Genomic DNA, 72,089 nt, shown 5'->3' on the forward strand with positions numbered 1-72,089 from the left:
TAATTCTCAGGGGGTTTTATGTTTTTGCATTTTTATTTTTGATGCAGGAGGTATGTAATAAATGAAATTTGATAATTTAACTGAATAATGAAAAATAAAGTTATCGTTATTGGCAGAACCACAGTGGCTCATATGGAAGCATATAGTTGAGGCATTCACTACAGAGAGTTACAGATCCCCTCAGTCTTTAACTTAAAAGGTATCTAATGCTAGATTAGCTTAATAATGATACTATAGTGTAGACATGGATCATGTTTAACCGCATTCTCAGGGAGTTAATTCTAGAACAGTAAGTATAAAACTGTGGTTAACTCCACAGATTTTTGAGTAATGTCTGTTGTAAAGACCTGGTTGGGTGGCAGTTAAGGTAGTATGATTTAAGCGTCCAGGGATTGCATCTGTTTTGAGGCCTAATGAGGAGATAGTTCATGAGTGCAGGACATTTTCAGATGATATTAATATGTGGATAGGGATTTATATTGAGAGAATTATTAGGTTATCAACTTCGACGAGTTGAAGTTCTCCTGGCTTTAAATCTGTTGTTGGAATTATGTAAGTATTGAAGCCTAACTCTTCGTAGTCGGTATACTAATAACTTCAATATCATTGGTGGCCAATTGCTTTGACAGTGAGAGAAGGGTTGTTAACCTCATCAGTTACATACAGAATACGTAGATACGGAAGGGCAATTAAAATTAGGGTAATGGCCAGAAAAATAGTTTATACAGTCTCAATTTCTTGGGCATATATGGTGCTAGTATGAGTTTTGTTGTCAGATAATATATAGGACCAGGGAACTAATTATGAAAATAAGTATAAGAGTGTGGTCATAGAAGGTCAGTAGTTCTTCTACAATAGGGGATGTAGTGTCTTGAAGGCCTAATTGAATTGGATGAGCCATTAAGACATAAGATTTAACCTATAAATTAACGTTGACAAAGTTATTAATAATTTTACTAATATCTTATCGAGAGAGTCATAGAGGTTACGGAATTGGCTTGAAACCAGTTTCTGGGACTTTTGTCCCTTTCTTGTTTAGGCTTTCATGTAGGCTAGCTCCTCAAATATATGGTAAGGTGATGGGCAGCCATAAAGCCACTCTAAATAGGTGGATGGTTGTTCAATTTTTAGTACTTTTCATTCTGAAGCAAAGGCTTCTTAGATTATAAAGATTATTAGTGTTACTGCTGTTTGTGAGATAAATGAGCTTACAGATGAGATATTTCACACAGCGTATGCATCAGGATAATTGGAGTCATGTCGAACCATACCATATAGGCTGAGGAAATGCTGTGGAAAGAAAGTTAAATTAATAACTATGAACATAATGGTGAAGTGGATTTTAGCATATATCTGATTAAGTATATAGCCTGAAAATAGAGGGAATCAGTGGACAAAACCTTCTATAATTGTGAACACTGCTGCTATTCGTAGGATGTAGTGGAAATGGGCTACAACATAATACATGTCAGGTAAGGTAATACCTAGTGATGAGTTAGCTAATACGATGCCCATTAAACCCCCTATTGTGAAAAGGAAAATGAATACCAGGGCTCAGAATATTGTAGGGGATCATTCGATGTTACCACCTTGCAGGGTAGCTAATGAGCTAAAGACCTTAAATGCCAGTGGGAATAGCAATAGTTATGGTAGCAGATGTCAAGTATGCTTGTGTGCCTGCATCTGTCCCTACTGTAAATATATGGTGAGCCCATATGATAAGCCCTAAGAAGCCAACTGATACCATGGCTCATACTATACCCATATAACCAAATGGTTCTTGTTTTCCAGAATAATATGTTACAATGTGGGTGATTATTGCAAAGCCTGGCAGGATAAGGATATAGACTTCAGGGTGACCAAAAAAATCAGAATAAATGCTGGTACAAGATAGGGTCACCCTCGCCGGCAGAGGCAAACAAATTAGTGTTGAGGTTAAGGTCACTTAGTAGCATAGTAATGCTGGTGGCTAGGACAGGGAGGGAAAGGAGAAGAAGGACTGCCATAATGAGGACTGATCAGAGGAAAAGGGATGTTCGATATTGGGACATAGCTGGGGGGGATTATGTTAATAATTGTGGTAATAAAGTTAATGGCTCCTAAAATAGAGGAGAGGCCTACCAAGTGGAGCAAGATGGCCATGTCCAGAGAGACTCCTGCACGTGCTAGGTTTCCTGCTAAAGGTGGGTAGATAAACTGTTCAACCGGTTCCAGCACCTGCCTCTACTATTAAGGATACAAGTAGGAGCAGAGAGGATGAAGGGAGAAGTCAGAAGCTTATATTATTTATTCGGGGGTATACCGTGTCAGGCATACCAGTTATTAGAGGGACAAGCCAGTTGCCAAACCCCCAATTATAATTGGTATTACTATGAAGAAGATTATAACAAATTCATGGGCAATAACAATAACATTGGAGATCTGATCTTCTAGCAGAGTCCTTGGCTGGCCTAGTTCTGCTCAAATTAGGAGGCTCAAAGCGGTGCCTACCATCCCTGCTCATGCACCGAATAGCAAATATAGATATGGTTCTGATATCTTTGTGGTTGGTTGATGAATCGTGGGTATGAGGGTGGCGACAGGGTTGGGGGGTTAAAATGGCTGAGCAAGCATTAGAATGTAAATCTAAAGACAGAAGTCCAAGCCTCTTTTTACCAGCCCTGAGGTGATATTTCATATTGAATTGCAAATTCAAAGGAGCAGCTTCAGTCCTGCTGGGGCTTCTCCAGCCTTTCTCCCCCAGCAGCAGGACAGGTAGATTGAAGCCAGTTGATTGGAGTATTTAGGTGTTAAATAAATTTTTGTGTATTTGAATCCTACCAGTCTAGTAAGGGTGTGGCTTAGTTAAAATGGTTGATTTGCATTCAATTGATGCAAAATACTGTCTTGCAGTCTTTAAGTCTGTTATAGAAATGAAGTATAATCTAAATACTAAGGGCTTTGAAGGCTTTTGGTTTTATTTAACCTACATTTCTAAGTCATAGTATTAATGGAGAGATGGGTAAGAGGAGGGTAGACGAGATGACAAGTGGGGTTTAGTAGTATAGGTTTTGTGTTTTTGAATTGTCGTTTTATTTTCATGTTATTAGATGTGGGGAATAGTGTTATTGAGATGGAGTAAATTAGCTGTATGTATAGGTTAAGTAGCGTTATGATAGCTATAATAATTGGGGTGTTAAGGCAGTTGTTTTGGTATACTCTTGGATGATAATTCATTTAGGCAGGAATCTTGTTAATGGAGGTAGGCCTCCCAGGGATAGTAGATCAGTGGAATTTTAGGTATTAATCATATTAATTTATTTCAAGCATGGGATAGTGATAGGGTTCTGGTGCTTATACTCTTCCTGAGTGTTAGGAATGTGGTTGTCGTTAGAATAAGGTAAATAATCAGGTTTAGAGTGCTAATGTTTGGGTTACTAATTAATACTGTTATTATTCAACCTATGTGAGTGATTGGGGAGTAAGCTAGGATTTTATGTAGTTATATTTGATTAAGTCCTCCTCAACCACCCATTATAATGTATAAAATCGTGACAGATAGGGTATTTGGGTTTGTTGATGGGAAGATTTGAAATATAATTGAGATAGGGGCTAGTTTTTGTCATGTGGCATATTCCAGACATTATAGAGATCTCTTGGGTTCCTTCTTAGACTCAGAAGTGAAAGGGGGCTATTCTTAGTTTTATTATTAAAGCCACTATTATTATTAAAGATGAGAATTGATTGATAGTATTTGTTATTGTTCATTGTCCTGAGGATAGGTTATTGGAAGGGATGCCTATCATGAGAATTATAGATGCAGGTGCTTGTGTAAGAATATACTTGGTAGCTGCCTCTGTAGAGTGGTAATTAATTTTTTTTTAATTAAGATGGGGATATGGGCTAGTATGTTTATTTCTAGGCCTGTTCAGATAAGGAATCAGTGTGAGCTTAGCATTGTGATAACAGTTCCTGTGAAGATAGTAGGGGAAATGTTGGAAACAGACGTGGCTAGTATAAATACGAGACCTATTTTAAAATTAATTAGAAGGTCTGGTGTAGGGAGGGGGTTCATAGAGAAGAGTGATAGAGAAGGCTAGGGTTGAATCAGTAATATGTAGGGTAATAGTGGATGTTAAGGACTGCAAGGTTCTTTGCTGAAAAGTTCTGTTGCATCAGTGAATGGTTGAAGCAGTCCGTAGGGACCTGCAATGTTGGGTTCATTGTGTAGTTGTATATAGCCTAAGATTTTTTGTTTGATGAGTGTAGGGAATGCTGTTGTGATAAGAGTAGGGACAATGAGTAGAAGATTAATAATAGGCATGTTTTTAAGAAGAGAATTTGAACCTCTGTTTATAAAGTTTTAAGTTTCATGCAATTGCTGGGCTGTGCCATCTTTGCAAACCCTGTTCTTGGGTAGGGTATTGTGATGATTTATTAGATTGAGATTGTGTCATCTGTGTAGCCAGGGCGCTTCATGGAGTGGGCCCTATTTTCCTTGTCCTTTTGTACTAGGAGAAATACTAAATAGATAGAAACCAACCTGGATTACTCCTGTCTGAACTCAGATCACGTGGGACTTTAATTGTTGAACAAATGAGCCCTTAATAGTGGCTACACCATTAGTATGTCCTGATCCAGCATCGAGGTCATAAACTCTTTTATTGATATGGTCTCTAGAATAGGATTGCACTGTTATTCCTAGTGTAACTTATTCCATTGATCAAATTATTGTGTCAATAAATAATAGCTCACTTAGACTAGTGCAGTCTTAGTGTAGGTCATTTTGGAGGCTGAATTTTGCTCTGAGGTGACCCCAACCAAAAATTTTAATGCAGGGATAATATGCTAGGGCCTGTAGGTTTGAGTTTTTATTTGCGTTAATTAATTAAAGCTCCATAGGGTCTTCTCATCTTATTTATTTATATCTGCCTCTTCATGGATGGGTCAGTTTCACTGAAAGTAAGAGACAGCTGAACCCTCGTGTGGCCATTTATACAAGTCCCTATTAAAGGAACAGGTGATTATCTTACCTTTGCACGGTCAGGATACTGTGGCCATTAAACATGTCACTGGGCAGACAGTGCTTCTAATACTAGTAATGCTAGAGGTGATGTTTTTGGTAAACAGGTGGGATAAGGTTTGCCAGGTTGCTTTTACTTTTTGTAATCTTTCCTTAGAGCATGCTTGTGTTAACAGTGAAGGTAATAAAATGTTTATTAAATCATTTATTAATAGTGGCCTGTTAATTGTCAGTGAGTTATTCCAGTCTGATGTAAGCTTATGCAATAGAGAATGTTTTCATGTTACTTATATTGACACTATTGCTTCCATTGAGTAATAGATTAGTCCAATGTGATGCTAGGAGTTAGGGTGGTTAGATTAATGATAGTTAGATGTTGAGCTTAAATGCTTTCTTAATTGGTGGCTGCTTTTGGGCCAACTATGGTAATGGCATTTTTTTACTCTCTGGGGGAAGATTGTTTCCTAGAGTCTAAAGCGCTGTCCCTCTTTAACAGTTAAACTTACAGGCAGATTAAGTAATTCTGTGGAAGTTTAAAGTTGAACTAAGATTCTGTCTTGGACAACTAGCTATCACCAGGCTTGATAGGCTTGTTAATACACACATGACTCTTCTCACTATTTTGCCATGCAGGTGAGTGTACTCTTTCAGCTGTTCTTGGGTAGCTTGTCTTGTGTTGGGGGACTTGACTAGAGTTCTCTGTGTGAAGTTGTTCTAGTTAATGCATTATGCAGAAGGTACAAGGGCTTGTCTTTGTTTTTTAAGTGCTTAATACGGTTCTTTAATCTTTCCCTTATGGTACTATGTCTATTTTGACAGGATAGGAATTTCTATCCCCTATACTTTTGTCTAGGGTAAATGGTTTGATTAAGGTAGTTTTATAGTATTTTTAGCAGTTTGGAGCTAGATTTGGCTCAAAGTGGTCAGGCTGTGATGAAGTCGTCCAGGTGTAAGCCAGATGCTTTGGGTTAAGCAACACTTTGGTTTTTCCAAGCGCACGTTCCAGTACACTTACCATGTTACGACTTGTCTCCTCTATACGCATGTAGAAAATAACAGTAATAGTGATTTATAGAGTAGTACTCGAGGAGAGTGATGGGCAGTGTGTCCTTGCTTCATGGCCTTATTCAACCAAGCACCCTATTCTTGGTTTACTGCTAAATCCTCCTTAAATCTTTAGATTTCATAAAGGCTATCATGAGTTTTTCTGGGTATAGAAAATGTAGCCCATTTCTTAGCATCTCATGGGCTACACCTTGGTCCAACTTTTTATGTATGTACTTGTGGTTGCTCTTTGACCTTTTTAGGGTTTGCTGAAGATGGCGGTATATAGGCTGGGGACAAGAGGTGGTGAGGTGTACTGGAGTTTATCAGTTGTAGAACAGGCTCCTCTAGAAGGATGTAAGCACCACCAGGTCCTTTGAATTTTAAGCTGTTGCTTGTAGTGCTCTGATGAATAGTCTTGTTAATATGACTATTAGGGTTTAGGGCTAAGCATAGTGGAGTATCTAATCCCAGTTTGGGTCTTAGCTATTGTGTCTTCAAGATATTAAAGCCACTTTTGTAGTATGTTTTATTTCAGCTAGATTTTTTTACAACTTAGATGGAGGTTAGCTTTATTGAGAGCAGACCTAAAACACTCTTTACACTGAGTTTTATTAGCCCTGGTTAATTGTATGGCTGTGGTGGCTGGCACAAAATTAACCAACACTAAGTATTAGTATAGCTTAGTAAAACTTTTGTTTATTACTAAAAATTTATCACTGCTTTTTCCTGTGGGAGTGTGATTGGGCAAAGTGTTTTGAGCTGCATTCCTGCGTGCTTGATACCTTCTCCTTTAGATCCAGGTGACCTAGAGGACATTCTCAGTGGGGCGGGATGCTTGCATGTGTAGTCTTATTAAGTGCTAATAAAAAGGCCAGGACCAAACCTATTTGTTTATGGAGTTGTATGGACCCATCTAGACATTTTCAGTGTCTTGCTTTAAATGGTTAAGGTACATTAAATGCATAGAACATTTAAGTGGAAGTTTAAAATATGAGAAAAAAATAAATATAGACTTTTACAATTCTGCAAATTTAGGGCCTTCAAAGTTGAATTAACATAGGTTTTAGATGAAAGAATTATTTACAATTAGAGTATAATTGATTTAGGGGTGCGATATATTGGGGCAGGTGCTTTCAGAGGGGAATGCTCAAAGTACTGTATTAGCATTAGGACAGAATTTTAGTTTATTTTTATATACATAATGGAAGATTTATTTGGTTGGAGAGCTTTACAATTTTTAGAAAATTACATCAATCGAGGGGTAGATGTTGGGGTGTTCATGGTTAAAATATGATTTTCAGGGCTCTGGATTGCATTTTAGTCTCTTGTTTTGGGGTTTGGCTAGAGTATGTTCACCTAAGTTGATAATGAAGTCAGAGGTAGGGGAAGGGGAATTTGCAGATTTAGTTGGAAATAGTCCCTCAATTGTACGTACATGTGTGTACATGCATGTCTATTGATTAATTACTGTGTTTTTGAAGCATGAATTAATTAGCACCTTATGGTTGGTTATGTCAGTACAGAATATTCAAGATAAGTTCAGCTACAGTGGATTTGGTAGGAACCACGCTCCTGTCGTGTTGAGTCACAGCACCCACAAAGTTAAAAAAGAAAAAGGGGAACGTGTGGGTGGTCTTAATTTTATGGCCCCGAAGTGAGAACCAGATGCCAGGTATAGTTTCAGTATTGTCACCTCCAAGTGGTATGGACCCAGAATGAGGAGGGTAGTACTCCCGAGTAGGATGATGATTTCTTAGAGATTGGTAGATATATGTACTATGTAATATTAAGGATTTATAGTACTGGTCAGTATCCATGTGGAATAGATTTTATTATACAGTTAATGACAGTTAATGTTTGATAGTTGATTAAGGAGAGTCTGATACTTGCTTATATGAATGTGGACTAGACCTGTAATGTGTTATTATATGTGAATGTCCTATGATGATCAAACATTTATAGTACTATATGTTATTCATGGGACCAGCAGTAATGCATTAATCCTCTCCTCGGAAAACCACTACTGTACCTTTTACTTACTGAAAGCAAAGGTTTTTGGATTCTATATAAGTGAGACGATTCTGTGCTTCTCTTTCTATGCCTAACTTATTTAACATAATATTTTCCAGGTTCATGCATATGGTTCCCAGTGAAAATTACATTTTCTTATGGATGAAGAATATTGCGTTGTGCAGATATACGGCAGTTTCTTTATCCCTGCATCTGTGGATGGATGTATAGATTGATTTCACGTCTTTGATATTGTGAGTAGCAGTTCATGAAACATGGGAAGGCAGATAACTCCTTAAGGTACTGATTTCCTTTGTTTTAAATGCATACTCCGTGTGAAGAACCTCCAAGTTGTTTTCACAATATATAAATTAATTTACATTGCCATCAGTAGTGTATAAGGGTTTCCTTTTTTGTCGGTCTACACCGTCTGCTGCCTTCCAAAATTGTTATTGCTGTTTTTGGTAATGTTCATTCTCAGGGGAGTTTAATGGTATCTGATATCTGAGGGTGATTCTGACTTACATGTTTGGAGTGATTAGTGATGTGGAGAAGCTTTTGTTTCACCTGTGAATCAGTTTTATGTCCTTTGCAGAAGTGGTTGTGCAAGTTCTTTGCATATTTTTAGCTTGTGTAATTAAAAAAAAATCTTTTCCCCACTTATTAGCTTTAGTGCTTGAATATGTTAGATATCAACCCCTTCCAAATTTATCGTTTTTCCATAATTTCCCCTCTAATCATCCTTTTTACCAAGGCAGGATGCTTTCTCTTTGGGTTCATTGTTTTCTCTCCTGTTCAGAAGCTCTAATGTGTTTGTCCCACAGGTTTATGTTTGCTTTTGTCAGCATAGATTTGTGTGTCCCATCACAGATTTAAAAAAAAAAAAAAAAGATGGCAAAGTCATTGTGTTGTCTATGAGTATTTTCCCCCGAGTGAGAACATGTGGTATTTGGTTTTCCATTCTTGCCTTAGTTTGCTTAGCATAGTGGCCTGCAGGTCCATTCTTGTTGCTGGTGGGGGCATGAATTTTTTTTTTAGGCTGTGTAGGATTTTGTGGTATCTATGTACAACATTTAAAAACATCTAATCAACTGTTAAAGGGAACACAGGTCAATTTTATTTTATTTTTTCTTGTGAATACCAATTCCAAAAATGTACCCATGCCTGTGTCATTTTGAAAGAAGGATTTCTCTTTATTTTCCTTTGTGTAGATACCCAGTTATATGATTGCTCATTTGGATGGTAGTTCTGTGTTAAGTTGTTTAAGGAATCTCCAAACTGCTTCTCATAGTGTGAGAACTAGTTTTTATTCCCACAAAGAGTGTAGCAGTGTTTGCTTTCTTCTGCTGCCTTTCCAGTGTGTAAATGTTTGGACTTAGGACAAATGGTCATTGTGACCACTGTGAGATGATATCTCAATGTGCACGTGAGTTGAATTTCTCTTATGATGAGTGATGTTGAGTTCTTTTCTTGTCCGTTGGTCACTTGTATATATTCTTTGGACAAGTGTGTGTTCATATCCTTTGCCCATTGTTTCGTTGGATTATTTTTCTGCCTCTTGGTTTTTTTAAGGTCATGTTAGAGTCTAGCTATTTGGTCAGAATCATAGTTCAGGAACATTTTCTCCCATCCTGTAGGCTATGTGCTTACTGTGCTGGTGATTTATTTTGCTACCTGGCAGTGTATTACTTTATTAGGCTCAACTTAACCATTTTGGTTTTTCTCGATGTTGCTTTTAGGGACTTAGTTATCTAAATTCTTTACCAAACCCCATGTTGAGAAAGGTATTTCCTAGGTGTTCTTGGAGAACTTTTATAATTTGAGGTTTTCTACTGAAATCTTTCATTCACCTTGAGTTAGCTTTTGCATCTGATGAGAGATAAGGCTCCAGTGTTACCATCTACACATAGCCTGCCATCTATCCCAGTGTCATTCATTGCATAGTGAGCCCTTTCTCCATTTGACCATTGGTGTTTCAAAGGTCAGATGGTTGTAGGTATGCAAGGTTACTTCTGGGTTCCCTATACTGTCTAGGTGGAGGCAGCGGGTCTGTAGCTCTTTTGTGAAATTTGAAATCAGGGAGTGTGGTCCATCTGATGTCATCTGGACCTCCCAGCATGGCTTTTGAATTTCAGAGTGTTTTGTGGTTCCATGGAAATTTTAGCATTGTTTCTTTATGTTGCTTTCAAAAGCAGCATTGGCTCCATCATAAAGATGTACAAGTAGAGGGTAGAGGGGGACATTGTGGTCCATACAAGCATCACATAGTGATGAAATCAGGGTATTTAGCATTGTTTCTTGCCTTGTAGAGTTTTAATGTCCTTTAGGTGAGGAGAGCCAGAACCCTCCCTTCTGGCTGTCTTCTTGAAAACTATTCTCTGGTAAAGTTTTCCCTAGTCACTGTGCTGAGTGATGGAAGAGGTTTCATTCATCTTATGGAACATGTCACTTTGTGCTTGTTTCCTGTCTTCACCCATGCCCATCCTTCTACTCCAGCCCTGGCAAGCACGATGGTGCTTAGTAGATCTATGTGAGATAAAGTGTCTTAGATTCCTCATCAGTGAGGTGATGCGAGGTTTGCCTTTCTCTGCCTAGTGTGTTGTATTTACCACAGTGCCCTCCAGGTTCCACCGTGTTGCCACAGATGATGTGATTTCAATGTCTGTGTCTGGCTGAAGAGTATCTGGTTGTGACTGGATACTGAGATTTCTGGATCCCATCCTGTGCAGTGGACAGGTAGGTTGATTCCTTATCTTGGCTGTTGTGACTGGTGCCACAGTCAGTGTGGGAAAGTGGGTATGTCTTCTGCGTACTGATTTCATATGCTGCCGGTGTACACCCAGTGGTAGCACAGCTCAGTGAAATGGTAGTTGTATTTTTAGTTTTCTGAAGAACCTCCAAGTAGTCTCTGTAGTGTACATACGAATTTACAGTTGTGGATAAGAGAGCTCTCCTCTCTGGAAATTCACAGCAGTGTTTGTGGTTTCCCTTCTTTTAAGATCTGTGAAAGTCTTTGTAATTCTCAATCCACAAAGAGGGACAGGGTCTTTGAGTCTTGTTCTGCTTTTTATTTTTCCCATGATTAGCGATGTTAACCAGGTGTTAACAAGCACACTTGTTTTCAGTTTTATGTGTTCTTTGCAGAAAAGGTTATTCAGTTTCTTTTCCCAGTTGTGATTTGGTAATTGCTGTCTCTTTTCTGGTGTTTTCTGCTTGTTAGCAGTGTTGATTATTTACACCTTTTCCAAAAAAATGTCTCCTCAGCTATGTTTTTCTGCAGACCTTTCTTATCATCCTTTGGGTGTTTCTTTCTTTTCATTCATTGTTTTCATTCTTTCTTGCCCACAATCCTTACAGTCTGTGCAGTTTCAGGTGTGTGCATTATTCTGATTTTCCATCGCATTGGTTACTGATGAAGTAAAGGAAATTCACTAGCATACCAGTCTGTTGTCGGTGAGTTTTGCTTGTCGTTTGTGTTCTTTTCTTTTCCTCATGTTTTTTTGTTTTCCTTTTTGCAGACTATGAGCATAGATCCTGGTTGACCCAGGTATCTGCACACCATTTGCATTCTTCTCAGAGAGTGATGGTTTCAAGTTTTGGGTATAGGTCTTTCATTCATGTTGAGTGGATTATTGTGAATTTTGCACAATAAGGACCCTATTTTGTTATTTTGCCTAGGGAAATCCAGTTCTCAGAAGGTATTGGACAGACTGTCCCTTCCTATGGTGAGTTCTGTGGTTCTTTTTAAACATGTGCTTACTCTATCAATTTGAGTTTGCTTCTGGGCACCCTCATTATGCCCATTGGTCTGTGTTTCTCTGTTAGTGCCTATCACAAACGCTTTGGGTAACAAAGGCTTTTGGAAGTAATTTAAAGTAATTTAAAACGGAAGAGTTTGATGGCACCCTACCGACTTTGTATGTGTAGAAACTGCTTTGGGAATGTGGGGCATTTTGTTGTCCCATGGAACTTTTAGTAGTGTGTTGTGATTGTATTTCAAAACAAAGATTTCACATGGTCTATGCTTTTACTTCAAGGGTGCAAGGGACCTTTTGATAAGTGGATCGGTGCTGTTGTGATCAAATTGCAGAACCTTGCATCTCTTTCATGCTACGGTGAGAATTTCTTGGTGGAGAGACCATTCTGAATGGTCCCTTCCCGCTATATTGAATATTATGCCATAATATTAGCCTAGTCACCCTGTTATGATGTAGAACACCAGAATTCCTGCTGCTCATCTGAGCATCATTTTGCAGCTGCTTCTAATCCTACCCCCAGCCTCTGGTACCTACTATTGACATTGCTGCTCTATGAGATTCACTTTGTTCGATTCCACATGCATGAGATCGTGCTGTATTTGTTTGTCTTCCTCTGCCTGGCTCATTTCCTTTAACTCAGTGCCTTCAGGTTTCTCCACTTCGCTAGAAGTGACCTGAATCCCGAAGTTTCATGACTGAAGAGTATATCATTGTGCATTTATCCTTCAGTTCCTGCATTTCTTCCTCTGTGGGCGTACTAGTAGGTTGACTCCATACCCTGGTTATTGTCCAGAGTACTTCATGAAACATGGGAAGGCAGATACATCCTTAAGGTCCAGGTTTCCTTGGCTTTGCCAGCATACCCAGTGTTGGGATAGCTAGAAAAACTGGTAGTTGTATTGTTAATAAGTTTCTAAAACCTCCAGCTGTCTCTCCCAGTGGGTATATGAATTTGCATTCCCACCAGTAGTGTGTGAGACTTTCTTTGTCAGCAAATCTACACTTCCCTTTTCTTCAAAAAGTTTTATTGCTGTTTCTGGTCATAGGCTTTCTCTGGGGAGTTTGACAGTATCTTGAGTGTGGTTGGGATTTACATTTAGGAGATGATTACTGATGTGGAGAAACTTTGTTATTACCCGTGAGTCTGTTTCAGGTCTTTTCAGAAACGTCTATGCTAGTCCTTTGGGCATTAGCATGTGTATTTTTAAGCGTGGTTTTTATGTTCTTGTCCACCTAGAACCATTTGTTTCATTTTAGATAGAAGCCCTCCCAGATCCACAGTCTTCAATAATTTTCTCCCAGTCTGCAGGATGCCTTTTGTTTGGGTTCACTGTGAAGCTGTAACGTTGTCCTTAGTCTCACATGGTTACGTTAGCTTTTGTTAGTGATTTCTGTGTCCCTTTGAGAAGAAAAGTGAGATGGCGAAGCCATTGTATGGTCTACGGGTATTTGGTTCCTATGTCTTCCTTTTATGTTTGTAGCTTAGGTTCACAGATTCATGTTTCCCCATAGTAGACACTCACTCTATGCATTTTTCTTGGAGATTCTGGTTTCAGGATTGCACTTAGGTGTTTATTTTATGTCACTTTTTGTGTCTTGTCCAAAGGAAGGGTTTATTTCGGTCCTTTGCATGTGACTCCCCAGTTTCCTCAACCATTGTGCCTTTGGTGTGCTTTTAGAGGGAAAAACTTTCGTGTTCACTATATGTAAATTTGGGTAATGATTATTTGGCTCCTTTGTTGTGTCAATTCAGTTATCTTTCTGTGTTCATGCCACTAATGGATGGATTGGGTCACCATAGGCTTTTCGTTTTATTTTGTGTGTTTTCTTGTATTTTCTTTCTTTCTTTTATTTTTATTTCCAAAGCTGAGTCTGCTCCTTTTATTGTTATCGAGGGGTACACCTGCATGTTCACTTTACTACATGGCTATACAGCAGAATTTTGATGCTCAGGGTTCTAATGTACCCGTCACCCAGGTGGTGAACACAGCCCCAGTTGGATTATTGTTCCTGCAAGGTTTCCTGCCTCCCTCCTTTTTCTGTCTGGTAGTGCCTAGTGTCAGTTGATTTTATCTTTATGTTTGTGTGTGTTCAGTGTTGAGCTTCCACTTATAAGTGAGAACCTGCAGTGTTTGGTCTTCTGTTCGTGCCTCAGCTGGCTTAGCAGAGCAGCTGCCAGTTCCATACATGTTGCTGCTGAGGGCATGATTTTGTTTCTGTTTTTGATTTTCCTTGGTGGCACTTTAGTATTTTGTGGTGTATAGGTATCACATTTAAAAACATCTGATTTTCTCTTGGTGGGCATCTAGGTCAGGTCCATGTCTTTATTCCTGTGAGTGGCACTCCTGTGAACATGCAAGTGTCTGTGTCTTTTTGATAGAAGCATGTGTTTTTCCCTTGGGTAGATACATAGGGTGGGATTTCTGGGTCAAAGAGTAGCTCTGCTTTTTTTTTTTTTTTTGAGAAATCTTCAAACTGCTGTCCACAGTTTGACACCTAGTTTGCATTTCCACCATGAGTGTAACTATGTTCGCTTTTGCTGCTGCCACACACCAGCATGTTATGTTCTGACTTTGGACAAATGGCCACTCTGACTGGTGTGTGATGGCACTGCTACCTCATCTCTGATGATTAGTGATGTTGAACATTTTCTCATGTGAGTTGGTCTTTTTGAGGTATTCTTTTGACCAATGTGTGTTCGTTTCATTTGCTCATTTTTTACTTGGATTATTTTTCTGCTTCTTAATTTATATAAGGTCCTTCTAGATTCTGGCCATTAGAAACTGGTCAGATGCTTGTTTTGGGAACATTTTTTTTCCATCCTCTAGGCTGTGTGTTTAGTGTGTTGGCAGTTTCTTTGCTGTGGAGCAGGTCTGTAGTTTCTTAGGACAGACTTGGGCCTTTTGGTTTTTCTTGCACTTCTTTTGGGTACTAAATTACCTAAATGGTTTGCAAAAGCCTGTGTTGAGAACTTGTTTGATAGGTTGTCTCTTAGGACTTTTATATTTGAAGTCTTCTGTTGAAATCTTTGGTTTATCCTGAGTTAATTTTCCGTATGATGAGAAGCAGGGCTGCAGTGTTAATTATTCTGCTAGGTATAGAGGAATTAGTGATAAGGTGGTATTTGAGTTCGGTCTGACCAGTGTGAGGAATAACAATTTTGTTAACCCTGAGTTCTTGTACAAATTGATATTCTTAATCATTTGGCTGCTTTACTGGAAGGATGGGGGTGTTACCAGGGTTAGCACAGAGTATGGAAAGACTTTTGAATATAAGGCTTTCAACTTTAGCTGTGATGACTTCTTTCAGTCTTTCTTCAAGGAATAATGGGAAATTTAGGTAATGTTTAATAGAACCTGTTTGAACTTTTATAGTTTGTGTTCCTATGTAAGTAGAATTTTTAGTCCCTATGGTGCTTGGTGCAATGTCAAGAGTCTTATCTGGGGTATGTCTCATAGATAATAGAAGAGGGAAGAAGGCATGTCAGAAGCAGACACAATTTCATCATAAATAGAGCAGATCTCTGGGACCTTCAGAAATAATCCCTTTGGTGTGCATTTAATGTGCATGTAAATACACAGGGAAAGTCAGTTTTATTGCAGGCAGCCAGGAGGGCTTAACCCAGTCTCTGTCCCTAGTCGGCAGCCACTCTGGCTGTTCCATGGGTACTTCGGTCCATCAGGGGAGGCTGCTGACCTCTGTGGATGGGCCAGCCCAATAGACCAGTCTCCTCTGCTACCTGAAGCTCATGGGGTCGTGATCACAAAGAGGATTCCTCTGTAAGAGTCACTGATGATGCTGGATCTAGTAGGCTTTTAGGGATCTCCCAGCCCCAAAACAGCCAAGCGACTCTGTCCTGGGTTGTGAGTGGCACAGCTCCTATACACACTGGTGCTTGGCTCCTGGCACACATGGCACTCACAGGAGGCAGTGCCCCCTCCAGGAGACCAGTTGACAGGATCCTGTCTCCACACACAGAGGTAGCAGGCACACCCACATGTCCTCTACTTCTCCCAGTGCCAGCTGCCCAGAGGGTTCACGGTGGGACCCAAGGGTCCAACCTGCAGGCTGCAGCCTTTGTGTGAGGCAGAGCAAACCTTTGTGAGGCAGAGTGCAACCTTAGTGGGAGGCAGTGTGAACCTGCCAGAGGAGGACTGCTTGCCCATTGGCCAAAATGGCCTCAAATGACAGGCACAGAACAAGGCACAAATGCCCGTCGCAGTGTCTGAGCCTGCCCAGTGTCTGCTGCACTTCTCCTGAAAGCTCCCAGCAGGCACCCGGCCTGGGCCACATCTCACCCCACACTCAGAGGTGGGTAGCACAGCTGCCTGTGCAGGCCTCAGGGAGGAAAGGGAGAAACAGAAATGACAAAAACAAGACACAAGCAATGCAGCAGAAGCACACAAACAAACACACAGGCACTCATCTGAGCAGGCCATCCTTTCACCCACGACCGGTAGTGCAGGCAGCTGAGAGCTGGGCAGGAGGCAGTGCCACTGTTTCCTGAGTTAGGGCCTGGATCCAGGGCAGAACATAGAGTTGAGGGCCAGTGACCTCAGGACCTGCAGGTTGCAGGGAGGGGATGCTGTGAGAAGACTGGTCCAGGTCACAGCTAGGTATGTCTGACTTCAAGAAATTATTTCAAATCAAAGTACATTTATGGAACCCTTCTGATGATGTAAAAAAGCAGTTTAGAAAATGTGAAAGCAATAGCCCAATATATCTGTGTATTTTCATCTAAATTTAGATAGAAAGTTTTTCTAAAACTGGGATCAAGCTAGGTAGGGTGGCTCAGGCCTGTAATCCTAGCACTTTGGGAGCCTGAGGCAGGAGGATCACTTGAGACCAGGAATTGGAGACCAGCCTGGGCAACATGTGAAACCCCTCATCTCTACCAAAACTACAGAACTTAGCCAGGCATGGTGGCATACCCCTGTAGTCCCAGCTACTCAGGAGGCCGAGGTGGGAGGATTGCTTGAGCCTGGGAGGCTAAGGCTACAGTGGGCCAAGATTGCACCACTTCATTTCAGCCTGGGTGACACCCCATCTCAAAAAAAATAATTTACAATTTTAATAATTATTCTGAAGTTGTGTAAAAGAATACCCTTGTTCTTAGGAAATCATACTTCATGGTGATTATGTCTGTAGTTTACACTCAAATAATTAAAAAGGGATGCAAACAGACAAAGTAAATGATATAAAATGGAAAAAAATTAGAAATTGGTGAGTCTTTGTTAAGAGAAGAAGTAGCATTCTTGGTGCTATTCTTGTAACGATGTTTGAAATTATATAAAAAATTTAAGTTCCTAAAACTGGTTGTAGAACTATATGCTCATGGTGAGCATTTATTTTGTAAAATAGCTATTAAGACCAAAACTTTTATCAGTTAAAAATCTGATCTAATAAAAGTAGGAATATATTATGGTATTTATGACATCAAATCATGGTAAAGGGGGGATAACTTTTGCAAGTTTGTCTCCAAGTACAGTACATTTTTGTGGATTTTTCAAGAATTCACCTTCCTGTAATTCTTCTCTTCCTCTGCCTAAAGTGATGCAGTGTACCAAATAATTTTGAGTAATGGTTAGATTGGGCTAGATTCTCAAGGCTTCCTCTTTAAAAATCATATCTTTAATTTGGGTAAGGAATTACCTTGGCTTCTTTGTTCCTGTGAAAGCAACATATAAAAATGCCCCCTTAGTAACACACGATGGGCTTCTCCTGACAGTTATTTCTGCTTAGGTACAGTCTTCTTACTCTCTCAGCAATGTCATTCTGAACTTCTTCCATGTCTCAGGTATGAAATAGGAGCCAATTCAAGATTGACTAAAGACTTACATGTCAGACTCAAAACTATAAAATTACTAGGGAAAACTCTTTAGAACATTGGTTTAGGCAAATAATTTATGGATGAGATCTCAAAAGAACAGGCACCAAAAGCAAAAATAGATAAGTGGGATATAGCTTCTGCACAGCAAAAGAAACAATCAACATAGTGAAGAGACAACCCCTGGAGTGGGAGAAAATATCTGCAAATTACTCACCTGACAGGGGACAAATATGCAGAGTCTGCGAGGAACCTCAAAAGTTAACAAAACAATCCCAGTAAAAATGGTCAAAGGACAAGAATAGAGATTTTTCAGAAGACTTACAAGTGGCTCACAGATTATAAGAAAATACTCAACATCATTGATTAGGGAAATGCCAATCAAAACCACAGTGACATACCGTCTTACCTCAGAATGGGTATTATTAAGAAAACAAAAACCAGCAGATGCTGATGAGAATGCAGAGAAACGGAAACCCTGTTACCCTGTCAGCAGGAATGCAAATCAGTATAAGCACGATGGAACCCAGTATGGAGAATTCTAAAACAATGACAACTAGAACTACTGTGTGGTCCAGCAATTTCACTACTGGGTAGTTATCCAAAGGAAAGAGTTCAGTGTAACAAAGGGGTACCTGCACACTCATGTTTATCACAGCACTATTCACAATAGCAAAGATATGGAATCAACCCAAGTATTCATCAGTAGATGGCTGGCTAAGTAAAACATGGTAAATATACAAAATAAAATACAATTTGGCCATAAAAATAAGGAAATCATGTCATTTTTCAGAAACATGGGTAGATCTGGGAGTCATCAAGTAAAATAAGCCAGGCACAGAAAGACAAATGCTTCAGGTTCTCACTAACATAAGGAGCTAAATAAAAAAGAAGGAAACTTGGTCTCATGGACACAGAGAATACAATGGCAGATGCCAGAGGCTAGGAAGACTGAGTGTGTGGAAGGGAGAATGAAGAGAGGTTGGCCATTGGGTGCAAACCTACAGTTAGAAGAAATAAGCTATAATGTTTGACAGCAGACTGTGGTGACTAAGCAACAATATTATGTGTAAATATTCAAAGTCACCAGAATACACATTTTAGGCATGTAACAAGCAGTTGTATGTACCCTACAAATAGGTAAAATATTATGTATCAATAAAAGGTTCTTTTTAGACGGAGAGGGACTCCTTGGATGCTCATAGCACATCCTGTCCACCTGCATCCACTGTTCCACCATGCTGTTCCTGCCTGGGCCTTCCTGCTCTGGTCCCAAAGGCAGGTGTTGGTGTGACTCAGGTGGCCACACTGTGGACCTGGGTGTTGGTGGACCAGTGGGTGGATGCTAGGGGCATTCACCTCTTCCTGTTCCACTGGGACCAGTTGGAGCCAGGCAGTGACAGGACACCAGCTTCTTGACAAGATCCTGGGACACAGGAGTGTCACCGGCCCCTCCTCATCCGAACTCAGAGCCCAAAGTACCCTCGGGCCCGGGCCATGGCTGGGCTGGAACTCAGGAAGGTTGGGATGCAACTCAAGCCTTGTGGCATCTCTGGGTTCTCTACCCACTCAGGGTGCCCTGTACAGGTGGCTCAGGACCCAAAGCTGATGGGAAGAGATTGGCACTTCCCCAGCCCATCTTCACTCATGCCAGGCATCCCAGACTGTCCTTCCTGGTCCATCACCCTGGTCATATTCCCCAGGGCAGCTCAGGACTTTTTTCAGGGGTCTTCTATAGTCAGATGCCTATTAAGTGCTGAGACTTGCAAGGCCAAGTGGGAAGATGGGTAGGTGCCCTTTGGTGAGCACCCCCAGCAGCCAGCAGGCCAGGCCTTCACTCAGGTGTCTCGTGTTCCTGCTTGTGTTTGACTGTTACAGCACTGCATGCCAGGGACACCAGCCCCTATCACTCTTGTCAGGAAGGACACAGGCAGCAAGTTCCTGGAGATAAGGCATTTGCCAGGTGACACTGGTGGTGAGTGCTGGAGCTGGGATTTGAACCTGGATTATGGCACTCTGCATGGAGCAGTGGAAGGTGTGGGGATGCCCATGCAGGAAGGAAGGGCAGCCCAGTCCCACTGAGCCCAGCTGCTGCTTGTGACCCTGGAGGAAACTACTCTGCCCCAGCTAGGGAACAGCGCAGGAGGTCAGGCTTTCCCTTGCTAGCCAGCTCAGGGGATCACAGAAGGACAAAAGAGATTTAGAGTGTGTGTCTTTTTTCCGTTTGTTTCATTCAAAAGTCATTTAGTATCAAGCAAGAGGAACTTTAGCTTAACCTTGCAGCTCAAGCAAGACTTCAGTTACAAAATTTTAAGTTCTGGGGTACATGTGCAGAATGTGCGGGTTTGTTACAGAGGTAGACACATGCCATGGTGGTTTGCTGCATGCATCACCCCATCATCTACATTACCTATTTCTCCTAATACTATGCCTCCCCTATTTCCCCACTCCCTGCTATCCCTCCCCTAGCCCCCCAACCTCCGACAGACCTCAATGTGTGATGTTCCCCTTCCTGTGTCCATGTATTCTCATTGTTCAACACCCTCTTATGAGGGAGAACATGCAGTGTTTGGTTTTCTGTTTGTGTCAGTTTCCTGAGAATGGTGGTTTCCAGCTTTATCCATGTTTCTGCAAAGGACGTGAACTCATCCTTTTTTATGGCTGCATAGTATTCCATGGTGTGTATGAGCCATTTTCTTTATCCAGTCTATCATTGGGGGGGCATTTGGGTTGGTTCCAAGTCCTTGCTATTGTGAACAGTGCTGCTATAAACATATGTGTGCATGTGTCTTTATAATAGAATGATTTATAACTGGGTGAAACAGTATTTCTAGTTCTAGATCCTTGAGGAATCACCACACTGTCTTCCACAATGGTTGAACTAATTTACACTCCCACTAACAGTGTAAAAGTGTTCCTGTTTCACCACACTCTCTCCAGCATCTGTCTCCTGATTTTTCAATGATAGCCATTCTTTTTTTTTTTTTGGGAGATGGGGTTTCGCTTTTGTTACCCAGGCTGGAATGCAATGGCGCGATCTTGGTTTGCCACAACCTCCACCTCCTGGGTTCAAGCAATTCTCCTGCCTCAGCCTCCCGAGTAGCTGGGATTACATGTGCGCACCACCATGCCCAGCTAATTTTTGTATTTTTATTAGAGACGGGGTTTCACCTTGTTGACCAGGATGGTCTCGATCTCTTGACCTCGTGATCTACCCGTCTCGGCCTCCCAAAGTGCTGAATGATAGCCATTCTAACTGACATGAGATGGTATCTCAGTGTGGTTTTGGTTTGCATTCCTCTAATGACCAGTGATGATGAGCTTTTTCTTCATATGTTTGTTGGCTGCATGCATGTCTTCTCACACCAAAGCGCCTGTGGTTTGGGTGAAGCAGCCTGAAGCAAATCAAGGTGCCACTGCCTGGGTCCAGCTCAGAGACTGCCAGGGAGGCTCCAGACTGACTCCCTGGGGCTCACAGCATCCTGTTACCTGGATCTGCACATGGAGGTGCCTTTCTGCATCTCACAATCAGGTAGGTGCTCCTCCAAACCCTCCTCCTGCTGGCCTGGAGACAGCGGTCTGCACCACACCTTTCTTGCATGCCAGCAGAGCCCTCTGGACCAGAAGCCCCACAGCGGTTAGCCCTGGCTTGGACAATGGGCCAGGGGGGACCAGCGTGGGAGCTGGCCAACCAGCCCCAATCCTGTGGCTCTCAAGTGCTCCATCACCAATGGACATGTGTTTTGGGTGCAGACAGGTGGCAAAAGTGCCTCAGGCAGGCCCTGGGCTTGGTGGGCTGCTTGTGCTCCGCTATTTTGAGGCCATTTGCAGCAAGCTCCACCAGCCAGAGCTCCAAGCTGCAGCTGCTGCCACCTGCACCAGTACCACCAAGATTGTCTCGGGGTCTTTCTTCAGGGAGGCTGTCAGCATTCTCAAGTTGCAGGCGCTCTAGCCCCAGTACTGCTTCAAGAGGCTTTTTCTCAGGGGCGGCCTCCTCTTCTGAATGGCCTGAAAGCTCCATCATTTCCCTCGAAGTTTGCTGGGAACACAAGGCTGTCACTAACATTTGTGGTGCCAGGACTTGGGTGCGCGAGTTGCACGTCAGCCACCATCTGTGCCACGTACAGTGATGCCACCAGAGGCGCGCACGCGGCACGCGCACCCTGCACGTGCATAACAGCTTGGCTTCCCTGTAACGGCGCGCACACACCACACGCGCGCGCACCGGCTTGTCTTGCCTGTAACGGCTTGGCTTGGCTTGGCTTTTCGGTCCTGGATTAACTTGGCGTTCTTCGCTTGGCTTCATGTTCCTTGCTTGGACTGGCATTTCTTCCCTCACATTTCTTTGCTGGGCTTGACCTTTTCTCTGCTAAGCTTGGCATTCCTCTGGCTGGGCTGGGTGTTTCCTTGGGTGGGCGTGGGTGTGGGCGTGGGTTCTCCCTGGGCGGGCTGGGCTGGGCTCCCCTGCTGGGGTTGGAAGGTTTTGGCTGGGATTGACTTTTTTTCTTCAAACAGGTTGGAAACCTGGAGTTTCCTGCTAGTTGGCAAAGCTTGTTGGTAGAGGCGATCTGCTCGCTACTACTGGCCTCCCCGGCTGTAAAAAGCAGATGGTGGCTGAGGTTTGTTCAAAGCCGGCTGCCTCCGCTATGAAGAAGCCCTTTGGTCTCAGGAGCAAGATGGGCAAATGGTGCTTCCCCTGCTTCCCCTGCTGCAGGGGGAGCGGCAAGAGCAACGTGGGCACTTGGGAAGACTACGGCGACAGTGCCTTCAAGGAGCCAAGGTACCAGGTCGGTCGAGAAGACCTGGGCAAGCTCCACAGAGCCGCCTGGTGGGGTAAAGTCCCCAGAGCCAATCTCATCGTCATGCTCAGGAGCACTGATGTGAACAAGAGGGACAAGCAAAAGAGGTAACCGGGCCTCGCTGAGAGGAGGCGGGCTGTGTAGGGATGGTGGGGACGTGCCCTACTGGTGTGGGGGTGGTGGTGGGGTGCCTGGCTTTATCGCCTCTGCAAGCCCCACACCACCTTGGGTGTGGAAACCTCAGAGGGGTCAGGGCACAGACCTCTTTATGAGCGGCAACACAAAACAAAACCTTTAACTGATTTCCAATCAAATTATAATTGCCCTTATAGAACACTAATAGACTGTCATAAAGTGATTTAACTAGCAAAATTAAATCATTGTAGCAGATTATTTTTAATGTACACATTTGAAAACAATGTTATATACATTATAGAAAGGTGTATATTGAGAGCTAAGTCCCGTAGTATATCAACTTCTCACTAAATATTCTTCAGGTAAAATTCAATATGCATTTCATATCAGTGTGTCCTATGTAAATATGTTATTTACTGAGAAATCTTAGAAGGAAAATAAATGGGAAGATGGTTTGTGTCTTTAAATAGGAAGACCCATTTCTCTTAAGATACAAGCTCTTCCTGTGTTTATCACTTTTAGCTATCACTTTTTGCTTTGAAAATAGCAAAATTTTAGCATTTTTAAATTACATATGCCATCTTTTATCGTGATAAATTAATTTTTTGTAGCAGAATAGAAAAAGATTTGCTTTTCCAGATATCAAAATTTGCGTGTGCTGTTTCCACAAATTGTTTACTAACAGCTGAAAAGACATAAATGAATAGAACAGAACAGGAAATCCAGAAATACCCAAATATATGTAAGAATTTAGCACTTAATGATGGTGATGTGTTATATTAGTAAAAAAAGAATTATTCTTAAATGAAATGCATGCTGTTTGGAGAAACCTAGCTAGATTTTTATGTCACAAAAATAAGTTCCTAGAGTATAGATTAAAAATTTTAAATACACAAAAGGTGAAAAGTATCAAAAAAAAACCCACAAATGCCTATATATATGTGTATGTATATACATATATATATATATATAAATACATGTATAAATATCTATGTATATATATACATATATCTGTGTGTGTGTGTGTGTGTGTGTGTGTGTGTGTATTTAGATGGAGTTTTGCTCTGTCGCTCAGGCTGGTGTACAGTGGTGTGATCTTGGCTCACTGCAACCTCTGTCTCCCAGGTTTGAGCAGTTCTCTGCTTCAACCTCTCAAGTAGCTGGGATTACACACACCCAGTGATTTACATACATTCTGTAAATCTCAGTATCGAAAAAAATGAACCTTACCTATTCATTTAAATCCCAAGTTTTCTTTGGCTTAAAGTTTTTTGAAAACCAAAGTAAGAATTAATTTATTTTAGAAATTTGTTTTTGTTTTCACCTCAGCCCTCTTATTTCATAGTTCTGTAAGAACTAAAATTTGTCTAAATGCCAGTCATCAGACTAGAACTGCACCAGACTTGTTATACTATAACATAGTCTTCCTAATGTAAGGCACCAGGGATTGCAAGATGCCCCATTACTTTATGTCCTAATAAGAGAATTATTTAAATGCTGCCAATCATAGTAAATCATGAATTATAAGTGGTATTCCAGTGTAAGAAATGTTTAAACATGGAGACAATAGTCATCTTAGAATCACTAAAATAGAATGTTACCTGTAATCTCTAAAACATACCTCAAAGTGTAGGTATAATTGTATTATCTCACTTAATTTAAATGTTGTCTCTAGTAGTTGTAGTAAAAATTATAATATCTAATAATTATTGAGCTGTTTTTTGGGTTAGGAACTATTCTCTGTCTTTTGTGTAGAGTCTCATTTAAGTATTACAGTGGTTTCCTGTGAGAAAGCTACTATTTTCATTCTCATTTTATTGATGAGGAAATTGAGATAAAAAACAGCTCAGCAACATCTAAGAAGTGGTAGAGCTTGAAGTAGGATTCCAGCCCAAGTTGAATGCAATCCAAGGGCTATGCTCTTTCTGTTCAAATAGGCTGCTCTTTTATTCATGCAGTGAGTAATGAGGGATAATGAAGAAAGTAATAGTGTACTTTCTTCAAAGGAATATTCAGTGTTTGTTTTGAAGGCAGAGTAATAGGCTATTTAGTGTTTGCAATGACATGAATTGTTGAGGTGGCTGTAGATAATGCACTACAATTTCCTAAAAAGTCTTCTCACTCTCATAGAACTGCTCTCCATTTGGCATCTGCCAGTGGGAATTCAGAAGTAGTCAAACTCCTGCTGGACAGAAGATGTAAGCTTAATGCCTTTGACAGCAAAAAGAGGACAGCTCTAATAAAGGTATGCAGTAGCCGACTGTATCGGCCTGAGGTGTATTTGATTTCAATACATAGAATAAAGATGAGTGTTCTTACCTAAATAGAACTAGTTGATGAAACCTGTGGAATATTCATTTTGAATTCCTAGGATTTATAATTTGTTTTTGGTCTAATACTGACAGGCCGTACAGTGCCAAGAAGATGAATGTGTGTTAATGTTGCTAGAACATGGCACTGATCCAAACCTTCCGGATGTGTATGGCAATACCGCACTACACTACGCGGTCTACAACGAAGACAAATTACTGGCCAAAGCACTGCTTTTATACGGTGCTGATACTGAAGCAAAAAACAAGGTATAGATCTACCAATTTTATTTTCAAAATACTGAAATGTGATTGTTTTAACACTGACCTCCTGTGTAAGGGTCAGTTTTCCATATTAGGAAGCTCAAGCACAACCTGAATGAAAATATTTTGAAGTGACTTAATTATCTAAGATTTTACTTTAAATATTGTTAAATTTAAAGAAGCATTAGAGAGGGTCCAGTTTTTTTGTTTTGTTTTTTTAATGCACTTAATGGTAATTTTTTTTTGTTGAAAACACTTGAATTTGTAAAAGGTAACACTTATTTTTTTCAATTTTGCCCTCCCAGGTTTCTGGGTTTTTTTCCCCTAATGATTGTAAAATAATACAATTTGCCCTGGAACTAGGTTTTACATTAAAACTCCAAGAAAACCAAAACATTTTTCAGCGAATAGAAATCCTGTTACTTTGACAAGTTCCTAAAAAAAAGTAATAGCATGAAGTGATGTACCTCTCAGTGGCAAGGCTTAAGATAGTTCTGATTGTTGCTAAGGGAGAAATGGAAAGGAGAAAAGAGAGCAATCAGAAACATCAAGGCCAGTTTGGCAATTAGATAATGGAAGGGAAAGACCATAAAAAGGTTGTTGGGGTGTGTGTGTGTGGTGGTGGTGGTGTTCGTTCATTTGTTTCTTTTGTATGGTGAAACAAGGTTCTCTTTAGTTTTGGAGAATGACAGTTTTCAGTTTGGGAGTGGGAGTTAGTGAGTTGTAAACTGCCCAGAGATCAGTTTTAGGAGGACTCTGAGGAACCAGATTGGCAATGAATAGGTGATAATGTAGAGGGAAACCCTTGAGAAGAGGGAATAACAAGTACTTAACTGACTTACTATTCTATTCTGGTAGAAATAGCCAAGTGGAGTCTCAACTCTGCTTTCAAATCTAGAATGTCTTGATGGAAAGGTGGGAGATCAGGAGCTTATAAGTACCAAGATAAGTTGGATTTTGAGTTTACTAGACCCTGTTCTCCTCTTACCCAGAAAAATTATGTGGTGATTTCAGCAAATGAATCTCTCTCCTACTCTTTTCTCTTTTTGGCCAAATCCTGAAATGATAAAGGCAATTGGTCATGTGGCTGAGAGGACACCGAAGTAATTATCTGTTGCACTAGTTTTCAGCTAGAATTGTGCATCCCAGTAACCTGAGGAAAAATTTTAAGTAATCTACAAATCTAGGCTCTCCCCTGAAGATTTTCATAAAGTAAGTCTGATAAAGCCTGGACACGTATGTTTAAAAATATTTCCTTGAACCAGGCATGGTGGTGCACGGCTGTAGTCTCAGCTGCTAGGGAGGCTGAGGTGGGAGAATTGCTTGAGCTTAGCAGTTTGAGTTTAGCCTGGACAACATAATGAGACCTTGTCTCTAACAGCAACAAGAAATTCCTCAAAATCTGGATACACTCCTGCGTAAGAACCACTGAATAGATAAGTGTAATGTGTAAATTCTTACATCTCAGAAACTGAGATATCTCTAGAAGAGTTGGAGTTGGAGTTGGATATGTGCTCATTCCTTTACATCTTTAATTTCCAGTAATAGTTTGACTTTTTCTTTTTTGAGATGAGGTCTCTGTTTTCCAGGCTGGAGTGCAGTAGTGCTATCACAGCTCACCACAGCCTCCACCTCCCCAAGCTCCGGTGGTCCTCCAACCTCAGTTTTTGTATTTTTTTTTTTAGTAGAGATGGGTTTTTTGCCATGTTTCCCAGGCCACTCTTGAACGCCTGGGCTCAAGCGATTCACCTGCCTTAGGCTTTCAAAATACTAGGATTACAGGTGTGAGCCACAATTCCTGGCCTAGTCTGAATTTTATCACTGTGATTGGGACAGTAAAATGAATATTATTGGCAGTATCAACCAGCTTACAGAATAATAGCTTTTCCTTCCTACCATCAGTTATTCACTGCCATTCAGAATATCTTTTTACATTGAGTATCTTTCAATAAGTAGAGGATGGTCCTCTCAGTATTTTGTGTCTCTACTCTTATTCAGGTGTCACTTATCATTCAAGTGCTTAGGTCAGTAAGTTGTTACTAAGAGCAGAGTTTCTCAATTAAAAATTCAGCCATGCGCGGTGGCTCAAGCCTGTAATCCCAGCACTTTGGGAGGCCGAGGCGGGTGGATCATGAGGTCAAGAAATCGAGACCATCCTGGTCAACATGGTGAAACCCCGTCTCTACTAAAAATACGAAACATTAGCTGGGCATGGTGGCGCGTGCCTGTAATCCCAGCTACTTAGGAGGTTGAGGCAGGAGAATTGCCTGAACCCAGGAGGCGGAGGTTGCAGTGAGCCGAGATCGTGCCATTGCACTCCAGCCTGGGTAACAAGAGCGAATCTCCATCTCAAAAAAAAAAAAAAAAAAAAAAAAAATTCAACAAATTCTAAACCTTTTTGGTCAATTGAAGCTGTATCATCGACAATCCAGTATGTCTCTTAAGTTTGTAGAGCAATCGCCTAATCAGGATGGCAGTTTTAAAACATTAAAAACCACAGAGTTATTAAGAATACATATAGGAATTCTGTTAATTTAGTTTCAGTAGTCCTATGAACTGATTATTTATTTAGTTAACAGTCTGAAAAAAATAAATACAAATAGATTTTAAATGAATAAATGTTGGAAAAATTCTTGAAATGGGCAGTATGAGTCTTAATACCAATTTTTATTGCACGTTGGAGCTTGATCTTCTGGTAAGACGTGTGAAACTAAAGAAATATTTTACATTCAAATTCTTGCTTAATACCCAACAATTCGTCTTAGGTTTTGAGGATATAGAGATAAAAGATACAGCTTCTGCCCTCAAGAAGCTCTTTGTTTAGATGGGGAAAAAATATTATCATCCAATAATACCGTGCCAAATGCTGGCATAGAAGCAAAGATTCCTGGAACCAATAAATGTTTAAAGTCAGTTTCTGAGATGCTCAGAGTTAATATGGTGAGGCAGAGAAGGAATGTCTCCAAGGGAAGGAGCGATGCGTGGGAAAGCACAGAAGAGTAAGAGGGAAGTGACTACAATCTGTTTACTTTCTATGAGTGTAAGTCTATAGGCTCTTATATAGTTTCCAGTTCAGTTGAGAAAATGTAATTTTTGTATCAGATATCATTTTTGCTTTGTATTGTTTTACAGTGTGGCCTCACGCCACTTTTGCTTGGCGTACATGGACAAAAACAGCAAATGGTGAAATTTTTAATCAAGAAAAAAGCTAATTTAAATGCCCTTGATAAATATGGAAGGTATAGTTATTTCTTTTAATCTGTGTGTTGTTCTAGAGTGATAGCAGTCACTCACATCATAAATATTCATAAAATGAACTTATTGTGACATAGTGATCAGGATTAACATGAATCAGTTAAGTAGAAAAACAGTTAAACTGGGCAACATAAAGAACAGTTTTAGTAGGATTCATCTTACTACATTGACTGAAGTTATTATGTGACCTTTTTGGTTATATGACTTTATGTTAGCTAAATGGATTTCATATTAGTCTCATGAAGTGTGCACTTTAATTTTTAGCTTACTTTATGACTCAGTATTGAACTTCTTACCCCTTTCTAGTAGTTTTTAACCTCTGAGTCTTATATGCTTTTCCACTAAATAGGCTATATTCAACATCAATAGGAGTTGATTATCATTTTATCTTTTGAATGACTCTGCTTTAATTTGCTTTCTTTGAAGGTTATTAATGTTAACTTATCCCTACATGACAATTGATACTATGGGTTCATCAGCTTTTGTTTTATTTCCAGTATATTTTGATGTTTTTATTTTTAATTGGTATGGAGAGAGGGAGTAAGTTAGTTTTAAGTGGATACACTTTTCCTTTAATGAAGGCAAGCAAGCTATAGGTGGCTGATAAGAGAAAAGAGCCAGGCTTTGGATTCACACAAGACTGGGTTTAATTCCTAGCTTTCTTACTTGCTTGGTGTGTGACCTTGGAATGTTATTTACCACCAAATAAGCTGTCATGTGGAAAGGAGAATATATCCTTCAAAATTGGCTGTGCATAAGTAAGAAAGATGTGTATGTACGGCATTTAATTTAAGTGCCCAGCTCATGCTTATTGGCATTGTTAACTGAAGCTACTATGACTATTATTCTCCCCATTATTAATATTACTGCTTTCAGCATGCAGATAGCTCTTATGTAATCCCTTAGCTGATTTTCTATTACAGCATATCAGTCCAGGGAAGCTGAGAAGAAATCTTCACTTAAATTTTTGTCCACTTCAGATAAGTGGCCCTAGCATAGTTTCTTGCCCATCAAAGGCCTTTAAATTAATAGCTTCTACGATGCAATACCCCACTGAGATAACAGGTTTTCTTTTTGTCCCTTCCTTTTAACCTTGGTGGTATTTTACAGAGATTGACACTTGAGCACCCAAGATGCTTATGTCTTTTAATACATATAAATGTTTAATTATGTTTAATTCTGCATGGATAGGCAAGATATTAAATTGGTAATGTATACTAGATTAGCTTTAAACTTTACTACAGTTCTTAAGGGAGAAATTCTCTCTGTCATTTTAGAACTGCTCTCATACTTGCTGTATGTTGTGGATCAGCAAGTATAGTTAGCCTTCTACTTGAGCAAGATATTGATGTATTTTCTCAAGATACATCTGGGAAAACTGCCACTGATTATGCTGTTTCTAGTCATCATGACATGTAAGTGTTTACATTAAAAGGCTAGTTAACACTAAATTGAGGCTTAAGATAATTACAACGATTGTATCTTATATTATCAGGTGAGATGTCATAGTTTGGTTCAGGTGGTTTTAGAGTGGCAGTGAGTTAGTTCCCTGCTGCAGTTAGAAATCAGACAAAAAGCTAGACTGGTTACATGTGCCAATGCGTGCTGGATTCTTTATGTCAGGACTTGTAAGACCTTTATGTTTAGAGATCCCAACATTGTTCATTTCATCCAACTATAACACCTATGCATGAGGTAAAAGATGATGTAACGTCTTTGATTTTTCTGATTAGTTATTCGGGTCTTGAGATACCCAGTTTAGCAGAAAGTCTTTTACTGTCTTCCGAGAACTATCTCCTATGTACTCCTTGAATTTTTCAAGAACCAACGGGGTTCACTAAATCCAAGGAAGACAATCCCTTTATCAAATCAGAATGAGGAGAAACAAAGGACATTCCCATCATTCTGTTGTTTCTGTTGATTCCGTTGGTGCATTATTGCCCCTGAAACTGGTCCTGCTGCCTGATAATGGTTGATTTTTGACACCAAGATGCCCTTACTGATTCAGATCCCTCAGGTCTTCATGGTGATCCATACAGAGATGTTGAAGTTACAGCATGTGTTAGTTCACCTACCTATGCTTATATGCTCAGCCATTATCGCCAAAGCACCGGCACCCTGCTCTGGCAGTGTGACTTTATCCACACACAAAGTGAACAAATTGACCCTTACCCCCACATTCAGAACCTGCTGTGGAACCCACATCTCAGCCTAGACTTAGCTGAGACCTTCATGGTAAAAGATTCTTTGAGGCCCGTGTTGGTCTTTTATCTAGCAGATATTCATTGGGCTTGTTCTAAATGGTCAGAGAGGTTGAAATAATGTGGCAGAAAGAGATCAGTGTTTCTTTCTTCTTTGCTACCAGGTCTGTACCCTCACACACCTCTACATCCTGTATAGTACATTAAGCAGTACAAAGTCCCATATTAACCTTCCCCAGAGCAGCAGACTCCCAGTTGTGGTTGGCCCCTGAGTGATCTGTTTTACATAATAATGAAAATTGCGCAAGCTACTTGCATCTCTACCTCAAAATTTAAAATTATTTTCAAATTCTGCCTCCTGGGAAGCCATTGAAGAGAATTCTCAGAATCTCAAGTAGGTTAGGTGGACTTAATAGGACCAAAATCTTGTCCATGTCTCATCACTAATCATGTGTAAAAGTAGGGCTTTGTGCTTGCTTCAGCAGCACATATTCTCAAATTGAAACAATACAGAGAAAATTAGCATGGCCCCTGCATAAGGAGGCTGCACAGATTTTTGAAGCATTCCATATTTTGCACAGTCACTAGAAGGTCATTTGACTATTTGCTGACTAGCCGTAAGGAAACTGTGTGAATAAAGGAAAATGGGTGCCATCAAAATACTGAAATTGTGATTTGCACTACAAAAATAGTCATGTAAGGTAGTCTATGAGATGACACCAGAACTGAATAATGTGTGTGGTGTTGTGTGCAAAATGTTGTTAGTGTGTATGTCAAAAACTTAGAGAATGTCAACTTGCAACTTCTTCATGGAACCTAAAAAAAAATGGAAGTAGGGTTTTGGTCTCCCATGTCAGCTGGATATGAACATGGGTGTAAAGCATCATCCTAGCAAACATCTGCTGGTTCAGAGTTTCAGTCTGTAGAGAAGAATCATTGGTCCAAGCTGGGTCTTACATCCATTGGCTTTTCTGCCATTAGTTTCATTGATAAACTCCATAATAGTGGAAAATCACATCATCTACTTTAATGAGATATTTATCAATAAATTTAGTTACAAACTATGAAATAGTTGAGATACCCTGAATTATAAGTCACAAAGAGTAGGACAACTAATAAGCAAAATTAGGACTTCATGACATTTTCTGAAAACAGCAACATTTTCATATTAGAACCTATGAAAAAAATACAGATTGAGTTTTATTTGGAATTCCACGATGATTTCAGTTGTAAAGTTTAGGAAGAGATTATTCCATTGCTTTACTATTTCTCTAAGCATTTAAAAAATGGTATCTTGTTAAATCTTTATAACAACCTAGTGAAATAAGGCAGCAAAGTCCTTACCTTGTAGAAGAAGACATTGAACCCAAGAGGAGCAACTTGTCCAAAAACAAATAGTTGTTCATTATGGAGCTAGGACTTATGAAGAGTTGGGACACTTTCCACTGTTGTCAGACTAATGCGAGTTAACTTACGGGTCATACTGCCCTCGATTTATGAGTATTTCACCCTACTTTTTTTCTTTAATTAGAAGCTTTGTGAGAAGTTTCTAGAATGTACGCATAGGTAGATGGGATAATATTCTGTTATTGTTTGAAATACACTAAGCATTTTACATTTCGTAAGTATTTTTTATCTTAGTATTAAAATAGTAATTTTATTACATTTTTATACACAGAATTTGCCAATTACTTTCTGACTACAAAGAAAAACAGATGTCAAAAAACTCTTCTGAAAACAGCCATCCAGGTAAGACCTCTGATAGTGAATTACTTTAGGCCAGTTGTTGCCAGCCTTTTTGGCACCAGGTACTGGTTTTGTGGAAGACAATTTTCCATGGACTGGGGAGGTAGGGGTGGTTTCAGGATTATTCAACCACATGACATTTATTGTGCTACTTTATAGTATTAATACATTGTAATATATAATGAGATAATTATACAACTTACCATAATGTAGAATTAGTGGAAACTCTGAGCTTGTTTTCCTGCAACTAGATGGTCGCATCTTGGGACAAAGGGAGACAGTGACAGATCATATGACATTAGATTCTCATAAAAAGCACACAGCCTAGATCCATTGCAGGGGCAGTTCACAACAGGGTTCATGCTCCAGTGATTATCTAATGCTGTCACTGATCTGACAGGAGGCCGAGCTCAGGCAGTAAGATGAGCCAGGGGGTGTGGCTGTAAAATACAGATGAAGCTTCCCTGGCTTGCTTTCTGCTCATTTCCTCCTGTGTGATGAGCTTCCTCACAGGAACCAGTCCATGGCCTGGGAGTTGGGGACCCTTGCTCTGGGTGGTCCTACCATAGTTAAAAAAGTAAAAGTAAGGATGTTTTGATCACAAAGAACTGTGAAGCACTGGTTCTATAACATATGCTTGTACCAGCAAGGCATCACTATTACTGACCTCATTCCTCCTAATTTGCAATGGAAAGAGATAGATTTACTTTGTTGCAACAAGGTGTTTTCTTCTACCTGTGGGTTGTCATGATAACAGTAATTTTGTTAGAACAAGATGCTCTGCTACCATTTGTCAAAAGGTTGTCATAATATACAAATTGCCCAACTCTAAGCTCAGCAGATTGTAATAAAAGTACAAAAATGTTTCACAATAACAAAAATGCTAGTATGCTACCTGAATGTGGACACATAATACATTGTACAATCCAGACTGTATGAGGACACCTTAAATTTAGCCATCTGTTTATCAAAGAGCTTTTGTAACTTGCAGGAGACAAAGATGGAATAGACCTAGTTTTGATCTTGAAGGTGCTTATAACAGAACTGTCTCTATTTCATTTCTTTGCTTTTTCAACAGAATTTACAAGGAAAACATTTTTATTTATATTTTTAACTTGTCCACTTAACAAATAACTGTCAGATGTTTTTTAGATACTAAGCATTTTCCTAATGCTACAGAACACAAGTAAAAATACAGACAGGAGCTTGTTACTATCACTGTCGTGTTTTATTATTTTGCTACTTTATTCAGTGCTTACTATGTGCTAGATGCCCACTGGAAATGTAAGCTATGATTTATTATTTATTATATTGATTATGTGCCAGACATATGTGATGAGGAATGAGAGCTTTTTTAGAAAGTAGGTAGGACTTAAGGTAAGCATGCAGAGTTAGTAGAATGTTTCAAGGGAAAGAAGCATGGGAATGATGTTTGGCAGAAGGAGGATGTAATGAGATTGTGTTAGCCAGAAGGAACTGCTAACAAGCTTGCCTGTTTGGGAGGAACAGCAGCAAGTGCAAAGACAAGTTGTCTGAGTGAGCTCTGCAGGTTTATGAGCCGTTCACTTCTGCTACTAGCAGAAGTGTGAGATATGAGAGGTTGGAAATGAAGTGATACAAGTTTATAGTAGATATTTTAATGCTATAGAAATAAGTCAGTCTCCAGCGTTAGTCAGCATGATGAAACCCCATCTCTACTAAAAATACAAAAATTAGCCAGCTATGGTAGCAAGCACCTGTAATCCCAGCTACTTGGTAGGCTGAGGCATGAGAATTGCTTGAACCTGGGAGGTGGAGGTTGCACCGAGCTGAGGTTATGCCACTGCACTCCAGCCTGGACAAAAGAATAAGACTTTGTCTCAAAAAAAAAAAAAAAATAGAAATGAGTAGGTCTTATCCTGTGGGCCATAGGAATTTTACCAGTAGAATACTTTGGACTGCAAATACTAGATGAGCAGTGGCTAAAACAGTAGGAACCAGAGTTGTTTGGGTTGTTCGGTGATATCCCAGGATCCCACTTGTCCCTCTTTCAGCTGTGTTGTTGGCAGTGTCTTCTTCATGTCTCCTTTCACGGTTGGCTAATCTGCAACAGTTCCAAACATCTTGTTCTCACAACACAACATCGAAGGCTGCTCTTCTTCACATGTGTCTTTTAAACGGAGAGAAAACTTAGCAGCATGCAAGGGGCTTCCTGAAACATTTCATTGGCTGGGTCACACCACATGCTCATCCCCAAACCAGCACTGGGAAAGCAGATTTGTGATTAGCTTAATAATCGTTTCTCTTTCTGAAACTGAGGAGGGGAATTAGGGTAATAAACATCCCAATAGACTTGTGTTTCTTCTGCAAGGAAGAATAAGGAATGGCTACTGGTAGGGAGCCAACAGTATTTGCTGCAGGAGCTCATTGGAGAAGTTTGAGCAGGGGAGTCACAAGATTAAATTTGAGTATTAAGCCATTCTGGTTACAGTGTAAAACGAGTTAGCAACCTTTTTCTGTAAAGGACCAGGTGGAAAATATTTTAGACTATGTGGTCTCTGTCATGTCTACTTAACCCTGTTGTAGTGTGAAAACCACCGTGGATAATATGTAAGCAAATAGGCATGTCTGAGTGCCAAGAAAACTTTGTTTACAAAGCCATAAGGCAGACTGGATTTGGCCTGTGGTCTGTAGTTTGCTGACCCCTCATAAAGGATTGATGGAAGGTAACCATATAAAGAAACCATGAGACAAAGGAAGCTTTTGCAGTAATCAGCTGTAGTTTCCTTGTCACACATCCTTGGACTAGTATCAGTGTATTACAAGGTTTGCACCCATCCATGGTGAAATAAAGAAAGTTAGGAATCTCAGTTACTCATTTTAAAGTGTTGACCTTTTTTTTTTTTTTTTTTTTTTTTTTTTTTTTTTTTTTGGTGTTACAGCTTTTTCATTTGTTTTGCTTATTTTTTTCATGGAAGAAATAACATTAATAGTTGGTGTTTCTTTTTTTTTTTTTAATAAAAGCTATTTTCTAAATGTTTATGTTCCCAGTGGCAGTGGGAATATAAAGCAGAGGCAGAAGAGTGTATAGTCAATATGATTTAGTGATAATTGAATAAGTTTGGGAGACAAAGAGAAATCTCAGATGATTCACAGGTTTCCAGGTTGTACACTAACATTTAACCTGGGCAGGAGGAAGAAGTAGGAAATTTTCTGGTGAATACAGAAGAGCAAAGGGCAGTAGGTCAGCAGGAATGATTAATTTTTTCTATGCATGTTTACTGGAGTATTAATATAGGATATTTCGAGTAGGTAATTGGATAATCAGCATTTGTAACTTGCATCCTACTAGTTTGACTCTCAGTAAGACTTGTCAAAGAGCCAAGAATCTGAAAGTTGATGATAAATGTCCATGTGTATCATCATCAGTGACCAAAAGTCAGCATCCACAGAATTGGGACAGATGAACTTGCTAAAGATAAATGTCGGAGTTGTGTTTCTCATAGGAAACAATACTCTCCGTGACCTGTGTGACTCACAGTTGCCAGAAAAGAGGGAGATCAAGGAGCGTATTGAAGAAGCACAGCAATTTCAGTCCTGGAGTGCCCTGCTTGGCCTCATGTCATCGTTCTGACTTGTAACAAATTATTTTCTGCAAAATGTGCTTTGTGTTTTTCCCCTCTAGCAGCCTACAAACAAACAGAATCCCCTTAGCAGGGCATTTTTGTGTTCTTCCTTGAAACAAAGCAACATGGAAATAGCAGAAAGAAAGAAGTAAGAGGAAGAGTGTTTTTTGTGTAGGCTAGCATTTAATGTAAACATGAGTGTGAGTACCAGGATTATACTTAGAATTTAGGGACTGGATGGGAAAACTAGATAGAAATTTAAAGATGACTCCAGCACAATGTGATTTCTTTGCTTTGTTTTCACAGCTCTGAATTCATAACTGTTAGTTATATTCATATGCACTATAACTTAGGAAAGCAGCTTCCCAAAGTAAATATTAAATGATTTGTGCTAATTTCTATGACTTTATTGTAGAATTGGCTTTCCTAGGTGTTCATGAGAATTCTTGAGAATTTACTACATAGTATCATCTCAGCTGTGTCCACATGAGCTATCTATCATCTTGTCTTATTGAATAATGGTTCTCTAAGAATATTTGTTTTGGTATTTAAAGTGATCTATATCTGATGTAGATAGGACCAGGAACCCCTCGTGAACATTAATGTCCAAGCATCTTAAAATTACACATAAGGCTTTCATAATCTGACTTCTGCCCCACTCTCTGTCTTTACCCCTTTTCCCTGTGTGCCTTTTCTCTGGCACTACTGAGCTGCTGGTAATGCCCTAGTCACTCATCCTTCTATTGTAGGCAAATACATTCACTCTTTCAGGCCTTGCCCCCTCTCTTGCTGCTGCCTGGCATTTTGTCACCCTTTCTTGTTCTCTCTTCCTTTAACCTGGCTAGCCTCACTATTTAAGTCTCCTCCTGGACATGATTTCTAGAACAGCCATCCCTGACATGTTTTATTTTCATTCTGTGTAAATCCTAACACCTAGCATATATGTAGCAGGACTGAATTTAAAAATTGCTGAGTAAAAAATGTTTTTACAAAGATGATGTGCAAGACTGTCCCCTGCAGTCTTGGAGCAGAGGGGACAGATAGGTGGAACAATAATGTACAGTTCCGGTGGTAAAGATGCCGTAGAAAAATCAATAAAGTACTAAGGCAGCCTCAAGGAAGGAGATACTTGCTTATCTGGTGAAAGGCATGCAGAATCAAGGAGGACTTCACATAGCGTTGTTTTAAAAGATGAAAATAAGGCTGGGCGCAGTGGCTCACACCTGTAATCCTAGCACTTGGGGAGGCCGAGGTGGGCAGATCACTAAGTCAGGAGATCGACACCATCCTGGCTAACATGGTGAAACCCCATCTCTGCTAAAAATACAAAAATTAGCTGGGTGTGGTGATGTGTCTGTAATCCCAGCTACTTGGGAGGCTGAGGCAGGAGAATCACTTAAACCAAGGTGTAGTGAGCTGAGGTCATGCCACTGCACTCCAGCCTGGCAACACAGCAAGAATACATCTGGTGGTGTGTGCCTGTAATCCCAGCTACTCGGGAGGCTGAGGTAGGAGAATTGCTTGAACTCAGGAGGCGGAGGTTGTGGTGAGCCAAGATCGCGCCATTGCACTCCAGCCTGGGTAACAAGAGTGAAACTCCGTCTCAAAAAAAAAAAAAAAATCTCTAAACAAACAAATTAAATTTGTCAGAATAGTGGAGGGAAGCATTTTAGATATTAGGAAGAATTAAATTTGTCAGAATAGTGGAGGGAAGCATTTTAGATATTAGGAAGACATTGTACACTAACAAAGGTGTCAGCTGTAATTTTGGACATCATTTATAAGGTACCATTAGGAAGTGGAGAACAATATACTGTGTTACCTCATGTTTCTACTGTGTTTTAAAGTTGTGTTTTTGGTGGTTTTGTTTAGTTATGTTGCGTGGATGAATTTGTGAGTGAATCTTTGACGTGTTTATATGTCTTCAATCTGGTGACATCGGTGTCTCTTCAAGTGATTTGTCGAAGTTTTGGAGAATTATTTCTTAAGTAACTATTTTATGAAAGATTCAGCTTCATTTATACACTCAATTTATGAAATAAAATGAAATGTCTTAAATCTATTTTTATAAAGGCAATAGTTTTAAACTGTTCTAAGTAGTTCATTTTAACTGACTATATGGATTTCTCAATAGAACAAGACTTAAAGCTGACCTCAGAAAAAGAGCCACAACGGCTTACAAGAATTGAAACTAGCCATCCAGAGGCATGTAAAATTTTAAATTTAAATTACTGGTTTAACGTTGTTTTCTTTGCCTTAATAATATTAGATAGTCTAAATGAAATTACCCTTCAGACTAGGCTGTGAGAATCAATAGATTATTTAAGTATCTTTTAATATATTCTTAAAATTTATTTTAATAAATTCAGCAACCTTATTAACAGAAGAATCAGTAGGTTCTAATTTAACATTTGATATTTAACTCAAAAACATAACCCATTATAAAATTTAGCATATTCTTATTTTAAAATATTCTTATGTAAAATATTCTTGTCTGCCGTCTCAGTTAGCTTTTACCTAATATTTTCCTTGGAAATACAGACAAAAACAAACTCTAGAACTTTGTTCTATTTTTTACAAAACTCTAACATGGTAAAGAAAGTAACATCAATTGTTGGATCATTTTATTAAGCAATAGGAATTAGGAGCAGTGTAACACGGATGGTCCCTGAGGTGGATTCAGGGTTAAGGAGTAATAATGGCCAGTGATTGAAAAGCTGCAGTTTTATATTGCCAGTCACTGATACCAAGCTTAAAGATATATTCTGTCTTGTTGGCTCTCTTTGACCTCAGGGTTTCTGTTCACATAGGAAACCAGGTCATAAAAGCATCCCAACTTTCTATTACAAGAATCACGTCTTGCAGAATGGGACCTTTGGTGTTAATGTACAAACACAGTAACAGAAATTCTAATTTATTTCAGTTTCAGAAAATCAGTACTCATTATTTAAGAATTTTTATCCACTGTCATTAGTACACATTAGAATATATTAGAACTAGACTTAAGCAGGTAATCTAGATACATAACAATTATATATTGCAGTATATAATTTCAATTAAAGTTTAAGAATTTGCACTTCTTTCTGTTTGGTGTTGATTTCAGCTCCTAATAATTTAAAATGTGCCTACAGTCCAGTTTCCAGTCTTTTAAGAAAGCACTTCTGTGCACTGTAGGGGCTCACTAGTTAGGGCACTGTGAGGTAAAATCTTTTCAAGTGTGGAGGCCTTTACAGCACTACAAATCATCTGCTAATTCATTTTTGGTAGATTTAGCACATAATGAATTAAGTTTAATCCAAACAAATTGTGACAGTTAAGTTTGCTAGTTCATGTTTTTCTTCTCCCTTCGGCTAAGGTGAATTATTTGTTACATGTTAATTAGAAGCCAGCGATGTATAAACATAGATCAAAAAGTTAATTCTTGATGTTAATTAATTATTTTAACAGCTAAATTTTAATTTTAATTATTTTCTAATTTTTCATTGTCCATACTTAAGAATAAAATTATTTTTAAAACATGCTCTCCAAAAAAGCAGACATCACAGAACTACAACAAGCAAATTAACCTTGTATTTTTGCATCTGCAGAAAATGTCTCAAGAACCAGAAATAAATAGGGATTGTGATAGAGAGGTATGCCTTTATAGTCAAATGTTTTTGTTGAATTAGATTTTGCGTTGTGTGTTTTAACAAGGTGTAATAAGTTCAGACATACGTGATCCTATTGTGTAAGTAGCATAAATCATCAGCAAAAAATTTGATATTTAACTCAGAAGGAATTCTATACATTGAGTTTTAAAGAGAGACAAACCCTAGAGATAATGTTTCATGATTATGGAATAATCCTGAATGGTGTCATAAAATGGTGGTAATGCCACATTAGGAACTTTGGATTAATCATTTTATCTTGGTTTTAGTCTGATTATCGATAGACAATGTGGCTAAAGAAGATAATTTCTTATACTGTATATCTTCCAGCGAGAAAATTTTATGGCTATTGAATGTGAAATACGGGAAGCATCTAATTTTCTGGAGTTCCTGGCTAGCACCTCAGCAGTTCCACTTAGCTCCTTGTGTTGTGGCAGACTTTGGTTTCCAGGTTTCAGTGAGCACTTTCATGTTTTTGATATCCCTGGAACCAAATGAAAAAATAATAATCAAAGGCAGTGAGGGAGAAGAATATTTTAGTGCAGAGAAGGGAAATCTTCCTTTTTATTTTTGAAGCCCCACAGTGTCTCATCCTCTAAATCTGACTGTTTCATTTAAAATCTAGGTGGTAAAGATGGAAGAAGACACATTTTGCATCTTTGTCTTTTTATTTGTGTGTTCCCACGAGCCAAATGTGGTAAATACGTATATTAGATTCTGAAGAGTGGTTGGAAATATAAGCCCAAAATGAAGGAGGGTCCTTTTTGAATTTTGGAAATTTCTGTTTTATTTATTCAAACAGAAATGAAGCCAACTATAAAAATTTCAATGATACATTAATGACATAATAATTACGTTTTAAAATTATATGGTAATAGTTCTGTATATATAATCAAATTTAAGTGTGAAATATTTTTAATGACTAAAATAATGACAAACTGAGTCAAATGATAAAATCAATTGAACAAAAAGGTTCTTTTTTAATTCAATAAAGCAATAATTATCTTTAATATCAAACTTGCACTCAAGGTTGAAGAAGAAATGAAGAAACATGGAAGTAATAATGTGGGATTACCAGAAAACCTGACTAATGGTGCCGTTGCTGGCAATGGTGATGATGGTGGATTAATTCCACGAAGATCGAGGAGAAAACCTGAAAATCAGCAATTTCCTAGCACACAGAATGAAGAGTATCACAGGTAAGCCTATGGCAGCATTTAACAGGAGATAACTGTGCTGTCAAACTCATCCTTGGGCTAATATTCACGACGAACAAATTTTGTGCTTTTACTAGGATATTCAGCCTTGCCTGGTAATCAGAGAAATGAAAATCACCAAACAACAAGTTACCATTTTTCCAATCATTAATTTATTTGAAAAATAAGCAGTATTGGCAAATGTGAGGGAAAAGGCATTTTCTTTTCTTTTTAGTGAACTTTTATTTCAGCTCCAGGATACATGTGCAGCAGGTTTATTATACAGGTAAACTGTGTAATGGAGATTTGGGCTACATATTATTTCATTAGTCACATAATAAGCAAAATACCTGATAGGTAGTTTTTTGGTCCTCTCCCTCCTGCCACCTTCCACCCTCAAGTAGGCCCCAGTGTCTATTGTTCTCCTTTGTGTGGCCATGAGTTCTCATTGTTTAGTTCTCATAATAAGTAAGAATATGCGGCATTTTATTTTCTGTTCCTTTGTTAGTTTGCTTAGGATAATGGCCTCCAGCTCCATCTGTGTTATCGCAAAGGAAATGGTCTCATTGAAAAAGACGTTTCGTACACTGTTGGTAAATACATTCTGCACATTAATTCAGTAGCATATTCACACACACATATAACATAGGATATATATATATATGTATGTTAAAGATATTTGTACAGATTTGTTACATATATACTTATGTATAAGGACATTTATTACAGCATTATTATATCAAAAAGTTGGAGCTAGTCTGAATCCTTATCAGTAGGAAATACCTCAATTTTCATACCCAGAAAATAATGTAGTATGCAACCATTTTTAAAAAATGAAGTTAGATCTAGAGTGTACTGTTTCACAATTAAAATGTATTTAAAGCATTTGGTTTGATGACACATCTTAAGACAGTTTTGTTAGAATTCTTGTAATCTCTGCTGTGTTGCAACTGGAAGCCTTATGCTATGTAACACTGTACCTTGTTAGCAACAAGATTGCTAGTTATTGGATTTTTGTTGTCAGTGCCTGAGTGCTGAAATATTGGACCCTCAATCTGAATATTGCCAAGGGATCGTATATGGGAATATGTATTTAATATAAGGATTTCAGTATATCGGGTAAAACTTTTATTAAAATACATCAAAGAATCTTTGATGTACTAAACCAAGAGTTGGCCAGCTTTTTCTGCAGAGCCGGTTAGTAAATATTTTAGGCTTTGTGGGCTATATATATTTATTTTTTTTAGACAGGGCCTCACTCTGTCTCCCAGGCTGGAGTGGAGTTGCATGATCATGACTCACTGTAGTCTTGACTTTCTGGGCTCTAGTGATCCTCTGGCCTCAGCCTCTCTACTAACTGGGACCACAGGTTTGTGACATCACACCCAGCTAATTGACTCTATGGACTACAAAGTGAGTAAGCATGGCTGTGCTCCAGGATACTTAACTTACAAAAACAGGCAGTGGGCTGGCTTTGGCTCACAAGTACTAATTTGCTGATCCTTGTGCTAAAAGGGAGGTGCTGTTAATGTAGTGAATCTTATTTGTAAAAGTGCCCTGCGTGCATGACATCATCCTTCTTTTGAAAAAAGAGGATATATTTAAGTATTCACCTGACCACATTTTTCAACAGTGACTTCATATAATTTTTAACATTTCCTTTATAAAATAAGATTATTTTCGGCTTTTCTTCCATTTTATTCCTGTTAATAGAACTCAGTATTTTACTGTGATCATTATTTTGTATATTTGATGAGTATCAGCTGTCCTAGAATTGACTGATTTTTATCAAGCAAGAAATACTCACTTTGAAACTTTTAGTATTCCTGGGTCTTTATTGTAAGTGTGAACATCATGATAACCAGCTTATGTAATCTAGAAAAGAGGTCTTTTAGTTCTATGATTTAAAGAATTTAATACCTCATTATACATTTTTTAATGCCATAAGTGTATAATTTTTATAACCTTTAAAATATATAATTGCTATATAAAATTTGAAAACTACTGCTTCTTTCCTATCACATTTCCATGACTGTGGAAGAAAATTACATCATTCACTGTCGTGACTCCTAATTATGATCCCCTTAAAAGAACTGTCTACACTCATGAACTAAAGTTTTCTTTCCATTCAGTCATGATCTCACGATCTCAAGTCTTCAATTTCAGCACTGCCTCAAAGTTATTTTTCTCAAGGTTATTAGTGATTTTTTTTCTATAATAAATGCAGGAATTTTTTCTTACACCTCATTTTATTTAATCTGTCAGCAATATTTGACCCAGTGGAGGACATCTCCATAACAGCATGTTCACTTGGCTTTCAGGACCTCAGTCCCTCAGGCTTTTCCTCCTGCCTTTCTAGTCTGTTGGTCATGGTCTGTTTTGCTTGCTTCTCCTCATCTTTCTCCTTTTGCACATTGTTGTTTCCCAGGGCCCAGTTCTCAATCTTTTCTCATTACTTTTTAATTTTTCTCTTTTTATGAGACAGAGTCTTGCTCTGTTGCCCATACTGGAGTGTAGTGGTGAAATCTTGGCTCATTGCAACCTCTGCCTCCTGGGTTCAAGTGATTCTCCTGCCTCAGCCTTCTTAGTAGCGGGGATTACAGGTGTACACCACCATGCCCAGCTAATTTTTGTATTTTTAGTAGACAGGGTTTCCTCATTTTGGCCGGGCTGGTATCAACCTCCTGACCTCAGGTGATCTGCCTACCTTGGCCTCACAAAGTGTTGGGATTACAGGCATGAGCCCACCGCGCCTGATCCCTGATGACTTCTGCTGTGTATACGTGAGTGATTTACAAATGTATGTCTCCAGCTCAGATCTCTCTCCTTAATTCCAGACCTCTATATCAGTCTGCCTACTTGACATCTCTGTTTGGTTAGCTATTGGGTATCACACACTTGTGAGATCCAAAATTAGGCTACTGATGTCCTTCCTGAAATCTACACCTCATGTAGTCTTTCCTTCTTTGGTTAATGGCAACTCTTCCAGTTGTTCTGCCAAAAACCGTGGTGTCATTCGCACTCATCTCTGTCTCTGACACCTCACATCTAATCTTTCAGTAAATCTTGTCAGGTCTACCTGAAGAATATATCCAGAAGCCAGTTATATCTTGTACATCCGAGCCACCATCATCTGCAGTCTAAATGAGTATCATAGACTGGTAACTGATAGTCTGGCTTTAAAAAAATTTTCTTTTCATCAGTTCTTAACTCTGGATGTATTTAAAACCTAAGTCAAATTGCATCATTCCTCTGCCCCAACACTTCTGATTGCCTACTATTTCACTCTGAGTATGTGTCAAAATTTCTTCTAATAACTAAAAGGTAGTACATCATCTGGCATGTTGTCTCTATAGGTTGAACTATTTCTTATCTCCTTTGCTCTGTCAGCCACACTGAACTTTATTATCTATCCCTATTGCTTAAAGACCACAGGCATACCTCTCTGTACTTGGCAGTTTTCTGTGTCTGGAGTACTTTTCCCCTAGATACCCTTGTAGCTAATTCTTCTTATTCCTTCAATTTTTAACTTAAAATTCCCCTTTTAAGAAGAAAAAGGATAAAAAGAAACATGTTAAGGAAGAACGAACTTCTGAGGAAGAACCATGTACCAGCACAACAATTTCTAGTCCAGAGAAAAAGAAGAAAAAGAGAAAAAACAGAGAGAATAAGGAGGACTAACAGAAAGGAATTACGGTTGTATCGCCTGGACACATCATGCTTAAGATTCAGTTGGGAGCATACCAGGGGTGCTCTGCAATGTTATCAAGGGAAGGTTCAGTGGAACAAAGTGATTTAACATCTGCAACTTCAAACCTATTTGTGTCTCGACATCAACTCTGTTAACCCTATGTCATCATTTCTTAGAGTCTTTGATATACAAATACAGTTGTTGTTGTATTTAAAAAAAAAAAAAAAACTTTTCTCAGCAGGGACTTTTCTGGCTATCCAAACTTTTCCACCACTCTTTTCATCAAACACAGAAGCATTTTATTTTCCTGCCTTAGTTTTTCTTCTCTAACATACTGTTATTTTGCCTTATCTGTCTGTTGTTATTGTGTATTTATCTCATTGTCATGAATGGGGTTTTTATTGTTCACTACCATATACTCACTGCCTAAAAAAAGGCCTGATATATTGGATGTAGCTTAAGTGAGTGAATGAAGTTTATCCTGGGTATATTGTTTGATTGATTCTCACTTTAAAAATGTTTGACATGGTTCTTTCTAACAATTTTGCCTGGTAATTATAAGCATTTAAAAATTCTTTTGGCCCTTTATAATAAGCTGCATTATTTATATTAATATTTTTTATTTAGGGATAAAAGGCCAATATTGTGATTAGTCACTGTTTATTCTTTTACTGGTAATTACGATAATTATAATTATGGTAAAATGAATCAGAGGAATTGTAAACTTTACTGGTATTTATTTTATTTTTTGTTTTTTGAGACGGAGTCTCACTCTGTCGCCCAGGCTGTAGTGCAGTGGCACGATCTCCACTCACTGCAACCTCTGCCTCCTGGGTTCAATGGATTCTCTTGCCTCAGCCACCCAAGGACCTGGGATTACAGGTGTGCGCTACCACACCTGGCTAATTGTTGTATTTTTAGTAGAGACAGGGTTTCACCATGTTGGCGAGGTTCGTGTTGAATTCCTGACCTCAAGCAGTCCACCTGCCTCAGCCTCCCGAAGTGCTAGGATTACAGGCATGACCCACCATGTTTGGCAACTAGTATTTTATTTTAAAAAAGTTATTAGGGTGGTAAATGTAATGGACTTACAGATTCTTTGCAAGGGATTATGAACCTTGGGTGTTTGAAATAAAAAGAGTTTGAATTTCTTGCTTTCTATAGTAAGAGGTATACTGTGAATTCTGATGGAGCAGCTGCTGCTGCTTGGCTGTCTTTCAGAAGCAAGCTGTTCACATAGATAATGGTTGGTGAGCAAAGCCAGTGATCATTGATCAATTGACTAGATTTCGAACTGGCTCTGGGTGACTTCTTGTTACCATGGCTACAGGCCAATTCTTTCTTAAGTCTGAGTCAACTTTAACTGGAAATTTTCTGTTATAAAGTTGCCTTCCATTAACTGTGTTCAAAATGAAACTATTTCATATTCCAGAATTGTAGACTTAATTTTAAAGTTTTGGTCAAAATGAATTGGTTAATAGTAGCTCTCAGAAATATATATATGTATATATTTGAGACAGAGTCTCTGTCGCCCAGGCTGGAGTGCAGTGGCATGACCTCAGCTCACTGTAACCTCTGCTTCCTGGGTTCAAGCAATTCTCCTGCCACAACCTCCTGAGTAGCTGGGACTACAGGTGCATGCCGCCATGCCCAGCTAATTTTTTGTATTTTTAGTAGAGATGAGGTTTCACCATGCTAGTCAGGATGGTCTTGATCTCCTGACCTCATGATCCACCTGCCTCAGCCTCCCAAGATACTAGGATTACAGACATGAACCACGGTGCCTGGCCAAACGTTTTTTTTTTTTTTTTTTTTTTTTTTGATACATAGTCTTAAACAGAAGAGTTCTCTATATAATTTATTTCTTTTTTTTTTTTTTTTTTTTTTTTTTTGAGACGGAGTTTTGTTCTTGTTACCCAGGCTGGAGTGCAATGGTGCGATCTCGGCTCACCGCAACCTCCGCCTCCTGGGCTCAGGCAATTCTCCTGCCTCAGCCTCCTGAGTAGCTGGGATTACAGGCATGTGCCACCATGCCCAGCTAATTTTTTGCACTTTTAGTAGAGACGGGGTTTCACCATGTTGACCAGGATGGTCTCGATCTCTCAACCTCGTGATCCACCCGCCTCGGCCTCCCAAAGTGCTGGGATTACAGGCTTGAGCCACCGCGCCCGGCTATAATTTATTTCTTATAAACAATTGTTTTGGTTTTGTTTTGGTATTTTTAGAAGCTTTTGCTCAAGTCCTAATATAATCTCCAGTGGGATATTTTAGTCTCTTTGTCAGTCCATGTGTGTATATGGTAGTGATAATCTCTTTTTATAAAATTCCTTTCCTTTTCTTGTGTACTTTTTTCTGTACAACAATAGTGATATTCTTATACATTTTTACCTCATTAAAAAGTAATGATAATTTTCTGCTGGCAAATCCAGTTTTTTATATTTTGACTAAATACTAGACTAAAAGTGAAGAAAATTTATCAAATCATTTCATTTTCAAACAAAATCATAATGAAAATTGCTATTTTTGAATTATAAATAATGATATTTAGATATGTTAAAAGTGAGGGTACTATCTCAATAGTTTGGCTTTGTGTTCCCACCCAAATCTCCTATCAAATTATAATTCCCAGGTGTCGAGAGAAAGACCTGGTGGGAGGTGATTGGGTCACGGTTTCCCCCATGGTGATTTTGTGGTATTAAGTGAGTTCTCACAGGAGCCGAGGGTTTCATAAGAGGTTCATTCCCCTTCACTTCTGTCTCTCCCGCCACCTTATGAAGAATGCGTCTGCTTCCCCTTCGCCTTCTGCCATGACTGTACATTTCCTGAGGCCTTTCCAACCATATGCAACCATGAATCAGTTAAGCCTCATTCCTTTATGAGTTAACCCAGTCCCAGGGGTGTGTGTGTATGTGTGTGTATCACATTTTCTTTATTCCACTCATCAGTTCATGGACACTGGTTGATTCCGTATTTTTGCATATTGTATATTGTGCTGCGGTAAACATATGTATGCAGGTGTCTTTTTGAGAGTGTGATTTCTTTTATTTTGGGTAGGTACCCAGGAATGAGAATGCAGGATAGAATAGTAGGATGTACATTTAGTTTTTTGAGAACTCTCCATAGTGTTTTCCATAGGTTTTGTACTAATTTGCATTCCCACCAGCAGTGTATAACTGTTGTATTTTCACCACATCCACATCAACATCTGTTGTTTCTTGATTTTTAATAGTGACCATTCTGGCTGCAGTTAGGTGATACCTCAACTGTTGTTTTATCTTACATTTTCCTGATGATTTACTTAGCATTTTTTAATATGCTTGTTCACCATTTGTACGATCTTCTTTTGAGAAATGCCTATTCATGTCATGTGCCCACTTTTTAATGGAATTATTTGTATGTTTTCTGCCGATTTGTTTGAGTTTCTTGTGGGTTACAGATATTAGTTCTTTGTTAGATTCATAATTTGCCAATTTTTTTCCCATTGTATAGGTTGTTGGTTTACTCTGATGATGATGATGATTATTTTTTGCTGTGCTGAAGCTTTTTAGTTTAATTAGGTCTTATTTAGTTATTTTCATTTTGTTGCATTTGCTTTTAGGGTCTCCATCATAAATTCTTTGCCTAGGTCAGTGTTTTCAAGTCTTAGGTTTAGGCCTTTAATCCATGTTGAATTAATTTTTGTATGTGGTGAGGGATAGAGATCCAATTTCATTCTTCCACAGGTGGCTATCTTTTTTCCCATTACTGTTTATTGAATAGCATGTACTTTCTCCAGTGTATGATTTTATATCCCTTCTCAGAGATCATTTGGTTGTAAGTGGCTTTATTTCTGAGTTGTTTGTTCTGTTCCATTGATCTATGTATCCGTTTTTTTTAAAAAAAAGCCAGTACCATGGTGTTTTTGTTACTGTGGCCTTAGAATGTAAATTGAAGTCAGGTAATCCAATGCCTTTTGCTTGGTATGTCTGTCGCTATTCAGGCTCTTTTGCGGTTCTACAAAAATGTCAATATTTTTAAAAATAATTCTGCGAAGAATGACATTGGTACTTTGATAGGAATTGTATCAAATCTGTAGACTGCTTTGGGCACTGTGGTCATTTTCACAGTGTCAGTTATTTCAGTCTATGAACAAAGGATGTATTTTCATTTGTGTCATCTGTTATTTTCGTCAGTGGTGTTTTCCAGTTATCCCTTTATAGATCAGTCACCTCTTTGATTAAGTATATTCCATGCTATTTTACACTTTTTCAGCCATTGTAAAAGGGATTGGGTTCTCCATATGACTGTCAGCTTGGTTGTAGTTGGTGTATAGTGGTGCTATTGATTGGTATTTGTTTATTTTCTAACCACTGAGACTTTACTGAATTCCTGTATCAAATCTAGGAGTGTTTTATAGGAGTCTTTAGGGGTTTCTAGGTATAAAATTATATCATTGATGAAGAAATAGTTTGACTTTCTGTTTTCCTATTTGGATGCCCTTTATTTTTCTTGCTCAATTGCTCTGCCTAGGACTTGCCAGTTTTTCTGTTGTTTTTTTTTTGAGACAGAGTTTCACTCTTGTTACCCAGGCTGGAGTGCAATGGCGCGATCTCGGCTCACCACAACCTCCACCTCCTGGGTTCAGGCAATTCTCCTGCCTCAGCCTCCTGTGTAGCTGGGGTTATAGGCACGCGCCACCATGCCCAGCTAATTTCTTGTATTTTTAGTAGAGACGGGGTTTCACCGTGTTGACCAGGATGGTCTCGATCTCTTGACCTCGTGATCCACCCACCTCGGCCTCCCAAAGTGCTGGGATTACAGCCTTGAGCCACCGTGCCCGGCCGCCAGTTTTATTCTTAATATGCATAAAATAAAAGTAAAATGGAAAGTGATTAATGATTAGTTTATTTCACGTCTCTCTCTTATACACAGATAAAATTAATTCAAGGTTCTATGTTAAAAACACAGTAGTAGACCCTGTCTTGTTCCAAAAGGAATTTCTAAGTTGTTTATAAAATACATAGAATCAAAAATGTAAATGTAAAGTGTTTCCAAAAAAGAAACATAAAAAGTATGGGTAAACACAGAGGTTCCCAATCCCCAGGTCATGGACCAGTACCAGTCCCTGGCCTGTTGGGAACTGGGCCACACAGCAGGAGGTTAGTGGCAGGTGAGCAAGCACAGCTTAATCTGTTTACGGCCATTCTCTGTCACTTGCAATACTGCCTGAGCTCCTCCTCCTATCAGATCAGCAGTGGCATTAGGTTGTCATAGGAATTTAACCCAAACCCTGCTGTAAGCTACTTACTCAGGGGATCTAGGTTGTTCACTTCTTATGAGAATCTAATGCCTTATGATCTGTCACCAACTCCTGTCACCCCATAGTTGCAGGCAAACAAGCTCAGGGCTCTCACTGATTCTACATTAAGGTGAGTTATATAATTATTTCATTATATATTAATAATAGAAATAAAGTGCACGATAAATGTTATGTGATTGAATCATCCTTGAACCATCTCCTCACCTCAGGTCTGTGGAAAAATAATCTTCCACAAAACCAGTCCCTGGTGCCAGTATGATTGGGGACAGCTGGGTTAACAGATGTGAAACCCCTTTGCCTTATCTTGGATTAATGTGCAGATATACATTGTGTGAATGACATTTGATGGTGCCATCTTGCCCTATAAATCATTTTAGGGATACCTCCATTAGTATTTCATGTAATTAAAATTTCTTCTAGTGATGAACAAAATGATACCCAGAGGCAACTTTCCGAAGAACAGAATGCTAGAATATTACAAGATGAGATTCCAATAAACAAAAGCAGATAGAAGTGGCTGAAAAGATAAATTCTGAGGTATTTTCTTTTGTTATTTTCAGATGTTTTGAAATGCATATGTATTTTATTTATTTTTATTTTATTTTATTTTATTTTTATTGCATTTTAGGTTTGGGGGTACATGTGAAGAATATTCAAGATTGTTGCATAGGTACACACATGGCAGTGTGATTTGCTGCCTTCCTCCCCCTCACCTATATCTGGCATTTCTCCCCATGTTATCCCTTCGCAACTCCCCACTGCTCACTGTCCCTCCCCTATTTTCCCCCAACAGACCCCAGTGTGTGATGCTCCCCTCCCTGTGACAATGTGTTGTCATTGTTCAACACCCGCCTGTGAGTGAGAACATGTGGTGTTTGATTTTCTGCTCTTGTGTCAGTTTGCTGAGAATAATGGTTTCCAGGTTCATCCATGTCCCTGCAAAGGACACAAACTCATCATTTTTGATGGCTGTGTAGTATTCCATGGTGTATATGTGCCACATTTTCCCTGTCCAGTCTATCATCGATGGGCATTTGGGTTGGTTCCAGCTCTTTGCTATTGTAAACAGTGCTGCCAGTGCTGCAATTAACATTTGTGTGCATGTGTCCTTATAGTAGAACAATTTATAATACTTTGGATATACCCAGTACTGGGATTGCTGGGTCAAATGGGATTTCTATTTCTAGGTCCTTGAGGAATCGCCACACTGTCTTCCACAATGGTTGAACTAATTTAGATTCTCACCAACAGTGTAAAAGTGTTCCTATTTCTCCACATCCTCTCTAGCGTCTGTTGTCTCAGATTTTTTAATGATTGCCATTCTAACTGGTGTGAGCTGGTATCTCAATGTAGTTTTTTGCATTTCTCTGATGACCAGTGATGATGAGCATTTTTTCATGTTTGTTGGCCTCATGTATGTCTTCTTTTGTAAAGCATCTGTTCATATCCTTCACCCACTTTTGAATGGGCTTCTTTGTTTTTTTCTTGTAAATCTGTTTTAGTTCTTTGTAGATTCTTGATATCAGCCGTTTGTCAGACGGGTAGACTGCAAAATGTTTTTCCCATTCTCTTGGCTGCTGATTCACTCTAATGACTGTTTCTTTTGATGTGCAGAAGCTGTGGAGTTTGATTGGGTCCCATTTGTCTATTTTGGCTTTTGTTGCCAGTGCTTTTGGTGTTTTGGTCATGAAGTCCTTGACTACGCCTATGTCCTGAATGGTTTTGCGTAGATTTTCTTCTAGGGGTTTTTATGGTGTTAGGTCTTATGTTTAAGTCTTTAATCCATCTGGAGTTAATTTGAGTGTAAGGTGTCAGGAAGGGGTCGAGTTTCTGTTTTCTGCACATGGCTAGCCAGTTTTCCCAACACCATTTATTAAACAGGGAATCCTTTCCCCATTGCTTGCTTTTGTCAGGTTTGTCAATGTTCGGATGGTTGTAGATGTGTTGTGTTGCCTCCGAGGCCTCTGTTCCATTTGTCTATATATCTGTTTTGGTACCGGTACTGTGCTGCTCTGATTACTGTAGCCTTGTAGTATAGTTTGAAGTCCAGTAGTGTGATTCCTCCAGCTTTGTTCTTTTTGCTTAGAATTGACTTGGCTATTCGGGCTCTCTTTTGGTTCCATATGAAGTTTAAGGTGGTTTTTTCCAGTTCTGTGAAGAAGGTCATTGGTAGCTTGATGGGGATAGCATTGAATCTGTAAATTACTTTGGGCAGTATGTCTATTTTCATGATACTGATTCTTCCTAACCATAAACATGGAATGTTTCTCCATCTGTTTGTGTCCTCTCTTATTTCGTTAAGCAGTGGCTTGTAGTTCTCCTTGAAGAGGTCCTTTACATGTCTTGTTAGTTGTATTCCTAGGTATTTTATTCTCTTTATAGCAATTGTGAATGGCAGTTCGTTCTTGATTTGGCTCTCTTTAAGTCTGTTACTGGTTTATAGGAATGGTTGTGATTTTTGCACATTGATTTTGTGTCCTGAGACTTTTCTGAAGTTGCTTATCAGTTGCAGGAGATTTTGGGCTGAGATGATGGGGTGTTCTAGATATACAATCATGTCGTCTGCAAATAGAGACAATTTGACTGCCTCCTTTCCTATTTGAATACCCTTTATTTCTTTTTTCTTGCCTGATTGTTCTGGCTAGAACTTCCAGTATTATATTGAGTAGGAGTGGTGAGAGAGGGCATCCTTGTCTAGTGCCAGATTTCAAAGGGAATGCTTCCAGTTTTTGCCCATTCAGTATGATATTGGCTGTTGGTTTGTCATCAATAGCTTTTATTATTTTGAGATACGTTCCGTCAGTACCTAGTTTATTGAGGGTTTTTAGCATAAAGTACTGTTGAATTTTGTCAAAGGCCTTCTCTGCATCAATTGAGATAATCATGTGGTTTTTGTCTTTGATTCTTTTTATGTGGTGAATTATTTTTATAGACTTGTGTATGTTGAACCAGCCTTGCATCCCTGGGATGAATCCTACTTGATCATGTTGAATACACTTTTTGATGTGCTGTTGCAATCAGTTTGCCAGTATTTTATTGAAGATTTTTGCATCTATGTTCATCATGGATATTGGCCTGAAGTTTTGTTTTCTTGCTGAGTCTCTGCCACGTTTTGGTATCAGGATGATGTTTGTCTCATAAAATGATTTGGGAAGGATTCCCTCTTTTTGGATTGTTTGGAATAGTTTCAGAAGGAATGGTACCAGCTCCTCTTTGTATGGTTGGCAGAATTTGGCTGTGAGCCTGTCTGGATCTGGGCTTTTTTTTGGGTGGTAGGCTCTTAATTGCTGCCTCAACTTACCTATTCAGGGTTTCCACTTCTTCCTGGTTTAGGCTTGGGAGGATGCAAGTGTCCAGGAATTTATCCGTTTCTTCCAGATTTGCTAGTTTATGTGCATAGAGTTGTTTGTAATAATCTCTGATAATGGTTTGAATTTTTGGGGGGAACCTGTGGTGATAGCCCCTTTATCGTTTTCTATTGCATCTATTTGATATACTCTCTTTTCTTTTTTATTAATCTGGCTAGTGGTCTGTCTATTTTGTTCATCTTTTTGAAAAACTGGCTCCTGGATTTATTGATTTTTTTGAAGGGTTTTTTGTGTCTCTGTCTTTTTCAGTTCTGCTGTGATCTTAGTTATTTCTTGTCTTCTGCTAGGTTTTGAGGTTTTTTGGTCTTGCTCCTCTAGCTCTTTCAATTTTGACTATAGGATGTCGATTTTAAATCTCTCTTTGCTTCTCATCTGGGCATTTATTGCTATATGTTTTTCTCTAGAGACTGCTTTAAATGTGTCCCAGAGATTCTGTTATGTTGTGTCTTCGTTCTAGTTGGTTTCAAAGAACATCTTTATTTCTGCCTTCATTTCATTGTTTATCCAGTCAACATTCAGGAGCCAGTTGTTCAGTTTCCATGAAGCTGTGCGGTTCTGAGTTATTTTCTGAATTCTGAGTTCTAACATGACTGCATTGTGGTCTGAGAGACTGTTTCTTATTACCCACCTTCTGAAGCCTGATTCTGTCAATTCATCACACTCATTCTCCATCAAGCCTTGTTCCCTTGCTGGTGAGGACTTGTGATTCCTTGTAGGAGGAGAGGTGTTCTGGTTTCTGGTGTTTTCATCCTTTTTGCGCTGGTTTCCTCCCGTCTTTATGGATTTATCCACCTGTCATCTTTGTAGTTGTTGACTTTCAGATTGGGTCTCTGAGTGGATGTTCAGTTTGTTGATGATGAAGTTATTTCTTTGTTTCTTAGTTTTTCCTTCCAACAGTCTGGCCCCTCTGCTGTAGGACTGCTGAGGTCCACTCCAGGCCCTGCTTGCCTGGGGATCACCTGCAGCAGCTGCAGAACAGTAAGGTTTGCTGCCAGTTTCTTCTTCTGCTATCTTTGTCCCAGAAGGATACCCTCCAGATGTTAGTCTGAGCTCTTCTTTATGAGAGAGTTTGAGGTGAGTATGAAGTGACTCTTTGGATATACAGGGGTCAGGGAGCTGCTTGAGGAGACAGTCTGTCCTTTATAGGAGCTTAAGTGCTGAGCTGTGAGCTCCATTGTTCATTCAGAGCTGCTGGGCGGGTATGTTTAGGTCTGCTGCAGCAGAATTCATAAACCCCCCGTTTGTTTACCCCCCTGAGGTGCTCTGTCCTGGGGAGTTAGGGCTTTATGAGTTTGTTGTGCTGCTCCCTTTTTTCAGGGCTGCCCTGCCCAGTGAGGAGGGAACCTAGTCTCTGTCTGTCTGCAGAGGCTTTGCTGAGCTGCTGTGGGCTCTGCTCAGCTGCCGTGTTATCTTCCCTGCAGTCCTGTTTATATGTGTGTAGTTAGAACTAACTTGGCAATGGCGGCCCACCTCCATAACGGCGGACTCTCTCTTTTAATGGCAGTCTGCCTCAGCCTTGACAAATTACCTCCATAGTGGTGGACTGCCTTGGTAATGGTGGACGCCCCTCCCCGCCAGAGCTGGACCATCCGGGGTTCAGCTGTGCTTGCTGTGAAACTCTCAATCCAGAGGATTTCTGATTGCTGTTTTTTTGTGGGGGTGGGACCATCTAAGCCTGATCACCTGGCTCCCTGCCTTAGAGACTTTTTTTTTTAGTTGAACAGTCGATTCTCTCCCAGGTGTTCCAATCGCCTGTTGAAAAGGCACTGAGATCTGTGTGATTTCCTGTCGGGCAACCCACAGCACCAGCTGAAACAGCCGTGCTGAGATTCGTGGAGCTTTTTTGCCCAGGAATCTCCTGGCTTGGCTCCCTGTTTCAGTACCCTCTTTAATCAGATGAATGGGTGACTCTGCCTTCCCAGAGCTCCAATCACCAGCTAAAATGGCACCCAGACTCGTGTATTTTGTGCAGAGAACCACCGCGCCGGGGCGCCAGCAAAACAACTGCGCTGGCCAAACTAGCCGTGCTGGCGACCCGTGGGGCTCCTCTGCCTGGGAATCTCCTGGTCTGTGGGCAATAAAAATCCATCTGGAAATGTGACGTCCACTCATCCTCTGCACTTTCACTGGGAGCTGCAATCCTGAGCTGCTCGTAATTGGCCATTTGGGATCCCTCCGTGTACGTATTTTAAAAACCATCTCTGTTTTGGAAAGTAGAAAGTATTTTTAAAACATATATGTGTATATATCTTATATATCCTTTATAATATATCTATATATGTACATTTGGGATAAAGCTGTGTTCTGAATTCAACTCCATTTGCTTGCAACAATCAAATAATGACATTCACAATGGCCTCAATCCAAAGGAGAAGCATTTAATATTTTTCATAAGAATTGATGATCTTTCCAGTATCAAAACTAAGGTTTGCTACTAACAACAGATTTTCTAGTTTTGGGGTATTAGTTTATTTTCTAAAAATATTATTAGAGAAGTCCGTTTATTATTTTCACTTCTAGGAAAGTAGGAAACAAATAGCTGGGGCAGAGGTCACATTGTTGTCATTATTCTTACTTTTGTGGAGAGTAAGAGATTGTTCCACGTAGTTTCTCATTTCAATGCAAAGAGCTTTGAAAACAATGACATGCTATGGTATACATTTAGTGATAATTTATTAGTAAGTATTTTGTTCTCAGAGAAATCGTTCAGTATATTTTCCCATATTTCACACTTACCACTGTTTTAAGCATTATAAAGAGGAAATAAAAGTTATTGCAATAACAAATAATCTCATTATTTCTAAGAGAAACTCTGTAAGTTATATCTTATTCATATTTTGAATTAAAGGCTTCTTTTATATTTATATAGTTATACCACAGAAGTAACTGATTTTGTGGAGGATCACTAGAAGTAGCATCAGAAGACCTGGGGAAAATTCTGCATTTTACACACACACACACACACACACACACACACACACACACACACACACACTTTTATTTTGAAACAGAGTCTTACACTGGCACCCAGGCTGGAGTGCAATGGCATGATCTCAGCTCACTGTAACCTCCACCTCCTGGGTTCACCTGATTCTCCTACCTCAACCTTTTGAGTAGCTGGGACTACAGGTGCACACCACCAGACCTGGCTAATAATTTTTAGTAGGGATGGGGTTTTTCTGTGTTGACCACACTGGTCTCAAACTCCTGACCTCATGATCCACCCACCTCAGTGGCTGGGATTATAGGTGTGAGCCACTGCACCCAATCGCATGTAGAAGTGCAGTGCTGCATACAACACTGAACATTACACTGTGCTGGGATTACAGGCATGAGCCACAGCACCCAGCCACATAGATTTTTTGATTTCTCTATTAAAGAATTGTCATCTTAAGTAAGTTCAGTGTTGTATGTAGAAGTGCAATGCTTAGATGCAGTTGTGTACATGTAGAAGGATACAGTACTTAGATTTAACAGTTATGAATAAATGTAATTGTAATAACTATAAAAATATTAGAAAAGCAGTATATTGATAAAACATTTTCAGAAAAAGGAACTTAGAAACTTCGAGGAATTACTTCTGTCCAAATATATGCATTGCTAAGGCTCTTACAATGGTGTGGTTTATAGGATAGATATCAGAGTGTAAACCAAATGTAAAAAATATAGTCAAATGTATTAATCTTACATTTTATGCCTATGGAATTTTTGTAATTCAGAGAAAGGCTTTTCCAGTTCTGAAATTCTTTAAAATCCTTTAGTGATTTATTTTTCATAGTCTTTAAATAAATATTTAAACTTTCTGGAATTTACGTTCTATTAGGTTTAAAGTTTTGTCCAACTTTTTTTCAGTTAAATATTCATTGTGGGAATTCATTATTCCCAACAAATACACATGTTATTCTTTAATTTCAGAAGAAATTATGATATGTCAATTCTGTTTTGTGCTAACTAAAAGTTTCCTTTGTTGACTTAGATTTCTCTTAGCCATAAGAAAGAAAAAGATCTCTTGCATGAAAATCACATGTTGCAGGAAGAAATTGCCATGCCAAAACTGGAACTAGACACAATAAAACATCAGAACCAGCTAAGGGAAAATAAAGTTTTGGAGGACATTGAAAGTGTGAAAGGAAAGAATGATATTCTAAAGGCTATAAAATTGGATAAGGAAGAATGAACAAAAACAGTATTTAAGTACAGTTGACAGCTTAACACTTTGGCAACGAAGAATAAAATGGTCAGTTCTGAACTGGAGAATGTAAGACACAACTAGGAAACAGTGTAATTGGAAATTCAGTCATGTCATTGTAGACTGGCTACTGCTCTACATTGATTGTGACCAAAGCCAGATAGCAGAAAGAGACTTCTTTCCAGAGAACAAGATATGAACATGTTTATTTATAGGAGACAGTGAATTGTCATATATCTTACCTAAAAGATAACAGTGAGATTCTTTCTGAACAACTGTAATGCTTACAGTAAAATTAACAGCTTAAAAATTCAACTCCATCACAGAGGATAAACTGAACGAAAAGATGGGGCAGGCTGCCGTCTTTCCTGGTGGAGGAACTTAGTTATTCCAGTCTACATGTGTTGGAGAGTACAAACTTCCCAGGGGCAGAAGAGGTCCCGCAGCACACAGCTCAGCTGCTTTATCAAATTGTGGCCAGACTGCTTCTGTAAGCAGGCCCCTGATCTTGTTCCTCCTTACTGAACAGGACCTCTCACCTGGGGCCTACGGGCACCCCCACCAGTGTTCCCTGGCCAACAGAGATTTGAAACATTTCTGGGACAGAGCTCCCACAGAGAGGGGCAGGCCACCAACTTTGCTGTTTGGGTGACTAGCCATTCTACCTGTGGGTTTTGGAGAGCCCAAGCTGACCAGGGGTGAAAGTGGTAGCTCAGCACAGCACAGCTACCTTGCAAAAACGTGACCAAACTCTTAAGTCGGTCCCCAACCACATTTCTAATCACTGGGTGGAGCTCTTCAACCAGGGTCTCTGGCTACCTTCACTTCTGTTCTCTGGCTGACAGGTGTTTCTCTGGCCTCCCTGAATCAGCTTCCAGGGGGAGGACGAGACTATCATCTTTGCTGTTTGGGCGACTGAGCCATTTCAGCCTTGGGGCTTCAGAGTGTCTGAGGTGATCAGGGCCGAAGTGAACCCCCAGCACAGCACAGCTGCTCTACAAAACCGTGGCCAGACTTTTTAAAAGCAACTCTGTTTTCTTGTTCATCCTTACTAGACAAGACTTCTCAACTTGCCTCCAGACACCTCCTATTGGTGTGTTCAGATTGGCAACAGGTTTGTACCTCAGTGGTAGAGCTCCCAGAGGAAGAGGCAGGCAATCGTCTTTGCCTTTTCACAGCCTTTGGTGATACCGTCAGGAACTGGAAGATAAGAGACAATTAGGGACTGGAGTGGACCCCCAGCATACCACAGCAGCCTTATGGAAAAGTGGCCGAACATGGGTGCCCGTTTCCATATCTCCTTGAGGGACAGGTCCTGCTGGCCTGGGTCTGTAGACAGCCCCTCACTAGAGCTATTAAGCCAGTAGCAACTTGGCAATTTTCTGGACAGAGCTTCCAGGATCAACTGAAATCCTCTCTGCCACTGCCTCTGCAGTGGAACCGCCCTTGCTACCCTCAGAATATCAAGGGAGCAAGGAGTCTAAGTATCATATTGACATCCTCAAAAAGCTGCAGTTGACCCAAGGAACAAGGCAGTCCATATGGGTACCCCCCCCCCCAATGCTCATCACCAGACAGGGAACCCTGGCTTGGCACAGACCCTCCCTCCTGGGCTGATGGATGGGTAAGGATGGCTAGCTCACGTCTCTGGAATTGATCCCCCAGGAGACAAGCAAAGTTGGGGAGCAGCAGGCCAGCCAATGTGAAGCCCAGAGGGCAGGGACAGGTGTCTCTCTGGGCTCCACTTGCTCTTATGAGACACTTTATCCCAGCACTTTAGGAGTGTGGAGGTCAGACCAGCCACATCTCATATGCAAGATTGCCCAGCAGAGATCAGGTCTAAGAGTTTCTTTCTTAAAAAAGGAAACTTGCTGAATAAAGAAATCTGGCCACGTTTTTGTAGAGCAGCTGTGCTGTGCTGGGGCTTTACTTTTGAGAGAATTCTCCTCTGAGACCTGATCTTTGCTCGACATTCCTGCACATGAGATGAAGCTGGTCTGACCTCAGCATTCCTTAGTCTACTTGCCTCTCCCAGGACCCCAGCCTGGCCACAGCTGCTTACAGGGCACTCTCAGGTGCCTACACCATAGCTTCTATGCCAGTGGACTGTGCATGACCAGTGGAGAGCTGCAGCAAGGTGACCCCTCCAGGCATGCACTAGCCTCTACATTGCCTCTGCATACTTCAGCTCTTTATACAGAAACTTCCTATGTCGATTTGCTGGTGTGTGGGGGTGGGTTTTGCTACAGGGGAGTGTAGCACACACTTAATCCCACACAAACTGCCATTGAAGTCGGAGCCATGGCAGGCACAGAACCAAAAACCCCACCCCACCAGCACCTTGCCCTTCAGCTAATGCTGTACAGAGAAAAAGGGACCCTCTTATACCCTGAGCAGCCACTGTTACTTAGGGTGGCATGGAGAAGGCACCCAGATCTGCACTGGCCAGCACCCTGCCCTGAACCAACACTACCTCCAGTGCAGTAGCACACAGCAGGGGCCCTCTGGCCCCTACCCAGGCTATCTTGTCTCTACCACTGGGTGAATGCCTGCAGGGAGGCAGGCACTTTTGTATCCGCTAGCACTCTGCCACAGCTGCCACACTTTGGTTCCCTCAGTGTAGTGGACTCTAAACCTCAATGAGCCAGAGAACAAAGTTGGGACCCAACACAAGTTCCATGGAGTTAAAGCACACCGTACAGGAATTGGAAGCTGAATGTTGACCCCCTAAAATCCTCCAAAAACAAAGCCAGTTAGCTGAATCTGCTTTACACCACAATCAAATTCTCAAGGTCATCAAATACAATAAGAGAAAAATACCCTGTCCTACGGTCAGCAACCTTGAAGGTTGAAAGTGGACAAGCCCATAAAGATAAGGAAGGATCTGTGCAAGAACACTGAAAACTCAAAAAGTCAGCATGCCTTTTATTTCCTCCAAATGGCTGCATCAACTCTCCAGCCTGTTCAAGTGTTCAGAACTAGGCTGAGGCTGAGACGTCCGAAATGATACAAGTGAATTCAGAATATGGGTAGAAACAAAGTTCACTGAGTGAAAGACGTATGTTGTAATCTAATCCAAGGAAGCTAAAAGTCATTGTGAAACATTGCAGGAGCTAACAGACAAACTAATCAGTAGAAAGAAGAACATAACTGATGCGATACAGCTGAAAAGCACACTGCAAGAATTTTCATAATGCAATCACATTGTGATTGTGTGTGATTGCATTATGAAAATTCTTGTAGTGTGTGTGGGCACCTGAGAGTGCCCTGTAAGCAGGTGTGGCCAGGCTGGGGTCCTGGGAGAGGCAAGTAGACTAAGGAGTACTGAGGTCAGACCAACCCCATCTCATGTGCAAGACCACCTTGCAGAATAGACCAAGCAGAGGAAAGAGTCTCAGAGATCGAAAACTGGCTTACTGAAAGAAAACAGTCAAGAATGGGGGGGAGAGAATGAAAAGGAGTGAACAAAACCTGAGAGAAAAATGGGATTATGTAAAAAGACCAAATTTATGAGTGATTAGTATACCTGAAAGAGATAAGAAAAATGGAACCAACTTAGAAACACATTTCAGAATATCTTTCATGAGAATTTCCCCAACCTAGCCAGACAGGCTAACATTCAAATTCAGGAAATCCAGAGAACCTCAGTAAGATATGCCACCAGAAGAACATCCCCAAGACACGTAATCATCAGATTCTCCAAGGTCAAAATGAAAGAGAAAATGCTAGAGGCAGCTAGGAAAAAAGGCAAGGTCACCTACAAAGGGCATTCCATCAGACTTAACAGCAGACCACTCAGCTGAAACCCAGAAGCCAGAAGAAATACTCAACTTCTCAAAAGAAATTTCAACCCAGAAATTCACATTCAGCAAAACTAAGCATTATAAACGAAGGAGAAATAAGATCCTTTTCCGGCAAACAAATGCTGAGGGAATTCATTACCACCAGATTAGCCTTATAAGAGCTCTTGAAGGAAGCACTTAACATGAAAGGAAAATATCACGAGCCACTACGAAAAATGCACTGAAGTACACAGACCAGTGATGCTAAAACACCAACCACATACACAAGTCTGCAGAATTACTAGTTAACATTGTGATGACAAGAACAAATCCACACATATTATTACTAACAAATGTAAATGGGCTAAATGCTCCAATTGAAAGACATAAGAGGGCAGGCTGGATAAAGAACCAAGACCCATTTGAGTATGCGGTCTTCAAGAGACTCATCTCACATGAAATCCCACACATAGGCTCAAAGTAAAGGAATGGAGAAAAACCTTTCAAGCAAATGGAAAACAGAAAAATCAATTGTTGCAATCCTGTTTATTATTATTTTTTTTATTTTTATTTTTTTTTGAGATGGAGTTTTACTCTTGTTGCCCAGGCTGGAATGCAATGGCATGATCTCAGCTCGCCACAACCTCCGCTTCCCGGGTTCAGGTGATTCTCCTGCCTCAGCCTCCTGAGTAACTGGAATTACAGACACGCACCAGCTAATTTTTTACCATGTTGGTCAAGCTGGTCTCAAACTCCTGACCTCAGGTGATCCACCCCGTCTTGACCTCCCAAAGTGCTGGGATTACAGGCATGAGCCATCACATCCAACCACAATCCTAGCCTCTGACTATACCAATAAAGATTAAGGACAGAGAAGGACATGTCAAAGGTGGCCCTGCCCTTTGGTAAATCTCATTATTGCTTGATCCCAACCTGGGCCATTCTTATTGTTCAAACCAATAGGTTAATTTGCTGAGGTTGGGGAGCTTCTCCCCTCCAGAGAGTCCCTGATCTCCCAAAATTTGGTTGAGATCTAAGGTTCGTTTTGCTTTACAGCTCCTCAAGTTTTACTCATTTCCAACAAGAAAGGCAAGTTTTTCCTGCTTCCATGATGATGGAGAGCAGGCACCTCCGTTCTTCAGTTTCAGCTTGCTTCTAACAGGGAAGGTGAGTATGAGTTTTTTCCTGCTTTTAAGATGGTAGAGAACAATCATCAGCCTGAGCCTTATTTTCAGATAAATAGCTAAATTAGAGATTTGTCTTAAAATTTTTTTTAATGACGAAAAGTTAACCAACCAGCTGGTTTTAATTTCTTACCATTAGAACGCTCAGTAATCATAGGAATTGTACATTTGCTTGTTTTGCTTAACTGTTTTTATGTTTGGGGTTTTGTTGTTTCACTTTTCTTCCATCAAGTATGGCCATCTCCTTCTGACTTGGTCAAATCCAAAGGAATGTTCCAAATTGTGGAAAGCAAGTCATCTTTGTAGCTGCCAAAAAAAAAAAGAAAAAAAGAAAAAAGAAAAAAAAATCCAGTTAGCAGAAATTATTTTTTAAAACTTTTTAAAAGAGGTTTTGTCTATATAACAAGGCCTTTCGCCAGTGAAGGCCAGACTGAAGGAGTAGTGGTGGCCTCCCAATCCTGCCCTGTTCAGTACAGCAACCTGAGTTTGGTTCCTAAGTCTAGTTCTTTCTGGTTTGGTATTTGTTACTTTTAAAATATCAGCAGTTTGTCCCAGCTGTGATTCTGCCCTGTTCAGTACAGCAACCTGAGTTTGGTTCCTAAGTCTAGTTCTTTCTGGTTTGGTATTTGTTACTTTTAAAATACCAGTAGTTTGTCCCAGCTGTGATGTGGTAGTAAGAGATTCAAAAGGATTTTTAAAAAGATCTTTATAATTAAAAGTAGATTTCTTTTTTATTATTATTATACTTAAATTCTGTGGTACCTGTGCAGAACGTGCATGTTTGTTACATAGGTATACACATGCCATGGTGACTTGTTGCACACATCAACCCGTGATCTATGTTAGGTATTTCTCCTAAAGCTATCCCTCTCCTAGGCTCCACCCTGACAGGCCCTGGTGTGTGATGTTCCTCTCCCTGTGTCCATGTGTTCTCATTGTTCAGCTCCCACTTACAAGTAAGAATGTGCAGTGTTTGGTTTTCTGTTCTTGTGTTAGTTTGCTGAGAATGATGGTTTCTAGCTTCATCCATATCCCTGCAAAGGACATGTACTCATTCTTTTTGATGGGTGCATAGTATTCCATAGCGTATATGTGCCACAGTTTCTTTATCCAGTTTATTATAACATTTGGGTTGGTTCCAAGTCTTTGCAGTTGTGAACAGTGCTGCAGTAAACATACGTGTGCATATGTCTTTATAGTAGAATGATTTCTAATCCTTTGGGTATATACCTAGTAATGGGATTGCTGGGTCCAGCGGTATTTCTGGTTCTAGATTTTTGAGGAACTTCCACACGTCTTCCACAATGGTTGAACGAATTTACACTCCCACCAACAGTGTAAAAGTGTTCCTGTTTCTCTGCATCCTCTCCAGCATCTGTTGTTTTCTGATTTTTTAGTGATTGCCATTCTAAAATGACAAGTGATGATGAGCTTTTCTTCATATGTTTGTTGGCTTCATAGATGTCTTCTTTCGAGGAGTGTCTGTTTATATCCCTTGCCTACTTTTTGATTTTTTTTTGTTTGTAAATTTAAGTTCTTTGTATATTCTGCATATTATCCTTTTGTCACATGGATAGAGTGCAAAAATGTTCTCCCATTCTGTAGGTTGCCTGTTCACTCTGATTTTCTTTTTTTCTTTTTGCTGTGCAGAGCTTTTTAGTTTAATTAGATCTCATTTGCCAATTTTTATGTTTGTTGCCATTGCTTTTGGCATTTTAATTATGAAATCTTTGCCCATGTCTGCATTCTAAATGGTATTGCCTAGGGGTTTTTGTTTTGTTTTGTTTATAATCTTAGGTCTTCTGTTTTAGTCTTTAATCCATCTTGAGTTAATTTTTGTATAAGGTGTAAGTAAGGGGTCCAGTTTCAGTTTTCTGCATATGGCTAGCCAGTTTTCCCAGCACCATTTATTAAATAGGGAATCCTTTCCCCATTGCTGCTTTTTGTCAGATTTGTCAAAGATCAAATGGTTATAAATGTGTGGCATTATTTTTGATGCCTCCATTCTGTTCCATTGGGCTATATATCTGCTTTGGTACTAGTACCGTGCTGTTTTGGTTACTCTAGGCTGATAGTATAGTTTGAAGTCAGGTAGTGTGATGCCTCTAGCTTTGTTCTTTTTCTTTGGCTATGCAGGCTCTTTTTGGTCCCATATGAAATAAAAAGTAGGTTTTGCCAATTCTTTGAAAAAAGTCAGTTGTAGCTTGATGGTGATAGCACTGAATCTATAAATTACCTTGAACAATATGGCCATTTTTACAATATTGATTCTTCCTATCCATGAGCATGGAATTTTTTTGTTTGTGACCTCTCTTATTTCTTTGAGCAGTGGTTTGTAGTTCTCCTTGAAGAGATCCTTCACATCTTTTGTAAATTGTATTTGTAGAAATTTCATTCTCTTTGCAGCAGTTGTGAATGGGAGTTCACTTACGATTTGGCTGTTTGTCTATTATGGGTGGATAGAAATGTCTATGGGTTTTGCACATTGATTTGGTATCCTAAGACTTTGTTGAAGTTGCTTATCATCTGAAGGAGATTTTGGGCTGAGACAATGGGGTTTTCTAAGTATACAGTCATGTCTTCTGCAAAAAATAACTCAATTTGAGTTCCTCTCTTCCTATTTGAATGCCCTTTCTTTCTCTTGCCTGACTGCCCTGGCCAGAACTACCAATACTATGTTGAATAGAAGTGGTGAGAGAGGGCATCCTTGTCTCATGCCAGTTTTCAAAGGGAACGCTTGCAGGTTTTTCGCATTCAGTATGACATTGGTTTGTCAAATAGCTCTTATTATTTTTAGATACTGTTGTACAGGACTGAGCATAGAAAGTCAACACCAAGACAAAAGTATGTCAAATTGCAGGGTCATTTATTGCCGGGGACCATGGAGGACTCCTCACGTCTCTCCAACCCGTGGCCCCGAGTTCAGGGAGAGAGGGGTTTTTAAGCTGAAAAACCACATCCTGGTTTCAGGGTGGGGGGATCAGGGCAAGCAACTTTTCAGCACTTACTGATAAGCAGAAGCAAGCACTTTTCGTAGAAGCTAAGGTCAGCAGTTATTGCAAAGAGAATGGGGAAGCCATTACAACTTATTTTAAGAACAGCTTTGTCTTTTACAAAATGGCATTTCTCAGGTTCTAACTTTTAGGCTAGCCATGTTACATTCCCCCCGTTCTTCTAACATACATTAAATCTTTAATACGTTTTTTTCTTTTTGGCTTAAGGGCCCATAGCTGGATCTTAGAACCATTAACTTGACCGCGTCTATTTTTTTCCTGGATAAATCTGAGGAGCATGTTTAAAAGGCATGGTCCAAATATTAACCCTAGGACCATTAGGACCAACGGTTTTGCTAATTTAGTAAGTAGGGATGTTAGGCCAAAGACATTTCCTGGCAGTCAGTGATTAACACACAAGATGGGATGAAAGGAGACAGCACTGTGCTGAAAGCTACCAACACCCAAGTGCAATTTGCTACAGTTAGCATTAAGCAGCAATTATGAAGCTTGTGGTCCCTAAAACGACCTCAGTTAAAATGATTTGGTATGGCCCAGGCAATACTTTATACAATAAAATGTAGACACTATTTGCACTAAAAAGCTCTTTTCAGTGGAAGTCATAAGGCAGGACTGGTAAGTAGCAAAAGGGACAGATACACTGCTTTTTTAAAATTAACATATTTTGTACATTTACTAAATTTGACAAACATGGTAAATATTAAAGATGTCTGAAACACAGGTCCTGCCCTTAAGGACACAATTTAGCTGATAGACAAGATACACCTATATAGACATTTGTTAATACATACTGAGTAACAGTGTAACCTAATATATGATTTATTTATTTAAGAACTGCTTAAGTAGTTACTATGTGTCAGTTACTTTACTGACTTTAGAGAAATAAAAACACCCTTAAGTGACTCGGAATCTGCTGAACAAACAAATATATCAAGTATGAGATAGGACAAGGGTCTTCAACCCCTGGGCCACTGACTGGTATGGGAAAAATTGTCTTCCATAAAACCGGTCCCTGGTGCCAAAGAGGTTGAGGACTACTGAAATAGTAGGTATAATAGAGATACAGCAGTTTTTACAAATTTTTTTTTTAACTAATTCTGTGGATTAACCAGTATTTTTATCTCTTTGGAGAACACTGTCTGAAGTCCAGGGCACATTAAATACTCACAGCTAATAGACTATTTTTTATAGTTTAACATACATTTTGGTCTCCATGGTAGAGTTATATAAATTTACCAAGCGTTAACTAGGTTTTTTTCAAACCTGTTTATGCCATTTGTACTTGTACTTGTCACTTGAATTAAATAATTTAATCAAATATTATATAAACATAAAAAGAAAGAATGTCTTGGTAAGACAAGACAATAAAGGAGACCCACTAAAAATATTGCTGTCCAATTGGATGCGGGTGAAACAACTGTAAAAGACTGGGGTGGGGATAATAAAAAATCTAGGGTTTTGCATTCACTCTGTTTTACTGGGAAAACCAAACCTAGAAAGTATTTAAAAAAAAAAAAAATGCCAGGGGATTAGGATGGTTACCGCAAAGAGTGCAAAAGTCTTAGCTTCAGGGGGTCTGTTGAAAATGAGACCACCTTTTATTTCACATTCGGGGGGCAGTCTTGACATGTGAGTGGTGAATCCAGGCAGTCCGTTCACCCTGATTGCCATGGGGGTGACCAGGATCATGGTGTAGGGTCCCTTCCAGGTAGGAGTTAGGCCAGAGGAGGCAGTGAATCTGTTTACCAGGACTTTGTCCCTTGGCTGGAAGGGCTATACCAGCTGGTCAGTGAGGTCCACTGGGGTAAGTTGAATTTCCCTGATGAGCGGGTGCACCTGGGACTGGACAGACTGGAGTGCCTGTGAGGACCTAAGGAGTGTGTGGTTATGGACTTGAGCAGGTATGGTGTCTGCAGGTTTGGGGAATAAGGGAGGGGGCCTTTCAAACATAATTTTAAAAGGAATAAAGCCTTTTTTATAGGGAGTACATCGGGTACAGAGGAGAACAAAAGGAAGCTGGTTGACCCAATTTTCACCAGTTTATAGAATGAATTTTGTTAAAGTTTTCTTTATGGTCCGGTTTATCCTTTCAACCTGCCCTGAACTCTGGGGGTGATAGGCACAGCGTAGTTTCCAGGATCTGCCCAGGGCCTTGGCCAGGCCCTGTGAAACCTGTGCTGTAAATGCAGGGCCATTATCTGATCCCAGAGTCAGGAGCAGGCCAGACCGAGGAACCAGGTCCTGTAATAATGTTTTTGTTACTACCAGTGCAGTTTCTGACCTAGTGGGAAAAGCCTTGACCCATCCATAAAGTGTCTACAAATACAAGGAGGTATTTATAGCCGCACGCTGGGGGCTTTATTTTAGTAAAATTTACCTCCCAGTGTTTCCCTGGGCTAATACCCCTAAGTCTTATCCCTGCCTGACTAGGCCTACTGTTTTCTGGATTTACCCTGGCACATACATTACATTGAGTCATAGTTTCCTTAATAATCTCATGTAAGTGTGGGATGTAGTATCTGGCCCTCAGCAGCTTAGTTAGTTTTGTTTGCCTTAAGTGAGTGGCCTGGTGTGTGTGTCCTTAACTAGAGTTTGTCCTAGAGCCTCAGGGAGCACAATCCTTGTGTCCAGTAGAGTCCACCATCCTGTGGAATCTTGCAATCCCCCCTGTTTTTAGAGGGTTTGGGCCGGCAGAGTTACAAGAAGAGTCAGAGGTTTTACTGGCCCCAAGGCTGCCTGTCTGGCTTGTAGGTCAGCTGTCCTATCCCCTTGCCTCTGGTGAATCTCCCTTCTGGTGTTCTTTGCAGTGTATTAATGCCACGGCCTTGGGCTTTTATACAGTTTTTAGTAGGGCTAGGATTTCCTCTTTGTTTTTGATGACTTTTTTCCCTGAGGTAAGCAGCCCTCTTTTTTTATACATGGCTCCATGTACATGGGCCGTAGCAAAGGCATATTGGCTATCAGTGTAGATGCTGACAGTCTTTTCCTCTGTCCAGTCCAAGGCCTTTATCAGAGCTATGAGGTCTGCTTTTTGGGCTGAGGTTTTGTGTGGAAGAGCCTGGGCCCAGATAACCCGCTCTAGGGTGACCACAGCTGCCCCAGCGTACCTGACTCTGTCGACCATGAAGCTGCTGCCATCTGTATACAGTACCTCCTCTGGGTTCCGCAGGGGGACGTTGGTGAGATCTGGTTGCTCAGTGTGGAGGACGTCTATTGTCTGTTGGCAGTCAGGTCTGGGCTCTTCCGGCTTGCTGTCAGGCAGCAGTGTGGCGGGGTTTAAAACTGTGGTTTTTGAAAATTCTATGCAGGGATAATCCAAAAGTAAGGCCTGATATTGGACTATGTGGGCATTAGACACATATTTTCCTGGAGCTCCACGGAGTAGTGACTCCACTGTGTGGGGAGCCACTAAGTTTAACTCCTGCCCCAAAGCTAGCTTCTCTGCCTCCTTGACAAATAGGGCTGTGGCCGCTACCACCTTTAGGCAAGCCGGCCATCCGTAGGCTACAGGATCAAGTCTTTTAGAGAGGTAGGCGACTGGCCAGGACCAAGGTCCCAGAGTTTTGGTGAGCACCCCTTTAGTGACTTTCTGTTTTTTATGCGCAAACAACTGGAAAGGTTTAGAGATGTCTGGCAAGGCCAAAGCTGGAGCTGCAGACAGGGCAGTCTTGAGCCTGTTAAAAGCCCGTTGCTCTACCTCTGTTCATGTCAAGGGCTGATTTCCTCCAGTGCAGGCATACAGAGGCTTGGCAAATCCCAAAATTCCTAGCCTGCAGTACCCTACTGCCCCAAGAAATTCTTGAACTTGGCGTTTCGTGGTTGGGCTGGGTCCAAGCAGCACTGCTTGGACTCGGCGGGGTGCCAGTGTCTGGTTGCCTTTTTCTATAATATAGTCCAGGTAAGTAACTTTTGGCTGGCAGAGTTGAGTCTTTGTTTCCCTGGGCCCCTCTGCTGGATTCCTGGTTCCCTTGAGATAACTCGGGTTTCCTGGAATGCTGTTACCATGGCCTTAGTAACTCTCTTATCTTGCTTGGCCTCTAGGATGTCTTTATTGTTAAAAACTTTTTGGGCAATCTTTAATAACTGAGTTAAATTTATTTCCTGGAACCCCTCTAATTTTTGCAATTTTTTTTTTTGATGTCTGGGCAGACTGGGAAACGAAAGCCAGATTTATGGCCTGCTGATTTTTCGGGGCCTCAGGGTCAATAGGCGTGTCCTGTAAGTGCTCAAGGAAAGCAGTTAGCAACTCCTGTGGACCCTGTGGACCCTTACAGTCCCTACCTCGGGGAGGTTAGTGGGCTTATGGGCCATTCTCTTAACCCCTTTTTTTAAAAAAGATACCGGTGAAAAGTGTTCAGAGCCTGATAACCCTAAGGTGTTGGGGTCCCATTGGGGTCGGGTAGAGGGAAAAAAAACATCTTTTTAATTTAGTTCCCCTATATTTATTTTTTTTAACTGTTCCTTTCCCTGGACCTATGTTGGCTTTCAGGGCTTCCTATCTAATTATTCCTCTTTTCTCTGTGGTGAGCAGAATTAGTAATAATTGTAGGCAGTCGTTTCAAGAGGGGCGATGACTCTGGAGTATGGATTCTAAGAGCCCTGTCAAAACCTGGGGCTTTTCAGAGAACAGGAGATGTTGAGCTCCATTGTAAAACCCTGTCACCGCCACTACCTTAAGTTTTGCAGCCTCCCAGCATGACATCCCCCCCGGGGAACTTTCCATTTCAGCAGGTTTCTAACCCTCCCCCCCTCGCCATCTCAGCAGTTCCTCAGTACAAACCTCTCCCAGAAACTCTTAGCAGTTTCCCAGCCCCTTCCCTCCTGCACAGCCCCTCACACTGGATGCATCTGCCAGCTTGCAGGCCATAGGAATCCCCTTTGCCATGCCACAGGTGCTGCCAATTTTGGGTTCAGCCCAGCAGCTTTTTTTTTTTTTTTTTTTTTTTTTTTTCTGCTCTTAATAAGGCGCTTACCAGCACTTGGCGTTTTGGCCCTTTCTTTGATTTCTATTACCTTTCAGTTATACAAATCACTAGAGAAAAAAAAAAAAAAAAAAAAAGGATATGAACAAAGAAGGGGCGGCCCCGGCTGGCAGAGGAAGGAAGGAAAAAAATGTTTTTTGTGTCAATTTAAAAACTGAGCTCCCAGCTGCTGGGTGGGCTGCGAGTTTCCCACCCCTGCAGCTTTTGGTCACCTTGACACAGGGACCCTAAAAAAGCATTAAATCCCCCTCTCCGTATCTCTTTCTCTTTTTGTTTTCCTCTCTTTGCCTCTTTTTTCCTACTTTTTTTTCTCCTTTTCTGTCTACTTTTTCTCTTTCTCTCCTCTCTCTCTCTCTCTCTCTGTCTCTCTGTCTTCTCTTTCTTCTTTTACTTTCTTGTCCTCTCTCCTCTCTTCTGTCCACTTTCTTTCTTGCCCTCTGTTCTTTGTCTCTCCTCTCTCCTTTCTGTCTCTCTCCTCTCTCCTCTTTGTCTCTTTTTTCTCTCTGTGATGTACCACCGGGCATGGCCCATAACAACATTGGACACTTTTCTGGCAGAATAGGCAGTTACCAATTTTCCATCCCAGCCTGAAAAAGAGTACTTGTAGACCCTGATCTAGGACTTTGTCTCTTACGACCCCAAAGAAACTGATTCCAAGGTGTCAAGGGAACAACTGCCTCCCCGACATGGAATCAGACCCAGCACGGGCAAAAAGTACTCCTTTCCCGGTGGAGGTGGCTGGGAGAATTTACAAGCCACAATAATCATAACAAGGAAGAAAATAAAGACAACTAAAGTTGAGACTATCTGCCACATGGCGTAGGAAGAAAGAGTGAGGCCTCAGTGATAGAAGAAAAAATGAGAAAGAAGAATAAGTAATCTCTGCAGGGGTATAATCAGTAAAAGTTTCCTGCATCCAGTGGTTCGTCAACCACTGTAAAATGTCCCCTACCTCAAGGGAAGATGGCCTGAACCAGTGTATGTCTGCTAGCAGGAGTCTAACAAGACTGACAAATCTACAGACGAGACAGGACCCCATACAAGAGTGACAGACAAAGGGTGAGTGCCCCCCGGATGGGAGACCATTCAGGTGCCTTTCCGGCCACTTTTCCAAAGGAAATTTTAGGGTGCGTCTTGGCTAAGGTGTGCTCATATAAACCCCGGACCTGGTCACCTCAGGATGGAAGTCCAAGTAGGGCAGCTCTGAGGTGAATCACCGTGATGCCCTATGACGCTCCCGTGGAACCGTGGGTGAAGGCCCACACAAGCCCTGTTGCCTTTCAGCCGTGGGACTACATATATACACACTCGCTCTCTCACTCACACAGAGGTTACGGAAAACAGTCAAATGCTGACACCCCCTATGCCAGCTACCAGAAGGCTGCAAACGCTGATACCTTCTATGCCAGCTACCAGAAGGCTGGCATCCATTATGCCACACCAGAAGGCTGTTGCCCACTGCAACCAGTTACCAGAAGGCTGCCACCCACTATGACAGCCACCAGAAGCCTCAAGCGACGTCTCGGTGAGGCTTGCCAGGTCAGAGTTGCAATGACTTGTCAGTCCCCCGACTCAGGCCCTTTCCTTTGAACTAGTTCCCAGTTTCCAGACCAAACTTACCTCCGGAGGTCTTTAGGACCCTGAGGAATTTCGGGTAAATGTGGGCCCTGGGTCACTTATACTCCTTGGTGGCACTCTGGGGCCCTGGGACAGTCAGAGGGCGCCTCCTCTAGAGGCTTCCGAGATGGGAGGGGCCGCCCAGGCAAGAGTCTGAGATGG

The 72,089-nt window shown here is 40.2% G+C and overlaps 1 protein-coding gene and 1 non-coding gene across 2 annotated transcripts; both read left to right on the forward strand.

The window, feature by feature from the left end:
• The first annotated feature begins 22,173 nt into the window (after window positions 1-22,173).
• On the forward strand, window positions 22,174-58,129 carry LOC101045145 (POTE ankyrin domain family member B-like). Its single transcript, XM_010330784.3, is given in 12 exon segments — window positions 22,174-22,550; window positions 24,709-24,823; window positions 24,984-25,157; window positions 28,284-28,390; window positions 29,684-29,821; window positions 32,286-32,356; window positions 38,093-38,163; window positions 39,546-39,590; window positions 40,635-40,804; window positions 50,212-50,279; window positions 50,282-50,328; window positions 57,136-58,129. Coding segments are annotated over 12 exon segments (1,506 nt in total). The 5' UTR covers window positions 22,174-22,251; the 3' UTR covers window positions 57,337-58,129.
• Window positions 31,077-31,183, forward strand: LOC120360997 (U6 spliceosomal RNA). Its single transcript, XR_005577362.1, has one exon. It is a non-coding gene; the product is annotated as a U6 spliceosomal RNA (small nuclear RNA).
• Window positions 58,130-72,089: the final 13,960 nt, after the last annotated feature.

Source organism: Saimiri boliviensis, chromosome 6 (assembly GCF_048565385.1).
Source record: "Saimiri boliviensis isolate mSaiBol1 chromosome 6, mSaiBol1.pri, whole genome shotgun sequence".
Lineage (NCBI taxonomy): Eukaryota > Metazoa > Chordata > Mammalia > Primates > Cebidae > Saimiri > Saimiri boliviensis.